The sequence below is a fragment of the Lampetra fluviatilis genome, chromosome 6, assembly GCF_964198595.1.
Source record: "Lampetra fluviatilis chromosome 6, kcLamFluv1.1, whole genome shotgun sequence".
Lineage (NCBI taxonomy): Eukaryota > Metazoa > Chordata > Hyperoartia > Petromyzontiformes > Petromyzontidae > Lampetra > Lampetra fluviatilis.
The window spans coordinates 817,714-887,161 of NC_136280.1; the positions used below are offsets into that span (position 1 = coordinate 817,714).

The 69,448-nt window shown below is 59.9% G+C and overlaps 1 protein-coding gene across 3 annotated transcripts; it reads right to left on the reverse strand.

The window, feature by feature from the left end:
- Window positions 1-3,321: 3,321 nt before the first annotated feature.
- LOC144932990 (active breakpoint cluster region-related protein-like) lies at window positions 3,322-59,569 on the reverse strand. 3 transcript variants are annotated; one of them, XM_078857408.1, is made up of 23 exons: window positions 56,860-59,569; window positions 40,021-40,205; window positions 30,593-30,697; window positions 30,142-30,327; window positions 22,570-22,677; window positions 21,203-21,263; window positions 19,505-19,557; window positions 18,611-18,751; window positions 15,729-15,850; window positions 15,219-15,390; window positions 14,197-14,316; window positions 13,854-13,929; window positions 11,578-11,682; window positions 10,938-11,012; window positions 10,510-10,607; window positions 9,915-10,046; window positions 8,260-8,319; window positions 7,438-7,547; window positions 7,042-7,181; window positions 6,596-6,730; window positions 6,311-6,416; window positions 5,419-5,581; window positions 3,322-4,660 (listed from the first exon to the last, which is right to left on the reverse strand). In XM_078857408.1, the coding sequence occupies exons 1-23, from the start codon at window positions 58,778-58,780 to the stop codon at window positions 4,571-4,573; spliced, it is 4,464 nt and encodes a 1,487-aa protein (XP_078713534.1). In that variant the 5' UTR covers window positions 58,781-59,569; the 3' UTR covers window positions 3,322-4,570. The 3 variants fall into 3 exon arrangements, with proteins under 3 accessions (XP_078713534.1, XP_078713532.1, XP_078713531.1); XM_078857406.1 differs by having other exon boundaries at window positions 14,197-14,313; window positions 40,021-40,235; XM_078857405.1 differs by having other exon boundaries at window positions 40,021-40,235.
- Between the last annotated feature and the right edge of the window lie 9,879 nt (window positions 59,570-69,448).

Sequence of the window (69,448 nt, forward strand, 5' to 3'; positions counted from 1 at the left end):
CTCGTGATGAATAGGGGAAATGAAAACCCGACGTTTCGGTCGATTGGCCTGCAGAGACCTCGTGTTGCGCCCGAAACGTCGTGATTTATTTTATACCTACGTGACTTTACCGAAAAGAACCAAAGAGTTTGGCGAATTCGTCGTTTTAATTTTCGGCGAAACGTTGTCCCACGCTCTCTCTGGCGGCAGGCATCGCGCTGTGGGGCTGCAGCCGGCGCCGTCGCGGCCACGTGCGACGTGGGTCACGTGGCACCCGCTGTGGCGTGGCGTGGTCAGGCGTGGTGAAAGGTGGCATGTTGTGGCATGGCCTGGTGTAGCGTGGTGTCGCGTGGTGTAACGTGGCCTGGTGTGGCTGGGCATGGTGTAGCGTGGCCTGACGTGGCACGGCATATGTAGTGATATACGCGGGGTGGCGTGGGGTAATTTTCCCAATGTGGCAAATTCTTTTTATCAGTATCCTCCTCGAGCGAAACACACAATATGTGACTGGCATTGGACCAACCACAATCCACTGCTGTGAAATCACCTGCAAACGACTCAGCTTGCCAGGACCCTCCTGAACAGGAGTCTTGAGACTCAGTGGAGCTGTCGTGGGTAGAGAGGTGGAGTCGTAGCAACAACGAGAATTCACTGAGCGTACTGCATGCGAGGCGCAGTGTGACGGATGATGCTCATGACGACGTCTTTCCCAACATTGCATTTAAAGCTGAAACATCGGCAAGAATGTATCGATTGTTGTTGTTTTGTTTGTTGTTGTAACTTGCTGACCCACCTCTACTGGACATGTTAAAAAGAGCTTCATGGCTCATCGGATTTCTCCTTCTGCAATCTAAGTAAAGATTCTGAACGACTCGTTCGCGAGTGTGGTTTGAGTGTAGGTTTGAGCGCAGGTTTGTAACAGAGCACAGGAGCTGGAAGCTGTAGCGAGGTTAAATGAGTAATGCGATTTATTTATTTATGCTTTGCTTGATTCCTTCACGTGACCTCTCCGCGACGTCTTCTCGATGCGGCGCGTCACCGACTGAGCCGAGTCCCCCGTGCGCGGAACGGAACTCAACGGGCGAACCGGTTCGGAACGGAACCGTTGAAACAAAAGTGACCCGAACATAAATTAAAACAACACTCGACGCACAGCACCGGAGGGGTTAGAGGGTTAAGAGTCGGGGTCAAGGGTTAAATAAGAACCAAGGCGGAGGAGGCCACCTTGGCATGGCTCGCTCTGTCAGCGACACAAAACAAAACAAACTAAAATCGAAGTAACGCACGAAAGAAACATGCCTGCATGTCAGTCTACACCACCGGCGCCGGCCCCAGGGCAGCCCGGGCCCGGCCTCACGATCCGTGGCGTCGCGTGGCCCCAGGCCCGGGGGGGGGGGGAGGGGGGTTCCAGTCTCGCGGTAGAGCCACGTGCGGGGGTGGAGTCACCGATGGTCGACGCACAGAGACGGCGTGTGACGCGGTTGATGACGCGGTAGATGACGAGGCATGCACCAGTGCTGGATCTCGATGCGAGTCTATGGGTCTCTCTCTCAGAGTTGATGGGTCTCTAATAGAGTCAATGGGTCTTTCGGAGTTCATGCGACCAAATGATAATTAGCAGGAAGCGGTGATAACTGGTGACATGGCGATGATAATGCCCCAGTGCTGGGTCTCTATGCGAATGTATTTATGTGTTTGAGTCTTATGGGCCTCTATGCGCGTTGACGGCACGGTCAGCGCGTTCCGTTTGCTCAACGAATCCACCTGCACGTGACTCGTTTACCACGCGAGACTGGAAGACATGGGGTGGATTTTGCGTAGCCTCCCCAACCTGGAGCCACGGAGCCACCGACACTGCACGCGACCGGGTTCCCAAGACTCCAGTCCTCGCGGCCCACCACGGCCCGGCTCTCCGTGTTTACCAATCGTCCCCGCTGAGTTTCGACTCAAGGTGCGACACGCTGCACATGCCTGATGATTGTCAACACACCCCACTGAGCGCGTCGTTCAATTGTACAAACCGCGCACGTGTTCGCGTGTGTTCATGTGTGCGCGCGCGTGTGTGCGCGTGTGTTCATGTGTCTTTCGTGGTTTGCACATGACGCGTAATCCAATTCTACGTACGTTGAACCTTTTTCGCACCGTATGTGATCAACTGTGCTCGTCCGAGGTGCACGTTGCGCAATCATCAGGCGCGTGTGGCGTGTGCCGACTTTTGCATCAGAGCGGAGTAGACCATGGGGACCAGGGAGAGGCTTGACGGTGGCGAGGGGCCGGGGGGGGGGGGGGGGCTCACCAGGGCTGGAGTTTGGAGGAACCCTGGCATGCGACACAGGACACAGACTATCGCACTCGCCCCGGGTCGACAGGAACTCAACACACAATGACCCGGGAGGACGGCGCGCTCCGAACCCGCGGGTCAACTCACGGAACCCGGAGCGCTCTCGGCTGCGGAATAACTTAACGTGAAGGAGAAGCTCAACACGGTCAACGGGGGACCCCCCCCCCCCCCCCTTTGGTGAAGAGAACGGCCTTCCTGGTGTCATCGTCATAATAGTTGTTCTGCATCGCTGGATGAGCATCACTATCGTTAATAATGTTATAGTCATTTACACACACGCACGCACACACGCACACACACGCAACTTCACCGGCTCTCGTCGGCCCCACAGCTCCTACACGAGCGTCCACGTGGGGGGAGCGGACATCGTGTGTCCCAGACACAGGGGGGGGGGGTCACGCGGGAGGGGACGCGGTGCAGACACCGGCGTGGGACACGCAGGGAGAAGACTGAAACAAGTGACTGAACGTGTGCAGTCGGGTGCAGGGCGAGCGGAGACGAAGCGGGGACGCGTGGAGACAAGTGGGAGACACGCGAGGGCAGGTGTAGGACGAGTGAGGCAGCGGCGCGGCCGGCGTGGGCCCTGGTGTCACACACCGTGTCCCCAGCGTGTGAGACACGCGTGGGACACGCGTGGGACACGCGTGGGACACGCGTGGGACACGTGTGGGACACGTGTGGGACATGTGTGGGACATGTGTGGGACATGTGGGACAACGAGAAGCCGCTCACCGCACGCACCCACGACCATCACAGGCTCGCTACAAAATTATAAGTCACCGGGTCGCTCTGGCAATTGGTTAAGACTTCGAACCTCGTGTTCATTCAAGGCTTGCATGCTCACAAAAAAGTATGGCCATTCCGTTTGCATGTCCTGCTTCGTGGAACGTACGGGACGTGGAGGGGGGGGGGGGCAGGGGGGGTCGGAGACAGGGGGCACAGAGATGGGTGGGGGGGTCATACATTCCTGCCACTGACGTCCCTAACAGGGGGGGGGGGCGTGCCTATGTGGCTCCCCTCCAAACGCAATGAGCGATGCATATATATTACCCCACGTTGACACGGGACCTCTCGGGGTCCCCATCGGGACCCGCCGGCAACTTGCCACACGCTGGCTCGTCAAGAGCGGGGACTAAAGACGTAAGAATGAGAACCACGAGAGAAACATTTCTGCCACAGGCACTGGTCCGCCCGCTCGGCGCCGCCGCTGCGGCAGAGGGCGGACTTGGAGCGGACATGCTCTCCGGGGGGACACGGCGAGGGCAGCGAACAGCCCGGAGAGACGGAGCGGCAGATCTTACAGGCGCACGGATGGGCACGACTCCTCGGGTCACGTGGAGAGGTCGTGACCCCTTCCCCCCGGGGTCGTGAACCGTCCCTTTGGGGTCATGACCCCTCCCTTCGAGGTTATGACCCCTCCCCTCGGGGTCATGACCCCTCCCTAAGGGGTTATGACCCCTCCCTAAGGGGGCATGACACCTTCCCGCACGGTTGCGACCCCTTTTGGGGTCGTGACCCCTCCAATCAGGGGCATGACCTTCCCCAGGGGTCATTCCCAAACCCCAACGCATATTTTGCTGTGTTGGGATCAAATCCTTTAAAACAAATAAAGGACACCATCATTGAACATACACAAAACACAGATAGGAACAAAATGTAAATATAAGGATCAGGTTTTTTGTTGTTGTTAAGGTAACGGGAATTGTTGTTGTTGTTGTCGTCAGAAGCCGCCTGGGTCCTGCTCTTGCCGCTGAGATGAGCGTCACTGTTGGTGGGGCCCGGCTCCTGCACGAGGAGGAGGAGGAGGAGGAGACCCAGGAGCTCACGGGGAGGGGTCCCCACACCCGCCCGTGGTGGACCGTGGTTCGATCCCCGATAAGGACTTTGGACGAAAGGCAAGATCGACGCTGGCGTGCGCGCTACGGTCGGGCAGGACCGCTCCCTCGGTCACGGTCATTCGTCCAGCGTGGGTGGAATCGCAGTTCGCTATTTGAACTTCAAGAACAGCAACGCCGTCGTTTGGTTCAAAACAAACTCCGAGCGCTGGCCAAGGCCGAGAACGGCGAGGACGCCGCACGGTGGAGGGGTCGGCGCCGCCCAGAACCCCGGCGCGCCCTCGCCGACAAATCCGCTCGGCCTCCCGTGTGGCCCACGGGGGCTGGGGTGGGCGGGGGGGGGGGGGGGGCGTCCTCCGTGTCCGAGCGGGGCCACGCTGGACGGACGGATTGACGACTCCGGGAGACGTCGCCGTCAGACCTCGGTGGAGAAGAGCAGGCTCTGCCGCTTGCTGTCGGGCTTGGGGATCGACTCCAGCTGCATGAAGTAGAGCAGCACCTGCACCTGTGGGGGCACGAGGGGGAGGGGGGGCATCGAGACGACGGTGAAATTGGCACTCTGCCGGACTCTCATCAATAGTCACATGACCACAGCTCATCCGACGGTAGATTGTGTGAACCGCTGCTCTATCGCTCCATGTATCATAAATTATCTTCTCACTATTATAATATTTATTATAATATTTATTCATAATGAGTAACCCGGTCATGAGTTTCCCAGCCACCCCCTTCACCCTCCCACACCGACCAGAATAGTGCAGCATGTTCAAACAACCCTCATTTAGTGACACGGTACGGGGAGGCCTCCGAGGGGGGGTTGAACTTGGCTACAGCAGAGGTGACACTGCCCCCGAGCCTGGGAGACAGCTGCGTGCTGCCCCCTGCTGTGCTGAGCTGGCAGTGGCCTCGTGCAGTGGGGCACGTGCAGCGGGGCACGTGCAGCGGGGCACGTGCAGCGGGGCACGTGCAGCGGGGCACGTGCAGCGGGGCACGTGCAGCGGGGCACGTGCAGCGGGGCACGTGCAGCGGGGCACGTGCAGCGGGGCACGTGCAGCGGGGCACGTGCAGCGGGGCACGTGCAGCGGGGCACGTGCAGCGGGGCACGTGCAATGGGCACATGCAGTGGGGCACGTGCAGTGGGCACGTGCAGCGGGGCACGTGCAGCGGGGCACGTGCAGCGGGGCACGTGCAGCGGGGCACGTGCAGAGGGGCACATGCAGTGGCCTCGTGCAGTGGGCACGTGCAGTGGCGTGCGGGGGGCACCTGCGACATGACCTCGAGCGACCAGCTGTCCGTCATGGTGATGGGCACGCTGGGGTTGGGGGTCAGCTTGCTGTCCTTCTCGGACGGCCGGAGCAGCGTGGGCCCGAACACCGTCGCCAGGTTGTGCAGCGACATCTTGTTGATGGGCTCCTGGTCGGCCACGCTGGGGTGCGGGGAGGAGAGCACAAGCGCGGCGGAGCGTCGTGACCGGGGTTCGGCGCCAGGTGCGCCGCCGGGCCGGGCCCCGCGCCACCGAACGTCCCGTCGGCACCGGCCAGGTTTCGCTCCGCTCGGCGGCGCGTCGCTCCCGCGGTGGCCGCCCCGCGCGACAGATTCGCAACTTTGTAGCCGGCCGCTCGACGCTCGGGCCTCTGGGTCCGCGCTCGGCGGGACCCGGCGACCGCCGCCATCTCCCACGGCGTGGCAACGCTGCGCCCCGGCTCACGGAGCACGGCGGGCGGAGGGCGTTTCGATTCTCACGTCGACGTTCAGCCGGAGTCGACGCGGGCGATTCGCCCGAATCAATCGAGCCGAGGTGAGAGTGAGCAAGACTGGATCGAGTGTGTATTACGTTGAACTTCTTTCGCACCGTACGTAGCCAACCGTGCTAATTGGAGGTGCGGGAGGAGCGAGTGTGATGGAAAATAAAGAGCGATTGGGGGGAGAGAGAGTGGGGAGAGCGATTGGGGGGAGAGAGTGGGGAGAGTGAGAGTGGGAGGAGAGAGAGTGGGGGGAGACAGAGTTGGGGAAGCGAGAGTGGGGAGAGCGAGTGGGGGGAGCGAGTTGGGGGAGCAAATTGTGGGAGAACGAGTGGGGGGAGAGCGAATGGGGAGAGAGAACAGGGAGAGCATGTGAAGAGAGAAAGAGAGAGAGAGAGCGAGTGGGTAGGTACCGCTTCATGTGGTCGAGCAGGAACAGGAAGGTGTTGAGGTTGGGCTCGGGGAGACTCTGCAGCAGGTTGAGCATGCAGTTCTCCTTGGCCACGGGGTCCGACAGGGCTGCACATCCCACACACACGGAAACACGCACGCACGCACGCACGCGCTCACACACCGCCGGGACGCGCGCATCGCTGCCGACGCTCACAAAGGGTGGAGCGATGGCGGTGATGGCGGTGGTGATGGCGGTGACGGCGGTGACGGCGGTGGTGGTGCCACAGCGGCGGTGTTAGCCGCACCGATGGCCTCGACGAAGTTGGGGTAGAGCTCGTCGGTGAAGAGCGGCTCGGGGAGCTCGCGGAAGTAGAGCTTCAGCGTCCCCGCGATGGCGTTCACGTCCATGTCGCTCATCATCACCGACACGTCCTTGTCATCTGGGAGGCACGCGGGGGCACACGGCTCCAACACTGCTCGCAGTGTCTCCACGTGTACGTGTCTGTGTGTGTGTGTCCACGTGCGTCTTTGTCTCTAGTGTCTGCGCACGTGAGTTGTCCGTCAACTCAATGCACCGCCTGCCGGCAGCGAGCCGTCCACACGTCGCGTGAGGGCCTCCAGGCGCACCTGGCCTGGCGCGAGCGCCATGGTGACGTCGCTGCCACGCAGTGGCGAATGGCGGCCATTGCGTGCGCGCGCGCATGCGTCCGTGTACGTGTGTTCGTGTCTGCGTACGCTCGTGCGTGCGTACTCATGTCGAAGGCCGCCTTGAGCGCCTGGATGTCGGTGGCGACGCCGGACACGCGGTAGATGCCGACCTCCTCCAGGCCGCGCTTCTCCACCTCCTCCACGCACTGGCGCACCACATACGGCACCTTGGAGCGCTCGCGTCTGCACACGCACGCGCACACACACGAGCACACGCGCATACACGCACACACACACACACGCACGCACACACGCGCACACACACACACGAGCACACGCGCATAGACGCACACACACACATACGCACGCACACTCGCGCGCACACACACGCGCACACACACACACATAGGTGAGAGCTGGAATCGTTACACAAGGGTAACGCAAAAAAACTCGCGTTCAGAACGACTGTTTAGCACGGCGGGCCGTGTGTGGCCCTCACTTGGTGACCATGGCGATCTTGACGCCGTAGACGCCCGTCTGCTTGCGCGACGGCATGCGCTTGAGGCTGAACTCGCGGCTCGTGAACTTCACCGAGAGCTTCACCTCGATCTGAGCTCCACGGCGACGACGAGCAGAGCGAGAGACAAAGCACACGAACAGAAATGCACACAAGGACAAAGATCGCCCCGTGTGGCCTCAACAGCTTGTTGGGGCAAGGCAAACGAATGTCGCCACCCACACCGCGAGGGTGCGGGTGGCGAGTATTACACCCGGCCGCCCTCTGTCTTGCTGGCGGTGATGTTTGCACACTGCACGAGGTACTCATTTAAGACCGATAAGACGTCTTAACACAGATTAAGACGTCTTGTGTAGACAACAGGCTGCTAGGACAAGTGCTGTTAGCGAGCACCTATTAAGCCTGGCACTACTCACAAGTACGTGTTGTAGCAGGTAATCATTTAATGCCACGCAACTTCAGGGAAGTCCAGGAACAGTTCAAGTAATCACCACTGATGTTACTGATGTTAGCTGTGGCCCGGGTATCGAACTCAGGCCACTGGGCTAGAGGCGGGCCTACACACTTCTCCGCTCGTTCAACGAGGGCGACGCCAGCGGCTCAGCTCGGCTACTGCAGTGGAAAAACCCGGGCACCTCCTGAGCCGCGCTGGCTCAGTATGGCCCTGTCATGGCTCGGCTGCACAGTGGGAAAAGCGGTATAGGTGACAAAAGTGAGAAGAACGCCCAGGAACCCGTGGGGCCGGGGGGCGTTCACGATGGGAGGCCCCCGCACGAGGCCTGGTCACGACGCAAAAAGCCTCACCCCGTTCATGGGAATGACCGTCCGCTGCCAGTCCTTGTCCTGCAGAGCCCCCGGGTCCAGCTGCAGAAAGGGGAGAAGGCGCACAGCACGGGGCGTGGGGTGAGGAGCTGTCCGCCTAGAGGGGGTCGTGCTGCCACCCCTTCTGCTTTGCCCTGGAGCGAGCGTTGTTGTAGCTCTCCCGAGAAAACCGCAAGTCTCCCCGGGACATTCAAGTTGACATTTTTTGTCAGTTGTGATGGAGTACGCCGCTCAAGAAGATGTGTTTATGTGCGGCTCTTCCCCGTCTTCCGCTATTAGAGGATTTTCCTGTCCCCAAGATACGGCCCGGTTTTTTGTAGCCGAGAGGTGGCAACCCTGGGTGGAGGAGAGGTAACTAAGGTCCACCGCCAGGGTACAAAAGCTGGTGGGTTTTTTTTTTTCATAAATGACGCTGAACTCTTAACGCTAAGCTTAATATGCAATTCTGGACGCTCTCTCTACCACTGTGGACTCGCCATGAACAGGTTTTAAGATGACAAAGATCGTAAATTTGGATCAAGTCAGGAGGGCAATGCCACCACAATTCGCCCAAACCGATTCCGTTCCCCATATTACAGGGTTATTTGGGTTAGATCGCGTAAATAATATTTACGCGATCTAACCCAAAACACCTGTATCATGGATGATATTGGTCGTGACAGCCAACGTGTTAAACGATTCCGTTCTGCAGGATTTCTCAAAATGGCGCTGAGGGTAAACACGGGGACATCACCATCGATATACTTGCCCTCTTAAGGCCGCAGTGTTGTTGACGAGTTTTTTCATTAATTTGTTGTTGTTGTTATTATTTGTGCTTGTTGCACAACTGCCAACGCAGCAGCAGCATCACGAACTAATGCACACCGCTTGGTGGTGCTACAGACGAGGGGAAGACTCCGTAGAGGAAGACGCCTTGCTGCTGGGAGAGCAGCACCGTCGCGCAGGCTTGGGTCACAACTCGCGCTGCGCCGCCCTGGCCAAGCGTCGGCCACGCATCACAGCCGAGGCCCCAGGCCTGACAGGCTGTGTGAGGGCCTCAGAGCGTCTTGGCACACAGTCCTCGACTATTTACACATTGCTATAATAAGTCGCGCTCAATCTGTTTAACGTTACCGGAACGCACATTTGTTATTTTACTGTAATAAGTCTAAAAATAATCTGCCCGAATTGACTCGTGCCACAGGGAATATATCATTCACCATCAACGTACGTTTGTGCACAATTTTAAATTCCTCATGTCACGCGGCTGTTTTGCTCCGATTTCTATTTTGCTTCATCACTCTACTTGTATTTGTTTTGCCTTCGTCACTATGGTGGACCCAGGTCACTCACTCGTGCAAATGAGACCTCATCCTGGCCTGCTGACTTCTCATTTGGCTAAAGACAATCAAGCAGACTTCATTTGACTCCGCAAGCCGATGTGGCACCGCCTCGGCCTGGACGCGACCGCCGCTCCGCACGTGACCGCCGAGACGCCCGGCACACAGCCGGTGCACCTCCACGCCCATGAGCGCCGTCCTCTACGACAAACGACGGTGGGGCGAGCGGGCCCAGCCATTTAGCGCCGTGGCGAACGCGAGCAGACGGTGACGCACCGTGACGGCGGGGAGCGGGTGGCCGCCCGCGTGACCTCTCACCTGCACCTGCCCCTTGCCCATGATCTTGTCGACGATCTCGGCGTCGTCCTTGGCCAGCTTGCTCTTGTCGTAGCACTTGTCGTAGCAGAGGATGCGCAGCGTCTGCGAGCCCTCGAGCTCGATCTCAAACTCCTGCGAGACGGGAGGCGTGCGGCGGCAGCAACACGCAACAAGACATCAGCTGTCAAGGTCAACCATTATTGTATTGTGGGTCAGAGGTCAGATCCTGCAGCCTCTCCCCATAGGCCCGTCGTGGCCGCTCAACCTCCTCAACCTTTTCAACCTCCTCGTGCAGCGGAGACTCCTCGTCGAGGTCCCCGGCACCGCGGTGTACCGGCACAAATTCAGAGCAATGGTGGGCGGCGATGCATTTCCCCGGAGCGGCTGTGAGCCCGAGTGCCGATGTTCACAACCAATCCACCCAAGGGAGGCCCGGAACCGGGTCTGATATCACTCGCCACCAGAGTTAGCTGCGGCTGGGAATTGAACTCGGGTGGCCGGGTTGGTAGCGTGGTGCCCGAACCACCGTGCCACCGTCTCCGCACACGCGCACGGACGCAGACCGGGAGACGCGCGCTGCACTGGCCGCACCGACCTCGTTCCAGTTGGGCTCCATGGTGTCGCGGTAAACACGCGTCTTCGCTTTGTTCACAAAGTAGCCGAAGGAATCAACCTCCAGGGTGCAGTAGAGATCTGGGGTCACGCACACCACGGTGAGACACGACTGGGTGAGAGGGGGCAGGTAATGCACACCACCGACACCACCACTATTCCACTGCACCACTATTCTACTGCACCACAACATAACTACACCCCACCACGATCACAGGAACACGCCAACCACAACACCATGGCACCACAACGCCTTAGCACATCACACAACCCAACTATCATAAGACATAACCACACCACTATACACGCCACCGATTTAACAGCACATCACCACATGATCACGACATCACAACACCACCCCCCCCCCCGCCCCATGTGACGAGTGGTGGCACACGATGCGCGACTCCTCACTCGCTATCTGCTTGAATCCCATCGCGGAGTGGACGATCACGTTGAGGAATCCGTAGAGGCCGGAGGATTCGTCGTCTGGAGGGGGAGACAGGGCATGGAGAGCGGAGAGGGAGTGGGGAGGGGTTCACACCCAGATGGGACAATATCCGTCCTGATTATCTTTGACGTGGAAACTGCTGCTGCTGTTGTGTGTGTGTGATCCCAACTGAGCGATTTGCAGGTCATTTTACAGCATTGGGATGTTTGGCCAGTTATATTGCGTGTGCATGTGTGGTTTTGCTTAGGCATCAATTTATATCAGAATCAAAACCTTTATTTAGACTGCAGGAAGAATCCGACGAGCTATGAAGCTCTTTTTTCACAGGGGCGGGTCAACGACAAAAAACGAATCTAGGCCGAGGCTCCCCTCCTACGGCCCTGCCCCAAGGCCTGCGATATCAGGCCTTGATCATACGCCAGGCCCCGTGTGTCGTTTGTCATCATCCTTGACAGCTGAACGTGGAGGCGGCAAACGGATCCAGGCAACGTCAGCTCACAAGCGTGCCGGGTTTGAGGGTGATCTGCTTGCCACGGAGGCGATGGGCGCGATGGCGAGTGCGTCGGTGAAGGATATTGCGAGGGTGAGTACGTGCGCACGGACCCTCCTTGTTGATGGTGAGCGGGATGTTGTGCACCGTCTGCAGCTTCACGCACGAGTTGGTGAGCATCTGCAGCTCCACGGAGCTCAGAGAGAAGCTCTTGAAGCCTGCAGCACACAACACGTGGTGTGAGACACTCACCACACAGGCCAGACACTCACCACATGGGGGAGACACTCACCACACAGGCCAGACACTCACCACATGGGTGAGACACTCACCACACAGGCCAGACACTCACCACATGGGTGAGACACTCACCACACAGGCCAGACACTCACCACATGGGTGAGACACTCACCACACAGGCCAGACACTCACCACATGGGTGAGACACTCACCACACAGGCCAGACGCTCACCACATGGGGGAGACACTCACCACACAGGCCAGACACTCACCACATGGGGGAGACACTCACCACACAGGCCAGACACTCACCACATGGGTGAGACACTCACCACACAGGCCAGACACTCACCACATGGGTGAGACACTCACCACACAGGCCAGACGCTCACCACATGGGGGAGACACTCACCACACAGGCCAGACACTCACCACATGGGGGAGACACTCACCACACAGGCCAGACACTCACCACATGGGTGAGACACTCACCACACAGGCCAGACGCTCACCACATGGGGGAGACACTCACCACACAGGCCAGACACTCACCACATGGGTGAGACACTCACCACACAGGCCAGACACTCACCACATGGGTGAGACACTCACCACACAGGCCAGACGCTCACCACATGGGGGAGACACTCACCACACAGGCCAGACACTCACCACATGGGGGAGACACTCACCACACAGGCCAGACACTCACCACATGGGTGAGACACTCACCACACAGGCCAGACACTCACCACACAGGCCAGACACTCACCACACAGGCCAGACACTCACCACATGGGGGAGACACTCACCACACAGGCCAGACGCTCACCACATGGGTGAGACACTCACCACACAGGCCAGACACTCACCACATGGGTGAGACACTCACCACACAGGCCAGACACTCACCACATGGGTGAGACACTCACCACACAGGCCAGACACTCACCACATGGGTGAGACACTCACCACACAGGCCAGACGCTCACCACATGGGGGAGACACTCACCACACAGGCCAGACGCTCACCACATGGGGGAGACACTCACCACACAGGCCAGACGCTCACCACATGGGTGAGACACTCACCACACAGGCCAGACACTCACCACACAGGCCAGACACTCAGCACATGGGGGAGACACTCACCACACAGGCCAGACGCTCACCACACAGGCCAGACACTCACCACATGGGTGAGACACACTATTTGTTTAGCGCAGGGCCTGTGTGAGCTGGCTACTTGAGTCAGCCCTGCCACTAAATGCCCCTCTGGCCCAGCCGAGTTGAGTCTCCTCCCTAGCGTGAATCACCGTCACGATGGCCCCCACACAACTAACCTAGTGGACACCCCCCCCCCCCCAACATCCGAGAGGAACCGAAGCCAGGCCTGGGTCAGCCAGCCTCACCCACCACGCTTGAGACGATGAAGATCCGCCACGGTGACTCACCTCGGCGACTCAGGTGAGGACACAGACACGCGCGAGCACGAGCACACGGACGAGTGCGTGTGTGCGTAGGAGCGAGCGCGTGTGTGCGTAGGAGCGAGCGCGTGTGTGCGTAGGAGCGAGCGCGTGTGTGCGTAGGAGCGAGCGAGTGTGTGCGTAGGAGCGAGCGAGTGTGTGCGTAGGAGCGAGCGAGTGTGTGCGTAGGAGTGAGCGCGTGTGTGCGTAGGAGCGAGCGCGTGTGTGCGTAGGAGTGAGCGAGTGTGTGCGTAGGAGCGAGCGCGTGTGTGCGTAGGAGCGAGCGCGTGTGTGCGTCGGAGCGAGCGCATGTGTGCGTAGGAGCGAGCGCGTGTGTGCGTAGGAGCAAGCGAGTGTGTGCGTAGGAGCGAGTGTGTGCGTAGGAGCGAGCGCGTGTGTGCGTAGGAGCAAGCGAGTGTGTGCGTAGGAGCGAGTGTGTGCGTAGGAGCGAGTGTGTGCGTAGGAGCGAGTGTGTGCGTAGGAGCGAGCGCGTGTGTGCGTAGGAGCGAGTGTGTGCGTAGGAGCGAGCGCGTGTGTGCGTAGGAGCAAGCGAGTGTGTGCGTAGGAGTGAGTGTGTGCGTAGGAGCGAGTGTGTGCGTAGGAGCGAGTGTGTGCGTAGGAGCGAGCGAGTGTGTGCGTAGGGGCGAGCGAGTGTGTGCGTAGGAGCGAGCGCGCACACTCACACTTCTTCTGCTGCTCCCGCGTCGCCTCCCTCCACTCCGCGCGCTCGTAGTCCGAGGTGATGAGGAACGTGTAGCTCTGTCGGGGGGAGGGGGGGGCGTACAGGGCGGAGGAGGGGGGCAGCGCAGCAACACAACCGTGTGAGTCCAACCCCGGTCGACTGTCTGACCGCAGTAGTGGGTGGGGTAGCGCGGTCCGCGTGGGCCCCAGTGCAAGGAATTAAATGGGCCCCCTCCCCCCCTTTCCTATTCGCCCCTCTTCAACGCAGCCCGGCGCCCGGCGCCCCTGCCGTGCCGCGGAGCCCCGGTGCGGTCGCGCCGCCTGCGCGCCCCGTCGGCGGCCCACCTTGCCGTTGCGGTTGTGCGTGCGGAGAGGCATGCTGGGCGACAGCAGTAGCAGCATCGACTCCTGCTCCGACAGCTTCTTCCTCAGCCGCTCCACCGCCTTCACCCCCTTGTTGCCCTTCTGTGCCACAGGTCACGCGGTGTGGGGGAGCAGGGAGGGAGTCGTGGGGAGTTGTAGGGGGGGGTCAGGAGACGGGGTAGGACAAGAATTAAGTAAGAGCGCTCCTCCCGGCGCGCATCCCGGGGCCCCCGCAACGCTGGGCGGCGCAGGGGCAGCGGCGTGAAATTCGCTCTCCCATTCTGCTACGAAGCTCTGCTCATCATCGTCGTCGTCATCATCCACTGCTGGATGAAGGTCTCCCCCAAGCCGCCACCAATCCTTCAGGAAGCTGCCATGTAATAACCCGGCCCGGCGTCTGCACACGAGCCCCGTTATGCGAACAGTAAACGTGATTTAAAATACTAAATTATAGTCCCCGAACCATCCACCCGCCCAAAAGAGAAATTCACGTGGAACGCGCCCGATCCAGTCCTGGACGGCATTGGGATGGGTGACCACCATGCAGACGGCAGTGCAGAGAAATCAATTGTTGTACTGCGCTTCTACGCTCCCCGTTCTTCACCAACCCACACCGACCAGCGCGGTGACGGGTGGCTGCGTACCGCGCTCGCTCTATCACGAGAGGAAATGTCTCAAGAGTGTGGAGCCCCCTATGGGCAGCTGTCTCTGTGTGGCGCGAGAGGGCTCAGCACCTGGCTCGGGGATGGGCGTTAGTCTGCAAGAAGGGGGGGGGGGTGATGGTTGCCATGCGAGTTATCTGTGGGTAACTCTTGCCAATTAGAAGCGAGACTGACATCGTGCGCCCTGTGGTTTAATCACCCCTACAAACCAGACTGAAAGGGGACGGGCCCTCATCCAGCAGCGGATCGACAAAGACGGCCGCACACGTTGGCGCGTCGTAAGGCCAAGCGGTGAGCCACGGACCCGCCGCCCTCTCTCTCCGCGCCGGCCGTCCCACCCACCTTTTCTCGCTGGATGTCGTTCTTGATCTGAGAGATCTTTATTTTCATGGCTTCGATCTCCTCGTCGGGCACCACCGGGATTGGCTGGCCGGCGTCACATGACTCGTCGGGCGGCTGGAAGCTGAGGTCGGCCAGCGGGATGTACCACTTGCAGTCGTACTGCTGGGCTTTCCTGTTGCCCCATGCACACCATAGGAATGTGGAATTGTCATCATTTGAGCAGGAAATCACTTTGACTTGACTCACCGAGTCTCAAGCCTCATTTTCAGGAGGGTCCTGCAACATCTACCAACCCCACCCCCGCCCGCACCACGTGGACACCGCCCTACGTCACTCACCAGCTCGCCCGTCCCGGCACCACCACTCGCTCTCTCGCTCGCCCTCTCGCTCACTCACCCGCTCGCTCACCCGCACTCTCACTCGCTCTCTCACCCATTCACTCATTCACTGTCTCACCCACTCTCTCACCCGCTCTAATTCACTCTCATACTCGCCCGCCGGCACGCTCACCCGGCCGCCTGCTTCTTGAGCTTGGCGCAGAGCAGCAGGTCGGTGAAGAGGAAGACGTGGCGCAGCTTCCGCGTGCCCTCCGACAGCTCCACCAGGAAGCCGTCCTTCACCAGCTGCCGGCTCTGCGGCACGCAACAACACCACCACCGCCGCCGTCAAAACCCCCGCCGCAGTCACCACCGTCAACACCACCAGCGGCAGTGACATCACCACGGCGCTTGTGCCGGGCTAGATGCACCTTGAGGCCACCCAAGGGTTAAGCAAAGTCGACCGATACAGGATCCTCAACACGGAGCTGGGATTGCGCATGAATCCGCATACTCGTGTCCTCCTCGCCCCGCAAAGCCTCTGGATTTGTCGCTCTTCACATCATCGCCGTCGCTCAGGAAACCCAAAGAAGTCATTAGATCTGGCGGCAAGATGGCCGGGTGTGAGATAGTCTGCGGTGACACGGAATAGAAAAAAATAACCCTGAAACTTGAAACCAGGTCGCCGAGTTCTTATCGCAGTTCGTTGACCTCTACACCAGTCACCGCACCACTCCCTGTGCGCACACAAAGACAACGATCCCCGTGTATCGTTTACAGACTTTTGGGGCAAGTGTTGTTCGCGAACACTGCGTTGGTGTACGGTGCTTTTTTCTGGAAGACTTTTTCTGTTTGTGCGCATAGTCACTTTAAGATGTTTTCTTGTTCATGTTTTTTTTTGCGGTTGCACCCGATTCAAGAGCCGATTGGCTCACAGGGCGATACCTAATAAATAAAACTGAAACTGAAGGCTGGCAAGGTACACGAGGGAGTGGATGGCCACCACCACGCCGACTGACTTTGTCTTCCCAGTGGCGATGTTTACACACTGCACAAGGTTCCCATTTAAGGTTGAGTCGACCTAGGGGAGGCCCAGGAACCGGTTCAAGGATTGTCCACTGTTCATCGGTTGCGCGTGGAAATCAAACTTGTTGCTGGGTTCGTAGCGCGGTGTGCTAACCGCTGCAATACCGCTCCCCACTGCGCACACACACACGCACACACACACATGCACACACACGCACGCACGCACTGCGTACGCACAAACCCACTAGGGCACCGTTTACGCGGCACATGGCAATGACTTCCCTTCGGCGCCGCCGTAGATAACGGCGCTGCCACCCTGCGGAGCCCCGCGGAGCCACGGCCTCGCCGCCGCATCGTCACCACGCCCTCGCCGCCGCGTCGCCACGCCACGCGCGCCCCGAGCAGCGGAGTCATCGACAACGACGGCCGCCATCGCTCCACTACTGGGCGGAGGCTTCGCCACCCTCTCGCGGCCACGCCATGCAACGATCCACCCGGCACCATTCCGTCGCTCCGTCTCCACGGCCGGCACTGGCGTGGTGGGTTCCCAACTTTGGCCGCCACTCCCCAGGAGAGTCTCCACCACCGGCCCTCGTCCGCCCCCGAGGCCCGCTTGCTTTCCTTGCGAGTACGATGGTCTCTCGACCCACGTGTGTTCTCAATTCCACGCATTTTCACTAACTGCCCGCTGTGCATATACGATACCCTCAAGCGTTTTCCAGTTGTGTCGCTAGGACAGACATCTCCGTGAATAGGGGAGATATCTGCGGTAGGCTCAGGCATCTCCAATGAGAAGGTAATCTATTGGCGGTTGAGACAGATATCTGTACGAGTTGGTTGAGAAGTGCACCTTTAGTTAACGGGGTGAGGAGCAGCAAAGACAGGAAGTCTCGAGGCCTGGGGCAGGAAGTGGCGCCCTGAGAAGCCCGCTACGTTACCACGGCGGCGACCGTCCTGACGTCCCGAGCGAAAACCACGAACGGCAAGAGAGAAACCAGGGGCGGGGAGCGAGGGGGGTTTGGGGCGAGAGCGTGGGACGGGCAAAACCCACCTCGGGCAAGAACCCGCCTGGCACCGCTTCAGAAACTCTCGCTTCCCACGGCGTGACGTGGCCGGAGCCTCGCGTGAGTCACAGCGCGAGCCAGGTAGGCGATGACGTGGCCTGCGCCCCCCCCTTCCCCCGGCCCCCCTCCCTCCCACCCCACCCTAACCTCCTGCCCTTCACACTCGGCGGCGGTGAACGCGACGCCGGATTGTCTGCCGCGTCGACCACGGCACTCGACCGTCACGTGCCGAGCGGTTTTTGTTTTTGCCGTCGCGTGGCCGCAGCACGTTCCAGGCAGAAGAAAAAAATCTCGGGAGTTAAACAAAAAAAAACCCAGGAATTTTTAAAGAAAACAACGCGAGCCTCACAGCACGGGCACGGGGGTGCGGGTGTGCGGGTGTGCGGGGGTGTGCAGGCTTGTAGGGGTGCGGGGCGTGCCGAGCAAGAGGAACACAAACCCCCTGCGCTGGAGGAGCATGAGCTGTGGTTCAGGTCTCTCTGTGCAGCCTCGTTTCTGCCTGTGGGTCTGTCCGTCGGTGTCTTTGTGTGGGTCCGTGTCTCTGAGTGAACGTCTGTCCGTCCTTATCTGCGTGCGTCTGTCTGTCTGGCCCCAGCGGGGAAAAATAATTGACTCGGGTCGTGGTGCACTCCCAACAGCACCATCGCACGCGGGCGCTCGGTACGGCGCGGCGCGAGCCCGGTGACGGCGCCGCCTGCGTTGGCGCCCGGTCAGACGCCACCGAGGTAAACGGCGCTCCCCTTGTCGAGGCCTTGACGCGACGGACAGAGGCCTCCCCCTTGGGCACGGCACGCTCCAGAAAGACCCCATCTCTGAACGGGGCTCTGAAAGCGACGTTCATCTGCGTGCGTGCCATGTGACCCGGCGTGTGACCCAGCATGTGACCCAGCATGTGACCCAACGCGTCACCCAACGCGTGACCCAGCATGTGACCCAGCATGTGACCCGGCGTGTGACCCGGCGTGTGCCGGGCAGCGTCTCTGACCTCGCCCTTCTTGACGGTGACCGACTGCCGCCGGGGCGTGATCTCTTCGTTGATGCTGGAGAGGAAGCTCTGGGAGATGCGCAAAGCGTCCTGGAGCAGCGGGTAGTCGGGGTGCGTCACCGGGGTGTGCTTCAGCAGGTCCTGCTCGCACCCACGCACCGTGCAACACACGTGTTCCCCAACACGCTCCCGGCACGTGGAGCCGATCGCCGGAGAGCCGTCTTACCGACCGGCGCGCGCGACGCAACACAACGGGAGAGCCGCACGGCAGCGCGAGCACGGACTCGTTCACTCGACGTTCACTCGACGTTCACTCGATCACGGACGATGAGCAACGTCAGGGCAAAAAACTAGTTTCTTTCTTAGCTAATAGTTCCTTTTTTGCTCTGGTTTGTGTCTCTAAGTTTGTGGCATTAACTTTATCATTCATGTGGCCAGTTTTCTGTTGGGCGAGTCCCTAGAGGCAGCAACATCTTTGCACGGGTATTAATAATATAATAATAAAAATAACAAGTTCAACTTGTAGCACAACGCACAGTATTCACTCGCCCTCGAAAGCAGAGAACGACTCAAAGGCACGAGGAGGAACCGACAGATCCAGCAGGAAGGCAGCAGCCACGCGGCGAACCAGCGCCAATCGTTGCCCAAGCTCTGTGGTCCTCTATATATTGAGGTGTTATCGGCCAATTAACGAGCGCTTACACGCGGGGGGAAACCGTAACGCCCGGAAAATCCCACGTGTGCGAGGGGGGAAAGGTGTATCTCTCAGGATGCCAGGCGTGCCCACCACCACCGCCCACGGTTGGAAAGCGCCGGTGGGAATCTCGCCTGCCTGGCACAAGGCCGGGCGTGCCGGGCGACCCCGCCGCGTGACGCGCTGCGTGCCGCACTCACATGCAGGACTAGCGTGCTGCGCGTGACCTTGTCCACCGGCTTGTAGAGTAGCGCTGGGGGCGCCGGCGATCGCAGGACGGGCGGGCGGGCGGGCGGACGGGAGGGAGGGGGGCAGGAGAGGCGGGAGCGGCGCAAGGTAGCGGGCGTAAACACAGAGTCAGGATGACCAAACACAAAGCTCTCTCTGCGCACGCATCCGCGACCCGTGGGAACTCTGTGCGTGTGTGTACACGCGGATGTATGGATTAAAGAAGAGGTCCCGTGGACACCCACACCAACGAATAAAAATACATTTGCCCCAGCATCTGAAAGTTCTGCACACCATCGCATCTCAATCATTCAAATGCTCCATTGCAGGGTATTTTTGGCTATAGGGGACCCCCTCATGGCAGCTGCCCCCGTGTGGCAGACGGTGACGCAGAATCGAGTGGACATTAGTCCGCACCACCCAGGTGTGTGCACCTGGGGCAAGTGCCGTTCACAAGCACCAGGCTCGCACGGCACACGAGTGCATGGCGTGGCCATCACCACGCCCGACCGCCTTTGTCTTCCCAGTGCTGAATAGACGTAGGAGAGGCCTAGGACCGGTTCAAATATTTTCCATTCTTTTTGGTCATGAGTGAGAATCGAACTCGGTTGCCGGGTTAATGGCGCAGTGTGGTTAACCGCTGCTCCACAGCTCCCCACACGCACGTGGACACACAAACACAGAAAACAAAGATCCCGCCGTATAGCCTGCAGTCGACTGTTAGGGCAAGTGCTGTTAGCGAGCTCACGAGGAGGTGGGCTGGCCAACACCACGCCCGGCCGCCTTTGTCTCTCTAGTGGCGATGTTTACACACCGCACCTAATACTCATTTGAGGCTGAGTCGACCTAGGGGAAGCCCAGGAACGGATTAGATAACTGTCACTGGTGTCGACCGTGATCGGGAATCGAAACCGGGCCACCAGGTTCGTAGCGCAGCGTAGCGCTAACCGCTACACCACTGCTACACAGACGCGCACACACACACAGACACGCGCACACACACACAGACATGCGCACACACACACAGACATGCGCACACACACACAGACACGCGCACACACACACAGACATGCGCACACACACACAGACACGCGCACACACACACAGACACGCGCACACACACACAGACATGCGCACACACACACAGACACGCGCACACACACACAGACATGCGCACACACACACAGACATGCGCACACACAGACATACGCACACACACACAGACATGCGCACACACAGACATGCGCACACACAGACAGACATGCGCACACACAGACATGCGCACACACAGACATGCGCACACACAGACATGCGCACACACACACAGACATACGCACACACACACAGACATGCGCACACACAGACATGCGCACACACACACAGACATGCGCACACACACACAGACATGCGCACACACAGACATGCGCACACACACACAGACATGCGCACACACAGACATGCGCACACACACACAGACATGCGCACACATAGACATGCGCACACATAGACATGCGCACACATAGACATGCGCACACACAGACATGCGCACACACAGACATGCGCACACACAGACATGCGCACACACAGACATGCGCACACATAGACATGCGCACACGAGCGCTGAATGCAGGGCTGTGCAAGAGCGCGTTGCTGTGTTCCTGTGTCCGTACCTTCCAGCGTGTGTTTGCTCGCGTGGTCCTTGGATTCTTTGGAGCTTCGGACCCTGAGATTCTGAGGCGGCACAAGAGATCCCAGCGATGCGTGTTCGTGAGCGGCGTACTTCACCACGCTAGTCAGCGCGAATCGGTGAAAGGTGGGTGGGGTGGAGGGGCAGGGGTGGCAGCCCAGGCCAGGTTCGGGGACATCACTCGCCACTGGCGTTAGCCGTGGGCCAAGAATCGAACTGACGTTGCCACAGGAGCAAACAGCCGCCAGCAGAGACACCTCGCACGCCGATGAAGCGTTCTCCGAGCCGACGACTTCACCTGGGTCGCTGGAACCGTTGGCTAAGAGCCGGCACGTCGCTCGCGACTTATAGCCGCAAATTAGACCCCCCGCTGCACGTGCCGAACGCTGCCGATTACACGGCACTCAGCGGCAAGACAGATACGGGGCAAGGACATTCAACGCCGTCACCGCCACCCATACGTTGTTTCCTCAACAAAACCGCATCGATCTCAGTGACACTCGCTCGTTTACCCACGGTGTTGCATCTGTCGCCAGGTTCATTACAGGAATATTTTCGGAATTAAAATTTGTCCGGCGGGAGGGAGGAAATTAAAAGAAAACATGGATTCCTCCTCCTCCGCGTCATCGACGGGAGGGACGGTGACCTCTGTGCGGGTGACCTCTGCGCGTGAATTAAAAAGAGAAAACGAAGAACCGTGACGGCCGCCACCGCCGTCACGGCGCTGAGCGAGCGACGCTGCCCTTGTCCTCCGCTGCTCCTCCTCCCCGCCCGCTCCCTGTCCTCGCGTGCACCGTCTGGACCGGCATTTTCCGCCCACGATTTCGTTTTCTTAATTTGTTTTTTTCGCGAGCATCCCTCCTCATCGTCCCCGGGCTCCCAGCGCTTCTTTTGTGCGCATCCCCTCATCTCTCTTCCTCCTTCCCCTCTGTCTCCCACGATGTCTCTCCCCCGTCTGCTTTCCGTGTCTCCCCTCGTCTCCCCCACTGTGTTTCTCCCCCATGTCTCTCCCCGTCTCACCCTGTCTACCGCTGTGTTTCCCGTGTTTTTCGCGTGCCACCCGTAACCTTGCCCGTGTCTCCTCCTCCATATCTCTCTTCTACCCCCCCCCCCACCACGGCGCCACTGCTGACCCCGCCGCCGTGACCTCTCCACCGTCACCACCGCGAGCAGCGTGGATGTGGCAAGGGCACCGGTGTACTGAACAGACGGAGCCCCCCTCCTCCCTGTCAAATTTCCCGCCCCCCCCCTCCCCAATCATCGCACCCCTCCAGCCCCCCTCCGTATGCCAGAGCAGTCGCGCCCGGCCCGCCCCCCCCCCCCCCCGCCCTGACGGCGATGGCCACTGACCTCGGAGATCTCGGCGAACTGCGCGTTGGCCTGGCAGCATCTCTCGGCGGTCTCCACGGCGGCCTTGTAGTTGTCGATGAAGGCGCGGTACACGCCCAGCTGGCTGGCCTGCACGTGCACGCCGCAGAAGAGGCCGTTGGCGAACAGGCCGCAGGAAATGCTCATCGGGGCCTCGCCGGCCGGGTCGCGGGAGTCGCGGGAAATAGCAAAATTATCAAAACTAACGAAGGCGGCAACCACCGCACGCACGGCGGGAACTCCAACACAGGCAGCAGCTACATTCAAATTTTCCCACACAAAGGCGCACGCACGCGTGCAGACGTGGCAAATAGAACAAAGATCAAGCGCGGTGTTATTTGATGAAAGCGCGACGTCGAGTGGGGCGGAGCGAATTGCGCGGGATGAGAAAGCGGCGCGGAGCGAACGACGCGGGACGACTGAACGGCAGAGGGAGAGAAATCCGAGCCGGCGGAGAGGAGACAAAGAGGCAGCGCCGGGGGAACGGGCGGGCGGGCGGCGGAGGGTTACACGCGCACGGTGAGAATGAGCGATCGGGAGCGGCGGGGCTGGCGACACCGCCCGATAGAGTCGCACCGCATCGTCGTCGTGGTAGCGATCACGACGCGAGATCCGAGACACGGCACGCAGAAATAACCCCCCCCCCCACTCCGTCGCACGTCCGCCAAGGTGGACGTGTAAATACGCGTTAAGGGGAAACGGTCGCGGAGCGGGGGGATTTAATAATTATATATTCCGGCGAGCCGTCGCCGCAGCAACCGGACGGGGCTCGATTCTCCATGCTCGAGCGCCCGGGGGACAAGGACGCGGCGGGGCCCGGCGCGAGCCTCGTCGGGGAACGCGCCGAGGGAAAGAGTTCAAGGAGGTGCGGTTGCAGAGGAGGGGTGGCGTGACGAGGAGACGCGCCAAGAAAATAGAGCCGAGGGAGGCGGCAGCCCAATCGATGAGAGGCTCCGCACGCCGGCACGGGGAGCGCGGTCCCCACGCTCCTTTGTGTGCTGCTAGCGGGTCGGAGGTCACCCCGGACACACCCCCCACCCCCTACATCCCCCACCCCCTACCCGCCCACGCCCTCCCAGTGCCCTCTGCTCCCAGCTTCACTGTAGCCGCCCCATCACGTCGCACCGCTCCTCCGTGGGCACCGCCGCCACCGCCGCCACCACCGCCGCCACCGCCGCCACCACCGCCGCCACCACCGCCGCCACCACCGCCGCCGCCACCGCGTCCAAGTTTCCGCGCCGGGGCCGTGTTTTTAGGATTTAGGAAACTCGAGCTTTAGAACGTTTCAGGTTTTTGTTTTTATTTTTGGGCTCTGCTCTGGCAAACGCGGCACCATTGGGCGCTAGTTACCAAAACAACCTGGCAGGTCGCGGCCGGGAATCGAACTTGCGTGGTGTCGGGATTATAGCGAAGGGAACTCATGCACCACGACGCTCCAGCTCTCCACACAAACACATCATACAAATAAGCGTGTGTGGTCTACCACACCCGGACGCCTTTGTCTCCCCAATGCCGATGTTTCCACATCACACCATGTGCTCATTTAAGGCAGAGAACACACGCACGGATACACACACGCACGGAGACACGTACGCACACCCACACATACACGGAGACACCCACGGAGACAAGCACCGAGACACACACGAAGACACATACGGACGGTGACGTACACGGAGAGACGCACGCACGCACACACGGAGATCCCGCTCGCCCGCATCTCGAGTGGCGTGTCAGACGTAGCCCCCCGCTCGGCCTCGCGCCGCTCCCCACGGCGCCGAATCGAGACGCGAGTGACGGCCGCCCCGAGGAGCTCTCGAGGTTTAAGAGCAGGGGGAGGAGGGGGGGGGGGGGAGGAGGGGGGGGGGGGAGGAGGAGGGGGGGGGGAGGAGGAGGGGGGGGAGGAGGAGGGGGGGGGGGAAAGAAGGTGGCAGGGGAGGGAAGAACCGAACGACGAGGGAAATGACAAATGCAGCTCGCAGTTCGACCGACAAAGGCCCTTTGCTGCGGGAGTGAGGGGGACACGGAGATGCGGTCGGCTGGGGCGGTGACGACGTAGAAGGTGGCCACCGCGGTAGTGACGGCGGTGGTGGCGGTAGCGGTGGCATGGTGGTGACGTTAATGGCAATAGTGATGGTGGTGGTGGTGGCGATGACAGTGGTGGTGGTGGCGATGACAGTGGTGGTGGTGGTGGCGATGCTGACGGCGGTGGTGGCTGTAACGGCACCGGCGTGAGCACGGTGCGAAGGTCACGCTCGATGTGAGCGGCGAGGGCCGCGGCGCCGCCGTGCACTCCGGCGTCGGCCAGCTCCCTCCGCCGTGCTCCCAATTACCACGAGCTATTAGCGCAGGCGGTCGATGGGAGCAGGAGTGAGGGGGGGATTGTGAGCGGAGCCATGCACCAATCCGGAGCCTGCGTGCAACAGCACCGCGTGGTACGCTGCTCACTGCGTTTACTGCCGGGGGAGTGGGGGGGGGGCTTGCGGGATATGCGGTGGGGTCGCACTGCGGTTCTGGTCCAGTTACACCGGGGATGTCCCATTTGGAATAAAAAAAAACAATTACAGCTGTTGTGAACATTTGAGCTGTGTGGTTTATTTTTTTTAAGCTCCACTCTGAGAATTGTGGAGCCATTGGGATAATCTGTGCAGAGATGTGGGATGTTCACGCAAATAGAATATATGCTACTGTGCGTGGGCAACTCTGGAGGTGGTGGGCCCAGCACCACGCGCGCTGCCTTTGTCTCTCCGGTGCTGATGTTTACACACCGCACCAGACACTCAAGATTAATCAACCTAGGGGAGGCCCAGGACCGTTCAGATATTCGCCACGGATGTTGGCCACGAGCGGGAATTGAACTCTGGTCGCGGGGTTTGTGGCGCAGCGCGCTGACCACGACGCGGCACACGTACGGTGACAGACGAGGTCACGGGGAGCCGCAGCCGAGGTTTGTGGCGGCGTGGCGTAGCGGCGAGAACACGAGGCCCGACCCGAGGTGGAGAGACCTCCGCTGCTCCCCCAGCCCAACGAGGAGGGGGCCGGAGGCGGCGGGAGGTCTCCCCCGAGGGGCCCCCTAGGAGGTCCCTGCGGCCCACGGCGGAACCTTCACGCCTCTGTGCCACCCACAGCCCAACATCGCCACTCACCCACGGAAACATTTTGCGAGCGTTGGTACAAATAGTTCCGAGCCGAATAGAGAAGGAAAAGCCGGGAACCGTCGATGCTGCAGCCGCTTATACGCGGGAGCGAGGTGATGGGCGGTGGGCACGGTGGGACCGCGAGGAACTGTGTCGATGTGGGGGTGGCCTTCGTCTAGCAGTGGAAGGAACTTGGCTGACGGTGATATTTGTTATCCTGCTTGTTCTTTTCATAGCAGTTTACATTTTCACCCGTCCTCCAATGTTTCCCGAAGACCTCTGAATGAGATAACCGGAGTGTGGTTGCCAAACATAGCCCCAAGGGCAAAAACGCCAAGCAGCCAGCAACAAACTGCACTGTTGAAGGTATAATTAATACAAGTTAGTGTTTGTTGAATTGAGCGAGGTTATCTTAAGAACTTGGGAAAAGAAACGATGATAATGACGGGAGAGGGAATTCCACAGTGAAGCGGTGCCAGGGAAGAAACAGGAAGAGAAGTGAGGTGAGCAGCAGTGTGGCGAGTGAGTGGGCGAGTGGGTCTGGGTGTGGTGTTGGTCACTCACCCCCTCGTGTGCCGTGCTGGCCTTCATAGGTGCAACTACTCGATATAACAGCACTTGCCCCAACAGTCTGTTGAAGGCTATTCGGGGGATCTTTGTCTTTGTGGGTGTATGAGTGAGTGGGTGAATGGGTTGTTGCGGCCTGCAGTGTGGTGGTGGTGGTGGTGTTTGGCTGCGCAGGAGTGTGGATGAGTGAGTCTCGAGTCCTCAACATGGGTGGGGGAATCAGGGAGTGAGGCTCACGGGAGCAGTGACCACAGGCAGTAGCGGCGGGAGAGCGAGTGCCCAGAAGTGGCCATCAACCAAGATGTGAACTCTCAACTTGAAGACGGCGCGGGTCGAATTCCTGTGACCCAGCAGGACTCGGTCCTATGCCATCAACACGGACACAATTCTAAATGAAACCACCAACCGTGCCAGCGTCTCCGCGGTTTTGCCAGACACGGGACCCTCGTTTGCCCACACACATGGCACGGCTACTCGTGGCGCAGGGCCCGGCACATGGGCCGGCGGCTGGGAGGGCCAAGCCCCCCGCCCCCCCCACCCTGCCGGCTGTCGGCGGGCGGAGATGTCTAACCGTAACAAGGCGTTTATCTCGCACCACCTCGTGGTGCTCACTCTAAGCGGCGCTCCCGGCGCCGGTGGGGGGGGGGGGAGCCTCGCTGGAGGCGGCGGGCTGCACGAGTGGCTTGAGAAGCGCCGCTCGGTTAAAATAAATAAATAACTTGATATATAAATCCCGCTTGAGCGCCGGCGCCAAGCGCCGCCGTTCACGGCCAAGTGGGCGACGAGGAACACTGCCCACGGCGTCGGTGACAGGGCGAGGTGGGGCGGCAGGGAGCCGTGTTGGATTTGGGGCCCTGCAGGCAGGCCTCGCCCGGCGAGCAGAGTTGCCGCCTGTCCCGGTTGTTCCCCAGGATGGGCCTTCTTTCGAGGCAGTCGCTGTCCCGGGGAATTTGTCGGTCTTCCTGGTGTTTTTCAGCTGCGTAGCAACAATAATAATATTACACCATTCAAGTCGACGCATGTACAGCTCTCCCCTCTTCCCCTATCGTGACGGATTCTTACTCTTCCAATCATACGTCCAATTTTATTTACCTCAGGTTGCAGCCTCGCAGAGTGACAGGGAGCCACTTCTGGTAATAAATTGGTGATGCCTGGCAGGCCTTGCAGACATCACCAATTAAGTTTGCCGCTGATACGTAATTAGTATGGACAGTTACATCTTTCAGTTGGGTCCCCTCGCTCTGTTTCGACTATTTTTTATGCTTTAAATAGCCCGCTTGATTTTATGCCATCTTCTCAAACACCAAAATGCCAGGAAATCCGTGACCCTAGCGCACCGCTCTATTTAATGCGTGATCTCTGTCTCGGCAGCGCCGACAGCATTGTCACAGGACGTACACGCACGGCATGCTGGGAGCCAATGCCTCGATCTCCTGCTCGGTGAGCAGCACACCTTTGTGTTGTTAATATTCACCTCTTGTCCGTATTTTCGCGAAATTGGAAATCGGTGACACTATGGCCTCGCCGCATTCTGTTGCTCTCTCATTCCACTCCGCCTCTCGAGGGGGTGTCAGTAAAGTTATGTTGGGGGGCTCCCAGCGGGGGGGGGGGGGGGCGTTTGGCCGGGCCTTAAGATAAAGCGGCGCATTAAAAATAATAAAAGTAGAAATGGCCGCCGCTTTCTGCCGGTGGTTTTACGAGGAGGCCGCGGCACGGCCGCCCGTTATTCACCCCCCCCACCCACCACATCCTCGACAGTTTTATGGAAGAAAAAAGAATCAACCTCATCCCGTGTCCACAGGGCCCCCCCCCACCCCCTTCCAAGGAGGACGTTTAAATTCCAGAGCCCCCCCCCACCCCCCGCTCACACCTGCGCCACGAAGACAACGGCAAGAGGCGGCCATGCGCCGCGCGGAGGAAACGCAGAAAACTAAACACGGCGTACGAGTTGGGATTTGGCCGAAAGTAAACACCTACATCACCATAACGTCCACGGTGTACGTCACCAGTAAACAAGATGAATTGTGATGCTGCTGCTGTGTTGGTAGTGGCGCACAAAGCACGGACATTGGTCAATAATGCTGCCCTATTACGAGGGAACAAAGTCATATTCGACGTTTCAGGCAATGGCCCCTTCTCCGTATGAAATATCTATCGTCCACACGAGTCATGTATCGGTGGCAATCATCACAGCCCCTCTGCTACGGAGAAGAAGGGCCGGTGCCCGAAACGTTTCCCCCCTGGGCATTTTTCCTTCTTTTATGGTCACGGCGTCGCTACGTCCCACAGACTTCCTGGGCCGCCGCGGCCTTCGCAGACCTTCGCTCAACTCTGACAACCAAAGGCACCGCTCGGGGTCAAAGGTCAGCCGTGAGAGAGGGGGGAGGGGCCGGGGGGGGCGCCCGGCCGACGGATGCCGCCCGCACCGCAGAGTTATTACGACGCCCGGCACTTCTGGTAAATTACCGAATCGCCAGGGGCGTCACCGACAATGACGGCAGAGAAAATATTTGGACAACGGTTTGAGACAAAGGTCCCCCGCGTGGCCGTACAGACTGATCGGGACAAGGGCCGTAAGCGAGCTCCGATCAAGGCTGGCATGGAGCACGAGAGGTTGGTGTGGCCAGAACCACGTCGAGCTGCCTGGACGTGGTTCTGGCCACTGATGTTAGCCACGGTTCGGGAACTGTGTGCCACACGCTAACCACTGCGCTGAGGCTCCCTACGCACATACATACGATGCATTAATCTCACCATACACAAACCCATCACCCTACATGGCTGGGAATCTAACCCAGGTCACCGGGTTCGTGTACTTCAAACAGACAAAGGCACGAAACGCCGAGGTGCGCCCTCCATCGCACAGGCAACGGCACGCGTGCCCTCACCAGCAGCCGTCGCAATGCCTCGCGCACTCAACCCGAGCGGAGTGACAACTTCAGCGCGCATTAACCTTTCCCGAGAGTGAAATACCATCACAACAAGAGGCCTAATCACAGCGCACATTCCAATAGGAGAGCTCTCCCACACAAGGCTCTCCACACACACACGCACATACATGCACACACATACCGTAACCCCCACCCAGGCCTCTTCATACACAAATGAAGACAAAGATCTCCCTAGAGCCTTAACGGACTACTGGGTCGCGTCCTGTTAGCGCGCGCCCATGAAGGCCGGCACGGTGCAGGAAGTGGTGTGGCCAGCACCCCAGCGGGCCGCCACCTTTGTCTCCCAGTGCTGACGTTGATGCGCTGCACCGGGAGAGGCCTGGGCCCAGGTTGGATGAGGGTCAAAGTCGGGGTGACCATCGTTTCCCTCAAACCAAACATTCTCACTCTGGCCCACGTCGATTGTCAACGCTGTGCAGTCAACTGCGATGAAGTTCAATGTGGTGATCGTGGTGCCAAACCTCGGTACAGTTCCATCCCTGTCGTGAGTAAGCAGAGCTGTACGTGTGTGTACGTGTGTGTACGTGTGCGCAAAGTGCAGCGGTGACAGGGGCACGTATGCAACTACGTGTGCAGTGCAGCAGCGAGCGGGTACACAAGCGCGTGTGGATATGCGTGTTGCAGCACGCAGACCCACACTTGCTCGTGGAGCAGCAGTGCGCAGCGGTGGTGTAGCGGTAAGCGCACTGCGCTACGAACCTGGCGACACGGGTTCCATTCCCGCTCACGGTCGACACCGGTGACGATGATCTAATCCGGTCCTCAGCCTCCCCTAGGTCGACTCAGCCTCAAATGAGTACCTGGTGCGATGTGTAAGCATCGCCACTAGGGATACAAAGGCGGCCGGGTGTTGCATGCGTGCGCGGAGTCGCGTGCGTGTGTGCGCGCGTCGCACTTACGAGCTTCTGGAAGAGGTCCCCGACGCGCTGCGCATGGCTCCACTGCTGCACGCGTGGCAGCAGCGCTTGGTAGAACTCGCGGTGCACCTGGTAGAGCTCCGCCACGCGGAAGAAGATCGTGTCGATCTGCTGCGTCGTGAGCACCGGCTGGGACGTCGTCGCCGCCGCCTTCAGCGGCCGCATCGGCTGCGGGGGGGAACCAGGGGGGTCATCGGGGGGACTTGAAAAGACTTGGGGGTCGTCGGGGGGGACTCAGAGGTCACGGGGGAACCAGGGGTCAAGGGTACAGCACCCCAAGATTCGTAAATTAAATTCGTTATGTTGTTAAAAGGCGAGAGGGAAAGCGAGTCCCCCGACTTGGGTCTTTGCTCAAACGTCCTGGACGTTTCCCCACACGTGCGGCGGACAGCCTCCCACCGCGAGTCGAGCAGCGGGTCGAGCTGGCACGTACCAGCAGCAGGGCCTCCAGGTGAGACAGGTAGGTCTCCTCGCTCGCCAGGATCCCGGAGAGAACCCACTTCCTCATCTCCATCCCCTTCTCCAGTTCGCCCTCACCCTGCGGCGGAAAACACAACGCCATTATCATCATCACCAGCAGCCGCAGCTGCAGCAGCTACGGTCAATCCACTGCTAGATGAAGGCCTCCCTGCAAGCTGCCACCACAGGCCTGAGATGTGGCAAGTCGGCCAATGGGCGATCTGCTTGATGATGACGTCGTTGGCATTGTTTGCCACCACGCCGTCGCGGGGCCCTTCCTGCAGGGGGCGCAGCGCCGCAGAGTGCGTGGGATGAGCGTGGGGGGGGGTCGCCAAGGAGAGAGAAGAGGGAGGAGGGGGCAGACGGAGAGAGACGGGCAGGCAGACAGAGGGACACACCCGCCAGGAGAGAAGCTCAGGCAGGGAGACAGCGACAGGGGGACAGGCAGGAGACGCGCAGAGAATGTGGATATACTGCAAAGTAGAAAGGGCATTTGGGGAGACGGGAAGACTTCAGTGATGAGGATGACAGCGGAGAAAGGAAAAGCATTGCGGGAGACAGAGGGGGAAGTTGGAAGCGAGAGAGAGGAAGTAGTGTGGGCAAAGTAGGAGCCGCAGAGAGAGCAGCAGTCAAACAGAGAGACGGAGAGGAGGTGGAGATGGTGAATAGTCGGAGAGACGCAGGGGGACGGAGACACAGGGAGACAGACAGAAACAGAGACACAGGGAGAAAGAGACACAGTGAGACAGACAAGAGACACCGAAACAGAGACAGAGTGAGACTGAGACAGTGAGACAGAGACAGCAATCGTGGAGATCGAGTCACCGAAGGAGGAGTCAGGGCTCAGACGGAGACAGAACGTGACAGAGACACAGAGACACAGAGACACAGAGAGGGGTTGTGGGTGTCTCTCAGCCACGACACCGGGCCATTACCAAAAATGTCACGGATTACTCTCTCCACTTATTATCTTCCCTTTCGAGTCGTGTTATTGACGAACGTGTTGGGTTTTTAGCGAGGGAGGCAGGGCGTGTGTGAGTGAGCCCACGTGCCCACGTGTGTGTCTGTGTGTGTGTCTGTGTGTGTGCGAGCCCACGTGTGTGCGTGAGTGAGCCAGCCCACGTGTGTGTGTGTGAGTGAGCCCACGTGCCCACGTGTGTGTGTGTGAGTGAGCCCACGTGTCCACGTGTGTGTGTGTGTGAGTCCACGTGTGTGTGAGTGATAGAGCCAGCCCACGCGTGTGTGTGAGTCCACGTGTGTGTGTGTGAGTGAGCCAGCCCACGTGTGTGTGTGTGAGCCCACGTGTGTGTGAGTGTGCCCACGTGCCCACGTGTGTGTCTGTGTGTGTGCGAGCCCACGTGCCCACGTGTGTGTGTGTGTGAGCCAGCCCACAATGTGTTTGTGTGTGAGTGAGTCCACGTGTGTGTGTGTGAGTGAGCCAGCCCACGTGTGTGTGTGAGTGAGCCAGCCCACGCGTGTGTGTGAGTGAGTCCACGTGTGTGTGTGTGTGAGTGAGCCAGCCCACGTGTGTGTGTGTGAGTGAGTGAGCCAGCCCACGCGTGTGTGTGTGAGTGAGTCCACGTGTGTGTGTGTGTGTGAGTGAGCCAGCCCACGTGTGTGTGTGTGTGTGAGTGAGCCAGCCCACGTGTGTGTGTGTGTGAGTGAGCCAGCCCACGCGTGTGTGTGAGCGAGTGAGTCCACCGTGTGTGTCTATGTGTGTGAGTCCACGTGTGTGTCTGTGTGTGTGCGAGCCCGTGTGTGTGTGAGTGAGTGAGCCAGCCCACGTGTGTGTGTGTGAGTGAGTCCCCGTGTGTGAGGGAGGCAGGGTGATGTGTAATGTCGCGCAAAAAACCATCTCCTACGTGCACTGCCATCTCATCGTCATGCTCTGTGTATTTAGGTGGAGACGCGGTGAAGAAGCAGTCGGCCTGAAGCCGTTTTACAGGAAAAAAAAAGGAAGTGACAGCGGCGTCGAAATCATAACGCTGCAGATACCGAGTGGCAAACGCATGGGAGGAGAACAACATTGGTGGTTACGTGCCGCCGGGATGACCCCAGCAGGAGGTGAAGTGCTTCATCGTCGGTGGAGCGCCCAGCCACACCGGGGCCATTAGCCACACGTGCGAGAGAAGGGAGATCGCAAACCAAGGGGAGGATCGAGATGAATGTGAAGGCCTCTCGCGCCGGGGTTCCAGGCGCTCGCCGTTCGCGAGTTCGTCCGCTGGGGACCGCGTTCTACGCGACGGGGCCACGCGTTCCGAAACCGTGTGCGTCAAGGTGGGCGAGCGTAATAACGAGAGCGACACCATCGCCACCACCGCCACCACCGCCACCACCGCCATGACCGGGTCCCTGGCGACCAGCAAACAGCGCCGGGGGGGGGGGCTCACCGACAGCAGCCAACGAGCTGCCTAGGAACCGCGCGGCGGCGAGAGAACGACGCGACACGGTGGGGGGTGGGGGGCGTGGAGGAGAGGGGACGCACGGGGACGAGGAGGGGCCACGGGCGTGGAAGCAGAGGAGGATGAGGGGGGGGGAGTTTCAGACAACTCTCGAATGCGCCATACCCCCCTCTCCACCATTTGGTGCGGAGCCAAGAGCTCCATTACTGTGATGCGGGGCCGCGCCCCGCTCTCTCCATCTTCCAGGGAGGTCCGCCCCGCACTCTTGGCTCAGCTGCTCGTAATGACATTAGCTTATTATTCTACGCCGTACCCGCAAAATTTAATTTGTCCAAATAAAAAAAAAATGATAGTAGAATTTCCTTGGGTGTTTTTTTTTAATAAAATTGTCTCCACCTTCCCTGCCGACGGCGGCAGCGTCGGATGCGATGCGTTCTGCCGATGCTCTCTCTCAACGACTGCTCACGATGAGGGCTCCGCCAAAACCAACCGTCTCCCCCGTCACCAAGTGGCACGGAGCACGGAGCCGTCTCACCACCAGCCCCGGCTCGCCTTGCCGCGAGTTACAAAACCCACGAAGGCCGCTGCGAAAAGCGGAGCGATCAGCGCTTTCACGAGCCGTGCCTGGGAGCGAGAGCGGCCAATCAAACGGTGCCAGCACGCGGGGCTTCGCTTTTCCCTACGGAACATTCGTTGCACGTGACTTAGTGGTAGCCGCAGCCACGGCGAGAGGAGGAATACTGGATGTGGTGTGCCCATCGAAAATCTACGACGTTCCACGGTGGAACGTATTGCGAGTTGTTGGTCCGCACCCTGCTGATGTTTAAGAGCTCCGTGGATTTCTCTCGTGATCTCACTTCCCCGTACAACCGATCTCAGCTGCCACGATCAGCTGGCTCATCTGCCGGTCACCCACCAACCCCTTTCAGCTGCTGTCAGTGGCAGAGCTGTCGGCCAAGGAACTCCAACGCCGATGAAACAAAACGACATCACCGCCGATCATGCTCCTCCGAGTGTGGTTTTCAGTCAGGCATTGTTGCGGCGTGAATGTTCATGCACGGGCACGGTTTACAAGAAGAGGAAGTGCCGGTAGCGAGTGAATGCCGCGTGGATTAATATCGGAGTGCGCGATGACGATGCGCTATGTTTAGCATCGCTGTAAAGCTGCTGCTGCTGCTGCTGAGAAGAGGAATCGAGAGGCGAATGGTTGGACTAACACCGGGCACAACCTGGGTCTGGTTCGCAGGACCAGCGGGCGATGCAGGATCACGTCGCGTTATAACGCGCAGACAGAATGGGCACCGCTCGCACGCGGGGTGTGTGGGGGGGTGTCGCACCCCGTGCAACCGCACTCCAAGGGCGACGAAGCCTCGAGTGGGAGAGATTCTTGTTAACCCGTCACTCACCCCGGCAGAGCCAGCGGGCAGAGCCAGGGTGGGGCCGTCCCGGTGCTGCGGACGCGAGAGGGCAGGCACCGGCTCGGTGGGGGGGGGGGGTGGCAGCGCGAGCCAGGAGGCGCCGCCGCGACTGTCGCGGGGCAAACCGAGCGAGCCTGGGCAGGACTCGTCGCTGCTGGCACGGAGAGAGACTGAACATGGACGAGTGGCGGCCTGAAGGAGAGAACGCGGAGATACAGCCAAGGAATCGTCCCGTGTGCGGGTGCAGGATGGCTTGTCGGGTAGCCTGATGGCGAGGGAATTGCCGGTTCGGGAGGCCTTCATCCGGCAGCGGATAGACCATGCCGATGACGACGACTCGGACGCCGGCGATGCTGTGCTAACGAGAGCGGAAGCCGACTCGGGGACACGGAGTGGACTTTCTCGATCGATCGGTGCGAACCGCTCGTCGGCTCGGAGCGGGAGCGGCCGCACGGGTGGGAGATGCGCGGCGCCGCCGCAGGTCGCGCGCCGCGGACGCTCGCCCGGGCGGCGTTGATGAACGCCGGTGCCGAGCACCCCCAGAAGGGAGTGAACTCGCAGGGTCATCCCGGCAGAAGGAGACCGCACGCGCGCAGCTGTTGTGCGCGCGTGTTTACACGCGGAGATGAATGACCCCAGGTCTCCCTTGCTAAGAGGCTTTTTGTCCGAACGGGTTGTGGCTGGCGTGCAACGTTCACATTGGTACTGTACGAATTAGAGAATGAATGCTGCACGATCGTGACTGCGTGCAACGAGTGTGCGTGTGTAGATGGATTCACAGTGGCTGTGGTGTGTTCGTGTGTGCGTGCGGCGAGATGAAAGCACCACACAACTGTGGTGTGCGTGTGTCTGTGGAGAGCGGTTGGCACTGCACAACAAACCCCAACCGCAACTAACATCGGTGGCGAGTGATCTGAGCACCAATCCTGAGCCTGCCCGAGCTCAACTCAGTTTTAAACCGAGCACCCAGCGGGGTGTGTATACATCAACACTGGGGAGACAAAGGTGGCCAGGCACAGTGTGCCCTCGTGCGCCGTGCCGGCATTCATCGGTGCTCACCAATAGCGCTTGCCCCAACAGTCGATCCGGGCTACATGGGGGGTCTTTGTCTTCGTGTGCGTTGCAAAGCATTCCCCACACGGCCGTTGCGCGCGACCGCGTACGCGCCAAGTGCCGCCCACGGGCAAACACAGCAACCCGCGCGGGCCAGCGCGGTGAAGTATGGTCAAACAAACCCCCACGACGCACACAGCGTGGGGGTTTGCCGCAGGGTGCTGGAAACGATTACGAATGACAACCGGTCCGGCGAGATTCAAATTACCCCTCTTGGCAAGGGCGACCCTGGGGGCCGCCGCCGAGACGATCGTCGGGACGGATGCCGCGAGTGCCCATCGGCCCGCGCTCCGGCCCCGGTCACGCGACAGCGGAACCGGGCGGGGAGCGGCTCCGGCCGATCACATCTCGACGCCGTTCAACGGCCCATTTAGACGGCGACCGCCCCCTTTCGTCCCAGCCGCCGCCGACGGGGGTGCGCGGACAACGACCAGTGGCGCCGCGGCTCCCCGAGCCGGGCGGCGCCGCGGCCCCCGGGGAGCCGCCGGCAGCGGGGACCGAGCTGCCGAGCCCACGCGGACGCTCGCGACCGCCGTCAGGGTGCTTCCCCACCACCCCCTACCGCCCGCACGGACGTCAAACGATCCCCTTCCTCTGCATAATTAACGGCTTTTGTCATTCAGCACGGGACAATACGGGAGGCTAATGAGGGCGGGGGGAGGGTAGGGGGAGGACGGGGGGGAAGGGGGGTGGGGGGGCGGCAGGGCCCTTGCTCAAGTTGGCGATGGGCGGGCAGCGCCACCGCGGCAGATCCAGGCCTGCTCGGACGTGGAGGCCGCCGCCGCCGCCGCCACAACCGACAGCACCGTCGTCAGGTCGGCAACGACGGCACCGGCGCTCGTGCATCCAACACGGGTGACTCGCTCCGGTCACACCGCCACCGCCCCCCACCCGGCCCACACCGGTCGAGTCCGTGCGTTCTCCGCGTGGGGGCTACGCTGACGGGAACTTGTTAACGGCGCACGGCTGCCGACGGTCTCCTCCGTGGCACCGAGGAAGGCGAGCGGCGACCGCGGCGGTCGCCCCGGCCTGGTCCATGGGGCGGGCGCAAGGGGATCCCTCGGACTAAACTCTCCTCAGGAGGAATATCAATATATAATAGGGGACGTTTCGGGCAACGGCCCTTCTTCAGGGAGAGTTGTCGAGTCGCCCGCGCGTCAACGCGGCAGCGGCGGCGTCGTGGGCAAAGCGGCCGTCGTGAGAGCCGCACGGGGCGACCCTCCCACGGCAGGCTCACGTCGCAGGCTCGGGTGAACCGCGACCGGCACGCACGCAACGGGTCGGCTCCCACGCCTCCTCAGCCGTGAGCGCTAGGTTTAATGAACGCTCGCGGAGTTTCCCCTTTCATGTAAAGCGAGCAGTCAACTTCTTCTTTCGTACTGCAGCCGACGTGGATGCAGAGCGACAACTACGACGTCACGTTCAGGTGGTCAAGGCCAGTCAACCGCGTCGGGAGTAAGCGGCGTGTGTCGCCGCTGCGATGTCTCCGTCGTATTTGTGGGTTGGGCATTGCGTCGTTTGTGCATCAGGTATCCGCAATCTGCTGCCATGAGTCACAGAGCCGAGGGAGTTTAACGGCTCCCTCACTCGCCCGCCAGAGCTCGGAGTTGCCGCCACTTGGAAGGGTCGCATGAACATTGACAGCCGAACGTTCCGAGGTGAATGCCGACAGCTGAACGAGTCCCGTGCGCCACGCCGAGCGCTGTCGTTCGCCGTGACGTGCCGGAGACGCGAGCGAGTTTCACGACCCCTCCTTCAGGAGGGTCCTGCCGCATCGCGACGTTTGACGGCTCCGCGCGTTTCGCTGCACGTGCCGGACGTCGGCGTAGCGCCCCGGCGACAGCCGCAAAGAGCGAGGATGCGGCGACAGTGACAGCGTACGCGCCACAAATCGACGCCTCACCGCGCGGCGCTGCTTATTTCCCAGGATGCCTCGTGGGCCTCACCAGGACAGCGGTGAGATTCCAACTAATCGACAAAGTGCCACGACCTCGTCGCAATACACAGGAGCTACCGGTGGAGGGAAAACCACACGGGTCTCCTCCTCCTGGTCACGTGGTCCCCACCGCAGATGGCGGAGCGTAACCCTCGCCAGCCACCGCCGCCGCCTGTGAACCCTCCGCCACTTCTCGCCGCGGGCAACGTGGGACCCCCTCCACGGCCCCCCGCGACCGCCCATCCCTCCCCCCCCCCTTTTCTCCACTCCTACCCAGCCACTCCCCCTCCCCTCTCTCCGGCCCACGACTCCAAGCGCTCGTGGTGGATGCGTGCGACGGAAGGTTCACGCCGTGCCGTCGCTCACTCGGCTCGAGAGCCGCAGCCCGCCCCCCGCCCCCCGCCCCCCACCCGCCGTGGGGCTGCGGCTCTTGAGCTCTCCCCTCCGCTTGTCGACGACGTCCCAGGGGACGGCGTGCGGCGAGATCTGCCGACCACTACCATCACTACCACCACCACTACCACCACCACTAACACCACCACCACCACCACCACGACCACCACTACCACTACCACCAACACCACCACCACCACAAACCTCACTCGCACAACTACAAGTACCACGATCGCCACCGTGACCACCATATCCAACGGCTTCAAGTGAAGCTGTCGACAGTGGGGCACGGCCACCCTCCCCCGAGCCCCACCCCTCCCCCACCCCTCCCCCACCCCACGGGTTAATTAATTAACGGGCGCAGGTAAACGTGAAACGGGGGGGCGCGACGGCGGCTCCGCGTGGATCCCGCTGTGCGGGACGCGGCGGTGCCGGCCACGCACCACCACGGCGGCACAACCACCACGGTGGCACAACCACTCCTGTGGCACGACAACAACACACGCATTACCGTGACCACAACTAAACCACAATGTAGGCATCACTGCTCTCACACATGTAAACCACATAACCAAACCACCACTGTGGCACCACCGCCACCCCGCGCATCATCACCGCCGTGGCACGCGCGGCATGGCACCAACCATGCGGCGACAGCGGCGGTGGCGGCGTCGGGAGCAGCGCCGCAACGCCAACGCCCGCATCGCCCGTCCAACTCTGCCCACGCGGCGCCCCCCTCACCGCACCGCCACCACTCCCCAAGTCCGCCCGGCACCCCACGCCGCACCGGCAGCAGCAGCGGAGGCAGCAGCCCCCCCCCTCGCCCCCCCCCCCCCACCTCGGCGGGACGGAGCTCCGTGACCTCCACTCGCCCGCCCACCCAACCACCGCCCCCGACTCGGGGGAAAACTACAGAGCGATTGTGCAGCGGCCACGGAAAAAAACACGGAGCGCTCGAGACAGAGGGGGCAGTGTTCCACAAGAGCTCGGCCCCCCGCCCCCCGCCCCCCCACCCCACCCACCCCCGTCCCCCGAGCCTCATGGTCAAGAGCCGCAGGGAGACGCGTGCCGAGGTGCACAGGCAGCGGAACGAAATGGTTTTTATCTGCAGAACGAAATCATTTCAGCGGGAGCGAGAAATGGCAGCGTGCGGGGCGCGGGGCCGTCACGCCGCACACCGCGGCTGCCCGCGGCCTCTCCGAGCGTGCAGGCGGCGAAACTGCGCGGGGCCCAGGGGCCGGAGACACGGGGAGGGGAGAGCGAGCCCCGTTCCATTGGACGAGGGGGCACCCAGTTCAGTGCTTGCCGAGGGGGCCATGCCAACCACGCGACTCGCCAGTCTTCACTCGCCCCACACGCCACAGGCGACACACACCTCCCAGATATCCACACGAGGGGCACGTTGCTGGAGTTGACGAGGCTCGGTCACTTTCTCAGGAGGGTCTCTTGTCATGTTTTCGGAGTAGAGGGCGACGATGATGGTTGTGACGTGTGTGATCCCAATCGATTCTTATTCGGATAATTTTCCCAATTTTTCTAAATGGGACCATAACGCCGACACACAATTCTGGTCGTCGTGGTGGTCGAATGATGTCACGGGAAATTTGACGCCCGCTGCAAATCAGACATCCTCTACATGCAAGTCGAGGCTTCGCTGCGTAGGTCTACGCGTCTCTGCGAGTCTACAGGTCTCTATGCGGGCGGCGTATGTGTTGAGGTTGGCCGGGGCCCTGACACCGCCAGCGCACCACCGACAGCACCGACAGCACCGCCGCCTATCGCACGGCGGGCGCACGCAACGAGGATCGCCGCTCACGGACGAACGAATGGACACGCCGCGCGTGCGTCGTGTGCGCGGCAAACGAAGGCCACGGCTCTCGCAGGGGCGGCGGGGCGAGGTTCGACTCCCATCGGTGCCAATCCCCAGCACGGCCGCGAGCGCCGGGGGGAGCTCGGCAAAGCAAGGCAACGAGGTGGGCAGTGAGGAGGTGCGGTACGAGGTGTGCTGTAAGGAGGAGTGACACGCAGAAAATGAGGAGTAGGAGAATTAGGAGCGTTCGGATGAGGATGAGAATAAGAAGCCAGCGGAGGAGGAGGGGGGGGATGAGGGGGAGGCGGTGCGCTGCCCGGCAGGACCCACCATCTTGCCGGCGTCAAGCGCGGCGGCGCTGGCGGCGGCGCTGGCGGCGGCCGCGGCGGCGGCGTCGCGGGCGCCCCGGATGCGCGCGGCGGCGTGTGGAGACGAGGAGGGGGAGTCGTCGATGTAGGGCATCCCCTCGGGGGGCGGCCTCCCGTCGTCGCCCCGCTCCGCGTCGTACACGTAGCCTGGGGACGGCACACCGAACAGGGACTCGCCTGGGGGGCCGGGGCGGGGGGGGAGCAGGGGGGAGTTCACACGATAGCGACAATTAAAATCGCAGATTACCCGCAGCGGGGATTCCTTTCTCGAGCGCCGCCGCTGATCCGTGCGGGTCGTGGCTGGGATATGTTAACTATCTCGCCTGGTATACAAGAGGTCGTGGGTTCAATCCCGACCCTGACCCCTGTATAGTTTACGTGTCTCTCCCCGTGGTCGCGTAGATTTTTATCCGGGTCCTCTGGTTTTTCCCTCCACATTTAGAATCCACACGCGATTAGAGTATTTGGCTGCTACAAATGTCCACATGATGAGCCACTTCGTTGAGCCAGCATTTGTGGCCAGGTCGCCTCTGAAACAGCTGTATAGCTCAGTGGGCCCCTATCTAGCAAAATAAAATAAATAGTTTAGTTTTAGTTTAGTTAGCCGTATGTGGGAATCGAACCCTCGATTGGAGGCGCACCACTTCCTCCCAATCCTTGCTAAGAATCGCGCTCCGACACTTCCTCGTCTGGGGGCTCTCAGCCAGGTTTGCGGTGCCCTGCGGAGGAGCAGCAGCGGTGCGCGGGAGATCACGAAGTAAATAAATAATGGTGATCCGACGCTTGGATCGCTCGCGGGGTTTGGAGAGCGAAGCGCGACCGGCGGTGGCAGTGGCCACCGGATGATATGGAAAGCCTTAAAGCCCAGAGCGGTGACAGCCTAGCCACGGGCCACGATAGCTCACCACGCATTGCACCGTATGACTGGATAACCGAGCGGGGAGCGATTTTGTCCAACGGTCGTCCTTGCGACCGTCCTCGCTTGGCGCGGGTTTTCCGTGATCACCAACCACCACACGCGTGGGGTGCGCATGCGGTGCGTGGCAGGTTGATTTACGCGTAAAGTTTATGTTATCAGGACAAGCAAACTGTGGGCCGGGTTCATGTCAGGCCTCTTCTCGCAAAACGACGATAAGGTACGCCGCGTCACGTCCAGGAGCACTCGCCGAGCTCCTCGATGAGAAGACACGGCCCCCCCTGCCCCCCCCTGCCCCCCCTGCCCCCCCCCCGCCACCCCCACCCCCCCACCCACCCCCCCACCCACCCCCTCCATCCGAGAGGCACAGCAGCAGCGGTCTACGAGTGCCGCACTTCTCTGTGGAATTTTGAGCACGGAGAATTTTTCGCAAACATTGCCGCCCAGTGCAAGGGGGCGGGAGGTGAGGGGCGCGGAGCGGAGTTTATACCGAGGGCTTGTGACAGGATGGCTCGTGGCAGCCACAGGCTCACAACCGCTCACAAACAACCACTCGCGACAACGCAAGCGCTAACCACAACCGCTCACCACAAACACAACCGATCACCACACCCACAACTGGTCGTGACAATGGCACACCTCACCACAAGTGATCATTAAAACCCCCAAGCAATTATTACAACTGCAGCCCTAACCACAGCCGCTATCCCGGTGCCACGTGCGGTGCCCGGGCGGCGGTGTCACCGCGGCGATCCCGCGTTGCGCTAATTGCCGCGAGAGCGTCACTTGGGTAGCCCGGGCCGGCGGGGGGAGGTATGTCTCGTCTCGGCCGTGACAGCGCCAGATGTGAGACAAAGGCATTTCCCAGGAACGCGGCACAAACAGGACGCGGATCTGGGCACCGCCCAACTGGGAGGTCGGGAGTGTGGGGAGGTGGGCGAGCCATCGCCGGGGAAACGGCGAGCGAGAGAGTGAGAGTGAGAGCCACGTGGGGCGGTGAAGCATGGGGGGCAGCCAAGAACACAGGTGACTGACCAGGGCAGCAGTTGGGCAGCCTGGTCCACTGGGCCGCGATTTGCCATTCCTCCCACTCCAGATCCACCATCCCCCAGTCCCTACCCCCCCCACCCACCCCTTCCTCAATCCCTCACAAAGACAAAGACACACCCACATACAGACACACGTACGGACACAAAACAGACGCACTCGCGCAGCAATAACAATCGCTGCCAATAACAATCGCTGCTATTCGGCTGACGTCGCCGCAGCCTTTGCACCAGGCGAGGTGGACTTCGAGGCTATCACCTGAAGTGTGGAAAGTTCGCTGCTGACTAAGGGGGGGGGTAGTGCAGACGGAGGAGCGCCGACCACCAGAACCCCCCCCGGGCCCGGCCCGTATTGCGTCCCGGTGTGCAGGAAGGGCCTCTCTCTCTCTCGGCGTGCGTCCGAGCCTCGCACGTTGACGCCGCGGCCGGCGCTTGGAGGGGGCCGAAACGAAGAGGAGCCCTCGACTGGCGCCGGCCCACGTGCTGCTGCGTGGCTCCCCAACGCTGCGTTGACGTCGCTCGGCGCGCCGTCCGACGTTTCCCTCTACGCGCCGGGAGCTTCTGCAGGAGCCGAATAATTCTTGGGGGGAGTCGCTCGGCACGACTCAAAAAACCGCACCGGTGAGCCGCACGGCGGCGCAACGCCTACGCAGGCGCAATATTTATAATTGCGGAGAAACAGGCGCGCCTAACGGGAGATCTTCTTGGATTGTGAAACCGCTCGGTGATGGCGTGAAGGTGGTGGTGGTGGAGGATCAACAATAATTATTTATTGCAACGAACAGCCAGGGAGGGATGGCATCATCGCAATTTCCTGCGATTGTCCACGCTGGGAGGGCCTGGCTGGTGGAGGCCCTGCTGTCATTTTTATAGCTCCGGGTCTCTGACCGGCTGCTCAAATCCAATTGAGACACACGCACACACGCACGCACGCATGAGCACGCTTACACAAAGAGCCCACGTTTAGCTTGTAATGGACTGTTGGGGCAATTGCTGTTAGCGAGCTCCTATTAAGGCCGGCACGGGGGTTCGAGGAGGTGGCGTGGCCTGTGCCTCCACCAGGTACTTGTTGAAGGCTGAGTCGACCTAGGGAAGGTTCAGCACTGGTTCAGATAATCGCCACTGATGTTGGCCGTGGCTGGAAACCAGGTCATCAGGTCTGTAGTGCACCCACAATGCCCTCACTGATGCAGGCACAAAGACAAATATCCCCCATATATCATTTACCAGACTTTTAGGGCAAGTGCTGTTCGCAAGCACCTATGAAGACCGGCATGGCACACGAGGAAGTGGGTGACCAACACCACGCCCGGCCGCCTTTGTCTCCCCAGTGGTGATGTTTACACACCACACCAGGTACTCATTTAAGGCCGCGTAGACATAGGGGAGGCCCAGAACGGGTTAAGATAACCGTCGTGAGCGGTTCGTAGCGCAGCGCGCTAACCGCTACACACTACCGCTCCCCACACTCACGCACACACTCCCCAACAGCCACGAACACTCGCTTCCTGCAGACAAGTTTTATAATTCCTTGCACTGTGCAATCAGTCCTTTCCCTCTGAAGGGGAATCTGAAAAACATCCTCTGCTTCACAACACACTGTATGATGACTGTAGACATCCTCTCTCCGACCACCACACCGCAGGTCACAATGACATGCTCACCTACCTACCCACTCACCACACCGCAGCTCACAACCACACGCTCACCTACCTACCCACTCACCACACCGCAGGTCACAACCACACGCTCACCCCACCTACCCACTCACCACACTGCAGGTCACACACCTACACACCCACACAAACACAATCATTCCCCCTATAGCCTTAACAGACTCTTAGGGCAAGTGCACCTATCAAGGCCTGCACAGAACACGAGGGGGTGGGTGGCCAGCACTATACCTGACCGCCTTTGTCTCCCCAGTGCTACTGTTTACACAGAGCACCAGGCACTCATTTGAGACCGAGCTAACCTAGGGGAGGCCCAGGACCAGTTCAAGATAATTGTCACTAGTGTTGGCCGAAAGTGAGAATTGAATCGGGTTCATAGTGCAGCGCGCTAACCGCTATAATACATCAACACGCGCCATTCTCCACTAAGTGACGGTGACGTCACCACGGCACCTGTGCCAGGCCAGGTGCACCTTGAGGCCACGTGAAGTTTCGAAGGCTCGCCGACAGGACGTTACGGGACAGACCCTGGTGCCATGGGTTGGCTGACTAAGATGACTGGAAAATGCACCAGCTGTACCCTCCCTACTGTGCCAACTACAATACCCACAGACGCACGCACAACCAGATACAGGAGTCCCCCAGAGTGCCCTGGACCACGTGGGGAGCCCAGCATGCCGCAAGGCCCTCCCCCCCCATTGACGTCGGTGCGGGCTCGTTCCTTCACAATTGGTTTTGTTGGAATTTGGTCGCATTAGGGTCGGATTTGGGTCGGATTAGACCAAGAGACCTCTTCACCACACGGTTCCGCTACTTCACTCGCAACATTCAGAAACCCAGGGGATCGGAGACTCGGGAGTTTCACAGACTCAGGGACCTGAGCCTCAGTGGAACTGGAGAGTTGTGAATTCTGGAGACGGAAACTCAGGAGACAGAGACTCAAGAGGGTCAGGGCGACAATAAACTCAGGAACTCAGGAGACAGAGGCTCACGGCACAGACGCGGTCCATCCCACAATGATCCACCAACCCCAGTCCCCAGGGAATCTCTCCGTCAGGTAGCCCCTGGCCCAGCGCCGCCCGGTCTGGTCTCACCGGGCCGGGCGGACCGCGTCCCCACGCTCCACGCGGCCCCACGCACGAGCCACAGCCTGCCCCGGCACGACCACATCACCAGCCCGAGTGTGTGCCCCCCCCACCGCATCCCCGTCCCGCCCCGCAGGCTAAGCATGGTTCAGCCTGGTCACCACTCTGATAGGAGCCTGCCTGGGAATCCCAGGCGTTGTAGGCTTGGGTTGCGCGATGGGCCGGAGATGGTGGCACAGGGACGGACTCTTCAATCTATCTTGGTGGCGCTCTTCGTGTCGCCCCTCGTATCGCGCGTGGTGGGGATTCTCCGGTTCCCTCCCACACGAAGCCAACCTCTCATTGTTCAAAAAGGAATTGGTCAAACTTCCCAATGACGAAGAGCTGAGTCACCCCCCCCTGAGTAAATCAAGGATATTATTATTATTATTTCTATTTTTAATCATTGTTATTATTAGTACCCCACCGCCCACGCTGCTGCTGCTGATGACGATCGACAATGATGGACGACGAATGTGGACGACGGTGACGAGACGATGGCGGCCGTGACGGCCACGAGAAGCGACGCGCAGCACACGGCCGCTCTCTCGCACGACAGCGTGCGGCAAACCCTCCCCCCACCTCCCCCTATCTAATCTGGGCACAATTGTTGGGTGCGGCGGTGCGCAGTCGAGTTGATGTTGGCTGCCGCCGTGCTCTCCGCGTAGTAAACACGACGCGGCCGGGCGCTATTGTTCACGGCTGCGACGCGCTCAGCCGGTGGCTCGGCGCCGCCACCGCTCTGCTCGCGGAACCTTCCTGTGTCGCCGGGAGCGTGGCGCGGTGGGGGCCGTTGTTTGGGAGGGCCGTGTACGTGGCATGCGTGCACGGCGCATACACGGCGGCGCGTTTAAACAACACGCGCGGCGCGTGCGACGGCAAAAAAACGAACCCCGCGAGGACTACGGCACCGCACGGTGCTTTGTCGCGGCCGAACGCAGGGGCGCTCCTCGCGCGGGTTATTCGCCGATGGGGCCTCGGAGCTCCTCCGACCCGTTCGTTTCACGGCTCCCGACGAAGCTCCCGGCACGTGGAGCGAAACGTCGGACGGCGCCCAGTACGAGCCGCAGCGAGGGCGCCACGTTCGTCGCGGTGCGCGTCACCGCCGCCAGCCGACCTCCGCACCCGCGCTCGCGCCAGCTCGTCACCGGACTTACGTTGAGCTGTCGGTTAAAGTCGAGCGTTCGTTTTCTGAAGGGCGGGACGCGGGGTGGGATGGCGTCGATGCCGAGCCGTAATAACGGCGAGCGGCTCCATCACGGGGCCAGGGGGCCCAGAATTTCTCACTCCGTCCGCGAATGTCTCAAAGCGATGCCAACCGGCCCCCGGGCGCCAGGGACCCAGATGCCCCCCCCCCTCACGCTCCCTCCCCCCACGCCACCCCTGGGGTTCAGTGGAGGGTAACAGTGGAGGGGGTAGAGGGCAGGGCAGGGCTGGGAACGGGGAGCAGCAGCGAGGAGGCCCACCTGGCTTCGTCGAGCTTAGAAGTGAGAAGAGTGGGGAAGCCGGAGGGGTACGTCGACCACGAGAGAGCGGCACGATCCACGGCGCTTTGTCAACCCATCGTTGGGCGAAGGCTTCCCCCCCCCCCCCCATGACCTACAACAGGGCATGCTTCACCACGCGCGCGGCGTGGTGGACGAGGCGCAGTCGGAGGGGAGGGATGTGGGAAGAAGGCGCGGCGAGCGGAACCCGCGTCGCGCAGTCACGGCGTCACCGTCACTCCGTCACGCCGCCACCAGGGCCCCATTGCCACCAGGGCCACGACCCTCGCTGCAGTGCCGCGTGCTGGCAATCGCTAATTACGCCGCCAGCACGCCGTCATTACCCGAGCCACAACAATTATTACCGTTACTTAATTAACGTGACCCTCACTCTTTATTAGCACCACGTGTCTGAAGCGCTGGCAGCGATGGCCGGGTTCGGAGCGCGCGAAACCACTGCACTACTACTCCCCACAACTACACACACACGCCTGTGATTCGCTACGTATGGTGCGCAGAAAGTTTAACATACATACGGTGTGCGGTGTAACGAGTGCCGGTGTGCAGTGGAACACGTGGCGGTGTGCAGAATAACGCGTGTTGGTGGTCTCTGTCACCCGCCCCCTACCCCCACCCTGCCCCCCCAAACCACCCATGGGTAATGAGTGAACCCTGTACCGAACTCCAACTTGTGCACTCTCACTAGAGACGTGCCACACCCCCCCCCACCTTTGTGTTAACCCCTGGGTTCGATCCCTGCCCTGGGTTTTCAAGCGATATCTGAGCTGGTTCCCGAGCCGCCTCCCCTTCACCAACCCGCACCGGACAGCGTGGTGAAGTACGGTGAAGTATGGTGAAGTATGGTTAAACACCCCCTCCCCCTGCCTGCCTACACGGCGTTGCATGGAAAGCCTTCATCCAGCAGTGGATTGACACAAAGGGACTCTGATTGATCATCGCTGCTTGGTGCATACACAATGAGCATGTTCTGGGGCAGGCACAGTTGATGACATCACCGCCGCCATCCATCATCATCACCATAGCCGCCGCCACCGTGACGTGGCCCCAGGCCAAGCGCACCTGAGATCACGAGCTCGCAGCTGGGCGCGTGTACCTGTGTACGTGTACCTGGGCACCGGTGTGGGTGCCTCCTTACAGCGCTCGGGTTCCCAGAGCCCCACTTCCCGGATTGGGTTACACGGACACCCCCCCCATCCGCCCCTCCCTCAACCCCCTCGGAACCCCCCCACCTCCCAACCCATTACCACCCAAACCTCCCCCCCAACATCACCACCATCACCACCATCACCCCCATCACCATCACCACCATCACCACCACCATCCAGAACAAATATCCTTCGCCTAGTCTCGAGAAGACTGTTTGGGCCAAGTGGTGGCACCACGCCCGGCCGCCTTCGTCTCCCCCAGTGGCGATGTTTATACGCATCGCACAGAGTACCCATTTGAGGCCGAGTCGACCTAGGGGAGGGAAGCCCGGAACCCGTTCAGACAATCGTCATGCGGTGTTGGCGGCTGTGCCCAGGGAATCGAACTCGGGTCCCACCTCGCCCCCCCCTCTCAACTCCACCACCCCCCCACTCCACCCACCACCCCCACTCCACCCACCCACCACCCACCCACTCCACCCACCCACTCCACCCCCCCACTCCACCCACCCACCACCCCCCCACTCCACCCACCCACCACCCCCTCACTCCATCCACCCACCACCCCCCCACTCCACCCACCCACCACCCCCCCACTCCACCCACCCACCACCCCCCCACTCCACCCACCCACCACCCCCACCGCCAGCAGCAGCAGGAGCCCTCCCCCCACCCCGCGGGAGAGGTGCCGAGTCAGCAGTCGCGGCTTTCATGAATCCGCGACGCTCGCACGGATGAGCGGCTCCAGCGCAGGCGCGCCCAGCGCCGCCGCATAGACGATGATGATGATGAGGAGGAAGCGCCCAGACATCTGTTACTCTCCCTCCCTCCTCTCTCACCCTCTCTCTCTCTCCACGAGCTCTCCTACGACTTGCTCGCTGCGTCTATCGCCCCCCCAAAATAATAAACCGCGCTCATCCCATACACCTCTCCCCAAGAAACTCAACGCAGTCAGCAATAACGATGGGAGCTTAAATAGGGAGACAAATACGTAAATAATATGCCACATTTCTTCGTAAGCACACGAGCACTCTGTTCTCCTCCACGTGTCTCCCTCCCCAGATCTCCTCCCCCACGTGTCTCACTCCCCAGGTCTCCTCCTCCACGTGTCTCACTCCCCAGATCTCCTCCACGTGTCTCACCCCCCATATCTCCTCCACGTGTCTCCCTCCCCAGATCTCCTCCTCCACGTGTCTCACTCCCCAGATCTCCTCCTCCACGTGTCTCACTCCCCAGATCTCCTCCACGTGTCTCACCCCCCAGATCTCCTCCTCCACGTGTCTCCCTCCCCAGATCTCCTCCACGTGTCTCACCCCCCATATCTCCTCCTCCACGTGTCTCACTCCCCAGATCTCCTCCACGTGTCTCACCCCCCAGATCTCCTCCTCCACGTGTCTCCCTCCCCAGATCTCCTCCACGTGTCTCACCCCCCATATCTCCTCCACGTGTCTCACTCCCCAGATCTCCTCCTCCACGTGTCTCACTCCCCAGATCTCCTCCACGTGTCTCACTCCCCAGATCTCCTCCACGTGTCTCACCCCCCAGATCTCCTCCTCCACGTGTCTCACTCCCCAGATCTCCTCCACGTGTCTCACCCCCCAGATCTCCTCCTCCACGTGTGTCTCCCTCCCCAGATCCCCTCCTCCACGTGTCTCCCTCCCCAGATCTCCTCCACGTGTCTCACTCCCCAGATCTCCTCCACGTGTGTCTCCCTCCCCAGATCTCCTCCTCCACGTGTCTCCCTCCCCAGATCTCCTCCACGTGTCTCACTCCCCAGATCTCCTCCACGTGTCTCACTCCCCAGATCTCCTCCACGTGTGTCTCCCTCCCCAGATCTCCTCCTCCACGTGTCTCCCTCCCCAGATCTCCTCCTCCACGTGTCTCACTCCCCATATCTCCTCCACGTGTCTCCCTCCCCAGATCTCCTCCTCCACGTGTCTCACCCCCCAGATCTCCTCCTCCACGTGTCTCACTCCCCAGATCTCCTCCACGTGTGTCTCCCTCCCCAGATCTCCTCCTCCACGTGTCTCCCTCCCCAGATCTCCTCCTCCACGTGTCTCACTCCCCAGATCTCCTCCTCCACGTGTCTCACTCCCCAGATCTCCTCCTCCACGTGTCTCCCTCCCCAGATCTCCTCCTCCACGTGTCTCACTCCCCAGATCTCCTCCTCCACGTGTCTCACTCCCCAGATCTCCTCCTCCACGTGTCTCACTCCCCAGATCTCCTCCTCCACGTGTCTCACTCCCCAGGTCTCCTCCTCCACGTGTCTCCCTCCCCAGATCTCCTCCTCCACGTGTCTCACTCCCCAGATCTCCTCCTCCACGTGTCTCACTCCCCAGGTCTCCTCCTCCACGTGTCTCACTCCCCAGATCTCCTCCTCCACGTGTCTCACTCCCCAGATCTCCTCCACGTGTGTCTCACCCCCCAGATCTCCTCCTCCACGTGTCTCACTCCCCAGATCTCCTCCTCCACGTGTCTCACTCCCCAGGTCTCCTCCTCCACGTGTCTCACTCCCTAGGTCTCCTCCTCCACGTGTCTCACTCCCCAGATCTCCTCCTCCACGTGTCTCCCTCCCCAGATCTCCTCCTCCACGTGTCTCACTCCCCAGGTCTCCTCCTCCACGTGTCTCACTCCCCAGATCTCCTCCTCCACGTGTCTCACTCCCCAGATCTCCTCTTCCCCGTCTCCATTCCCCGTGAGCTCCTTCCTCCTCCACCCCCCTTCCCCGTGCCTCTCTCCCTGCCACCCACGTGGCGTCCCCCTCCCCCACGACCCCCCCGCCCCTCCCCCACGACCCCCGCCCCTCCCCCACGACCCCCCCCGCCCCTCCCCCACCATCACGGCCCCCCCGCCCCACTCCGCGCTAATGGTCTCTGTCGCCTCTGGCAACGCCGTTTCCAAGGCGACCGCTCGAGCGGCTCCTAAGGATAGAAAAATAATGCGCGTGGAAGCAGCGAGGCTGGCAGCCCCTCCTGCTCCTCCTCGCAAGAGGTTCCCGCAGCTGCCCTCCGGGGCACGGGGAGCGAAACGTCGGACAACGTCCCGAACAACAACGCGGAGAGACCATCCCGAAGAACACCGCCTTGGTAAATCCACCGCTGACCAAAGGCCTCCCCCGATGCCGTGTGGGTGACGGGGGCTGTTCGACCATACTTCACCACTCGGCTCGAGTCGGTGACGGTGATGCGAGGAGGAGGGGGGTTGGGCGGCAGGACCTGTTCAGAGATCGCTCGCCGCTCACGGTCGCCCGCGACGGCAGGAATCGAACTGGGATCCGGCTACCTCGCCGCACCGCCAAGCTGAATGACGACGCCGATGTCCGGCCAAGCCGGAGCTCACCGCTCCATCTCACGAGGCGGCAGTCGAAGCAATGGACGCGTTCACCCCCCCACCCCTTCTCCCCCACCACTTCTGTCCACCCGGCAATACAAATAGGTTCACCACAATTAAGTGAATCGGCAGGTGACATGTGGTGGGGTTAAGTGTGGTGGCTACTCCCAAAGCACCCGCGGGGGGGGCGGAGCAGGCGCCTTCCACCAGCAGGGGCGTCAGCGAGGAATCGCAGGGCTGCGCCTTTGGGCAAACCACCGACGTCGCTTCTGCTGCGTGGTCTCAACAGCAAACGAAGCCGCTAGACTTGAAGGGGCCTCTTCACGCGGCTCGACAATGAGGGGCACCCGTCCCTCAATTACAGCCAAGCAGTTTGCGTTTAAGTCGCGAGGTCTTGGGGCCTCTCGCGGTCTAATTGAGGGGCCTGGCGCCCGTGTGGTGACGCTGTCCCCGTGTGGTGACGCCTCGGCAGGTTGCTGCAAAAGAAGTGCGTGTCATGCCGCCTCGCATTGAAAAAAAACACAGATTTGGGGTTTGTGTGGATAAGGGAGGCATTGTTAAGGCGGCCATCGTAATGCCGCTGATCCCGACTAATCGGGAGCACGTGGCATGCTGGCAAAGCGGATCCTGGCTGCCAGCTTGGGCCGCTCCCGGCACGAGCAGCAGCAGTAGGACTCGGCAAGTGCCGATCCGTCGGTGAAGGTGCAGCCTTGCAATTGTTTTCCTGCACCAGTGCAAGTGGAAGGGCCCCCACACGAGGGGGGAGTTCCTGGGAGCTCCACATATATCCAGGGGTCGGCAAACAAAATAACAGGAGGAGCCATGTTTCAAGAGTCGCAATGCAATGTGATTACGAGACGGTGGGTCCTTAAAGAACAACGTCACGAAGCAGCAGCCCTTAAAGAGCCGCATGCTGCTCCAGAGCCGCAGGTCACCAACCCCTGATCTACACTCCACACTTTACCCCACCGCACGCGCCGTGCCAATCGAATCCCGTTCGTACCACTGGGTGCGCGGAGGCAGTCGGAGTTGAGAAACGTTCGCATTGTTTCATCTGCCGCACCGTTACACCCCGAGGCGCTAGGGGAGCACGGCCTACACTCTCAATGGACATTCTCCAGGTGGCTGGCAGCCAGCGAGGAGTCGGTGACTGGTAGCCACAAGCGATTGCGAAAGATCTATTGGATGTGGTGTGCCCGGATGATGAAATATATTCCGGGTCCCTGACCCGATCAGAACCTGCCGGAATGAAACCCCGAGTAGCCCTGCACGACGAGAGCGACGCAAATACTGGCTGTGCGCGTGATTTGACGGACAACTGTTTTACCTTGAGACTTTTCATAAACCGCAAGGCAGTGGGGCACCTACGCCAGGAGGTGGCTTTGCGGGGGATGGGGGGGGAGACGTTGGGGAGCGGTCGGCAATCGGCGTCGCTAGGAGCCGAGTCGGAGCGCAGCGGTGGTGAGAATCGTCAAGCGGTCGATGGCAGTCGACAGCAAACGACGACACATCGACGGCATTCGACCCTCCGCGAGCCGCGCCACGGCGGTGTCCTCGTTTTGGCCGCCCACGACCGCGGGGCGGTGCACGAGGCTCGACCCCGCGCGCGTGACGTGGGGTCAGAGGTCACGGCGGGGTCAGCGAGGGTCACACGCGAGGTCACCGCGTTCTCCCGACCTGGCCCGATGGCTCCGCTATTCCTGCCGCCGCCGTTCCGCTTAACGCCGTCCGGAGCAGGGCTGGGTTCGCGAATCGATGGGACTAGGGCTCGTATAAAATCGACCACCGGTCAGCCCAGTTACTTACAACCGGGCGAGGGCCTGCTGAGGCCAAGCGTTTCTGTTTAAAGGGATAAGTAAGTCGACGTTTCGACATTGGCCATGATCAATCCGCGGCTGAATTAAGGCCTGGCCGAAGCCATCACCGTTATTAATCTCATTTATTACATTCATTTTCTCCAAAGCGACAATGATGGTCTCAGTGCCCAACTCGGGGAAAGACAACTCTTGAGCCCGAGTGTTGGTAAGAGCAGCTTCCGCTCGACCTCACGCAGCCCCTGGGCGATGAGGGCAGCTCTCACCTCCTCACTCTAATCCAGAAGTCTCATGGGCTGCGTGGGGGAAAGCTGCTCAGATTTCCTTTCTGCGCGAGATTCTACTCAGTGCCTCTTCTCTAAATCACATCCACCGTGATTACACAAAGACCCAAGGACTTACACAGAGAACCATGGACTCACATTTCACTGAAATGATCCGTAGACTAACATAGAGACCCGTGGACTTGCATCTTCTTCGAAGCCAAGAGTTCCCCACTGTTGCAGGCGGGGTCGGCTGCTCGAGTCACAGATCTCTGTCCCTCCCCCTGCATCCTTCCAGCTCCCCTCCCTGTCGTCTCGTCCTCCTCCTGCCCCTGCCCGCGTTGCTCTAGGTGGGGAATCGTGCAGGCTGTGTCCCCCCAGGCTCTCACCTCATCGCCCGCGTCATAAATGAATGAGCTCATTCGGCCATCGATCCGCTCTCCACTCTCCGGCGTGAATCACACCGCCGCGGCGAGACCCCCGCCACCTCCCACCCACCGTGCCCCGCCTGACAAGCGAGCACAGGACCAACCGCCGAGTGATTCAGGGCCACGAGGTGGACAGGTTGGGTCGTGACCCAAGAGATGCCGGCCCAGTCGCTGACATCTGCGGTGTGTGGGTTGCGCTAGAGATCCAGGGGGGACTTTACGCAGCTTGCGATGAGCACGCAGAGTGGCCCAAAGACTCGCGCGGAGACCCGTTGATTTCGCACAGAGACTCATAGACTCGCGTAGAGACTAAAAGATTTGCATAGAAACCAACGGACTCAAATAGAGGCCAAAAGATTTACACAGAAACTCCAAAGGCGGAGACCCATAGACTCACAGAGACCCATAGACTCACAGAGACCCATAGACTCACAGAGACCCATAGACTCACAGAGACCCATAGACTCACTCACATCATCAACTTAGACTTTAGTAAAACCCAAGGCGGAGTTTGTGGCCCCCTCAAAGTGAAGCCAAGCGTGCTCACCCGTCACCTATCAGACGACGAGTGGCACCGGATCGTAAAGGTCACCACGCGCAAAACCGCGGCCCTGTGGGCCCAAGACTCTGACCTCTGTCAATGCCTCCTCTCTCCACCTATGCCTCCAGTTGCATTACAGCACTCTGTCAATCCACTGCTGGATGAAGAGCTTTCCACGCTATGTCGGTCATGGGGGTGGTGTTAGCGACCGGGGAAAGTGGGGAGGGGGGGCACCCAAGTCCGGTTCGGATGTCGCTCACCGCTCATGTCACCCGTGGCCTGGACTCAAACTCGGGTAGTCGGGTTCGTAGGTAGCGCAGTGCGGTAATCACTGTGCCGCCGATCCACCACCGTGAGTGTGCTGATTAGATATCATAATTATCACGTTGTCCAGTTTCTTTACCAGAGCCCAAATCTGACACACGCCCATTCCAACACACAGTAGGGAGGAGGTGTACACATTGCTCGACCAAACGCAACGTGACTTACAAAAGTGATCAACTCACGGTGTCACTGATTTGTCCAGGGAAGCCTCACCGAGTCCAATGGCCTTCATCTCACGAGGACCCTCGTGACTTGCTTACTGGGTGTTTAGCCAATCTCTAGCAAGGGTGGGGACCCAACCATCGAGCCACACGTGGATGGATGGGGTTCCCCTTCTGTCACCAAGAACCGAAATCTGACAAGTGGACAAAAAGTGAAGATAGGCCCTCGCGAAACACCAGAGGTAGGGTTAGGGCCAGTGGCAGGGCTAATACTAGTGGCTGGTTGGCTATGGTCAGTGGGTGGGCTAATACTAGTGGCTGGTTGGTTAGCGTCAGTGTTTAGGACTAGTACCAGTTGGCAGTTGGCGAGGGTTAAGGTCAGTGACAAGGCATGTACTAGTGACAGGCTGGCTAATTCGTCAGGGTTAGGGGTATGGCTCGTACGAGTGGCTGGTTGGTTATGGTCAGTGGGAGGGCTAGTGCAGGTCACTGGTTGTTAGCTGGCTATAGTTCTGGCGAGGGGCGAGGGGAGCTTTGCCCCCCCAACCGCTCGCCCCCTGCTCCGTGTCCGGCCGTGTTTCCCAATCAACACGGCAACCCAACAACGCCGCCGCCTTCGTCCGCCACGCCGCCCCGGGCGACGGCTGTGCCGAGTCTTTGACGAATGCGTTTAGTTCTTGTGTTGTTGATGTTGTGGTTGTCATGTTGTTTTTTGCACCGCTGCCAATGCAGCAGCAGCAGCAGCAGCGAATCATTTATTCACCAATCAACAGATTCGCTCAACGCATGGCTGCTTAGGATTACATTCCAATTAGGAGCATTGATTGATCAGTAAAGGCACATTGATGGACAGGGAGGAGGGCAGAAGGCCTTGGGTTTCAGAGCCCTGTGGTCCACGCTGAGGGTATAAATCATCATCTGCCAAGGTCAATCCACTGCTGGATACAAACACATTCATCAAATCCAGCCGCTCTCAATCCCCCAATGGAGGATTGCCTCTCCACGCCACGTTGATCATGGGTGGATTTGTGTTGACCGTACTTCGCCGAGATGGTTACTGTGGGTTGGCGTAGACGGACCGGTTCGGAATATCGCTCTCCGAGGTCGTTTACGGGTTTCATGGCGCGGCGCGCTCACCGCTGCACCACCGCTCCACGACCGCTCCCCCGCCGTGTCCCCGTGGAGCGAGGGCCGCTGTTGGTTGCCGTGGCCTCCACGCCGCACGTGGCTCAGTGGATGTTTCACTATCAGCGCGGCGCCCGATCCGGAGAGGCAATTAACCCATATTTACTAACGTCAGCTGGCCGTTATTATTATTATTATGCCCATTAAATCAGCCCTTGCTCCATTACCTCCCATATTTCACTCACTCATTCACAATCACGCTGCAGCAGGGGCATTTACAAGAGACGATTGCACCCACGGCTTCATTGCAGCTCAGGCTCTCCACGGGGCTGAGCTCCGGAAAACACTCCCCCCAATCCCCCAAAACCTTCCCACCCCGCCCCTGCTGTGGGGGGTGGTGGTGGGGGGCTACGGAAAATACCCCACGAGCGAGGCGTCTTGGATTGTATCGGTGTTGGTTGTGCTTTGTAAAGAATGAACTGATGATGGCTGCGATGATGTCACGTGTTTACACAAAGCGCCCAACCGAGTCACTTTGCACGACTCCCAACTACATCTGGATGAGTCATCACTTCATATTCTAATTACACGAGTGTTCGTGTATGGTTGGTGACGTATGGTGCGAAATAAATTCAACGTACATACTGTACGTACCGGAGTAGCCAGATAAAACCCACCACGCATACGAGGGGACATGGGTCCGTTATGCAGACGCGTAGTGCGCGAACCCACTTGCTGTACTGCCATGTGTCCGACCTGGGCGTTTCACACATCTTCGTGTGATCCCCCAACGCTGGCCACCAGAGTGGTTTCCCGTTTAAACGAACGTGGCGCTCATTCTCTTGCTTAAAGCCCAGAGCACGTGGGTGGAAATGCCACGTTCTCATGGCGGGGACGAGTCTCCCCATGCATCGCCAATATTGCCGACCGCGCCTTCACACATCATTCGCATCGTCCACAGACGAGGCGGGGCCGAGCTCTCGCGCACTCGAAACGATCGGACGCGTCGCGTAAGGCCACAGGAGGACGACGGCAGCAGCGCTTCTCCTGCAGCTACGCGCCGAGGTCGCGCACGTCCACGACCTTCCCCACGCTTTGTCTCGGGCGTCATTCCACCTCTTGCTATCCATGCGGGGCGGGGGGCGCGTCATCACAGCACTCGGGGGGGGGGGGGGGGCGTTGTGCCAGCACCTGGGACGGCACCACGAGAGACGCGCGCGGTGCCGCCACGCATTTCATAGAGCGCGCTGACGTCACCGCAGCGGCCTGACCAACGGGACACGCAGCCTCAGGTGTGTGCGGGCAGCTTCAGAATGTTGGGGCAAGGGCCCCATTCTGTTGGGACAAGAGATCGGAGCGCGTCTCTCTCCGTCCGGTTCGCGGTCCTCCTTGAAGGCGCCACTCACCTGGATAGGAGTCGAACACATCGTCTGGCGCTCCGTAGCGGCTCCTGGCGGGGGGCCCTCGCTTGGGGCCCAGGCCGGCGGGGGAGCGCTGCGGGGAGTCGGGCCCCCCTCCGGGAGGGGTCACGGCTTTGGCTCCGGGCCCCCCGCTGGGCTTCCCCCGTACCGCCCTGCGACCTCCTCCGCCGCCGCCTCCCCCGCCGCTGCCGCCGAGCCCTGCCGGGGTGCCGTGGCCGTGCGGGGTCGGCGGGCTGCTGCTGTCCAGGGAGTGCTGCGAGTTCTGGCTCGGGGAGCGGTTCTCGCGCTCGCGGAACAGACGGTACGAGCTGGAGCCAGCCGCGGGGCTCGCGGAGGCCCCCGTGCCCGCAAGCCCCATGCCAACTCCCCCTCCCGCGCCACCACCAACTCCAACTCCTCCACCACCGCCGCCGCCACCGCGACCCGAGCGGCCCCCCGGGGAGGAGAGCTCGTCCTCGCTGGAGGTCAGGTTGTCGTTGGAGCTGCAGTCGGGCGTGTATCCACCCCCGGCGTCCTCGAGGCTGCTGGGCGAGTGCGCACGCTGCTGCTGCTGCTGCTTGGGCCAGCTCAGCCGCTCCTCCTTGCACGCCACGAACCCCGCGCCCGGGGCCCCCCCCAGCCCGGGCCCCGCGGTCCCGGGCAGGCGCCGGCCGCTGCTCGGGTAGAGCTGCTCCCTGGAGCCGGTCCCGTAGGTGGAGTCCCCGTCCGTGAGAGCGGCGCTCTCGGGGACGCCCGCGGCCTCCTCGGCCACGTGCCACGGAGGCCGCTCGCGCTTGGGGTGCTGCTTGGGCGACGCGGCGAAGAAGCGGCCCGGAGGCTCCGCGTCCTCGTAGTCGGCCTCGTAGCCCACGTGGGAGGCGGCCTGGTGGTGATGGTGGTGGTGGTGCCGGCCGGAGGAGGACGACGCCGAGACGCCCGGGCCGCTGGGGCCGCGCAGCTGGGGGGGGTCCCTGCCCGGGGAGACGCACGGCTCCCGCGAGGCCGTCCCGCCGCAGCCGCCCCCCCTGCGTCTCTCCATGCGCATGGCCTCGCTGCCCAGCGAGCTGATGTGGTCGGACACTTCGCGCTCGTTGAGGCGGACCAAGCCCCGCTCGGCGTGGAACTCCACGTTGGCGTACGAGGGGGGCAGCAGCTGCTGCTGCTGGAGAGGCGAGGAGGACTTCTCGGCTCCGGGGCTGCCCCGCGACCCTCCGCCGCACAGCGCCGCCTCCTCGCTCGTCTGCGAGCTGTGACGCCTCGCGCGCGGCTCGGCGGGGGGCCCCGGCACACGCGGGGACTTGCAGGGGCTGCCCGCGGCCGCAGGGGATCCCGGCTCGCCGCCCTTGGCGCCCTTGCCCGGGGCGATGACCAGACCGGGCGGCAAGGGGCTCTTATCCGGCGCCTTGGCGCGGCGGTGTCGGGACGAGGCGATGGTGTCCTCGAAGCCCTCGTCGGGGTCGGCGGCGTGGCGGCGCAGGTGGGACGGGCTCTCGGGGAAGGGCCTCTCTCCGTCCGCGCCGCCACCGCCGCCACCGCCGCCGGGCATCTCGCCTCCCAGGGCGGCCGCGGCGGCGGCTGCGGCGGCCGCGACCTCTCCGGCCGGGTCATCGCCATCGTCGTCCGGGCCGGCCTCGTCCCCCGCGGGGCCCGGCACGACGACGCCGCCGCCGGCAACGCCGCCCTGCGCGGACTTGCGAAAGCCCCAGCGCTGGCGGTCGTAGCCTTTCTTCTCCTTTGCGAGCAGCGTCTGCAGGTAGATCATGCGGAATCGCTCCTTGTTCACCTCCACCTCGAGGCGACGGATGCTGTTCTTGCAGCTGCACAGCTCCCCCTCGATGTCCCGCAAGCTGCGCAGCTCCATCTTGGGCGGCTCCGAGTCGGGGAACTGAGCTCTCCACGCTTCTGCGAAGCCCACGGGGTCCACCATCTTCCCCTCCTCCTCCTCCACCACCACCACCACCACTCCTGCTCCTCCTGCCGCTCGACTCGTTCTCTCCTCCTCCTCGGCCGCGTCTCTCTCGCTCACGCAGCGCTGGCGGCGAGCGGCCGTTGCGAATTAAATGAGCGCTCCCTCCTCCGCCCTCTCTCCTCCTGCCCCTCTCTCTCCCGTCCCTCTCGCACCGCGCGGGCCCGTGTGGTCGAGGCTAACTGCTGCAGCTCCTCCTGCTGATACAGCTGCTGCTGTTGCTGCTGCTGCCGCTGCTGCTGCTGCGGCAGCCGTCCACTCTCGCCTCTGTTGCGCGTCGCCCGCTGGACATCGCGATCCTCGGCGTGGCCTCGCTGCTGGGATGATGGTGGTGATGTGATGGTGATGTGATGGTGGTGATGGCGGTGGTGATGGGCGAACGGGATGCGAGTCGTAACGCGCCCAGCAGCTCCGACGCCCTGCACCAAGCGAGCCACGGAGAGAGACAATAACGGAGGAATCGCCCCCCTCTGCGCCCAGTCCAACCGCATACTCCCTCCCTCCTCCCTCTCTCCTCCTCCCTCTCTCCTCCCCCTCCACTCTCCCCATCACATCCCTCGGCTACATCCGCCAACGTCACTGACGGAGGGGCGAGGCGATGATGATGATGATCCTGGCGATGGAGGTAGCGGAGGGATGGATGGATGGAGAGAGTGTGCGAGAGAGTGACACGACGATTCAGCGAGGTTTACATGCGAATGAGAATGGGAGGACTGAAGAGGGACATGGAGACGACTTCACAGATGAGACACGGAGACAAACATACAAACACACACGCAAAGAGATGCACACAGAGATACTCAGGCAGACACTGATCGACGCATGCTACCGAGAGGAACAGACAGATGCGGAGAGACGGAGACAAAGAAACATACAGAGAGGCAGACACGGACATACAGAGACAGGTACAAGGACAGACACGGCGAGACAGGGAGTGTTGGGGGGGGGGTGTAGGGAAGTGGGGGGCGATGCAACGTGCCCCTGCGGAACACGCGACTGTGAGAGGGTGAATGAGAGGGTGAGTGAGATGGTGAGGGAGTGAGCGAGAGGGTGAATGAGAGGGTGAGTGAGATGGTGAGGGAGCGAGCGAGAGGGTGAATGAGAGGGTGAGTGAGATGGTGAGGGAGTGAGCGAGAGGGTGAATGAGAGGGTGAGTGAGATGGTGAGGGAGCGAGCGAGAGGGTGAATGAGAGGGTGAGTGAGATGGTGAGGGAGTGAGCGAGAGGGTGAATGAGAGGGTGAGTGAGATGGTGAGGGAGTGAGCGAGAGGGTGAATGAGAGGTTGAGTGAGATGGTGAGGGAGTGAGCGAGAGGGTGAATGAGAGGGTGAGTGAGATGGTGAGGGAGTGAGCGAGAGGGTGAATGAGAGGGTGAGTGAGATGGTGAGGGAGTGAGCGAGAGGGTGAATGAGAGGGTGAGTGAGAGGGTGGGTGAGTGTGTGGGTAAGCGGATACGTGAGTAGGTGGGTGAGTGTGTGTGTGTGGATGCTTGGTGAGTGAGTGTGAATTAGTGGGTGAGTGCATGATTTTGTGAATGGGTGAGTTATGGAGTGAGTTCGTGGGTTGGTGAGTGATTGGGTAAGTGATGGAGTGATTGGGTGAGTGACAGGGTGAGTAAGTGATGGAGTGATTGGGTGAGTGAGAGGGTCAGTGGGTGATGGAGTGATTGGGTGAGTGAGAGGGTGAGTGGGTGATGGAGTGATTGGGTGAGTGAGTGGGTGAGTGAGTGATTGGGTGAGTGAGTGGGTGATGGAGTGATTCGGTGAGTGACAAGGTGAGTGGGTGATGGAGTGATAATAATGTGTGGGTTCAAAGGTGTGGAAGCGGTCAGCGCTTTGGTGTCGTAACGTCCAATGCGTAACGTCAACGGATTCGGGCAAATCGGGGAACCACCACGGCATGTACTGATGTGGCTACGGGCTACAGTCGTGCGCGCCGTGCACTGCGCAGGTCAAAGGTAAAAGCGCAAGTGCTCGCTCACGACACCGCTGGCGAAAAGTGCCTCCGCTCGAAGGAGCTCTGGAGAGCCCCTCTACAATATACTTTGGCTTACTCTTCCACGCTAGGCGGACGCACTGGATGAACCTAGCTGGTGGAGCCATTCACTGTCTTCACTGCTGGGTGGACTAAGGCGGGGGGGGGGGATTCAGGACACGTGCCCCACGTTGTTCCTGCTACCGCGTTGGGAGAGGGAACTGAACCGTCGGCGACCTGTGGATTACAAGTCCGGTGTGCTGACCATTCCGCCAGAACAACAACAACAGAACAACAACAACAGCAACTCCCACTGGGTCCCTGAGCGCGAGCATCCGTCACAGGCGAAGGCGTCCTGCAGCCGCCTGCTGGCTCGACCGGGGCAGTACAGGCCGCTGGGGGTGGTCATTCACCCCCTATCCCCTTTGCCCACACCACTGGGTGGTCATTCACCCCCTAACCCCTTTGCCCACACCACTGGATGGTCATTCACCCCCTAACCCCTTTGCCCACACCACTGGATGGTCATTCACCCCCTAACCCCTTTGCCCACACCACTGGGTGGTCATTCACCCCCTAACCCCTTTGCCCACACCACTGGGGTGGTCAATCACCCCCTATCCCCTTTGCCCACACCACTGGGTGGTCAATCACCCCCTAACCCCTTTGCCCACACCACTGGGTGGTCATTCACCCCCTAACCCCTTTGCCCACACCACTGGGTGGTCATTCACCCCCTAACCCCTTTGCCCACACCACTGGGGTGGTCATTCACCCCCTAACCCCTTTGCCCACACCACTGGGTGGTCAATCACCCCCTACCCCCTTTGCCCACACCACTGGGGTGGTCATTCACCCCCTATCCCCTTTGTCCACACCACTGGGTGGTCATTCACCCCCTATCCCCTTTGCCCACACCACTGGGTGGTCATTCACCCCCTACCCCCTTTGCCCACACCACTGGGGTGGTCATTCACCCCCTATCCCCTTTGCCCACACCACTGGGGTGGTCATTCACCCCCTAACCCCTTTGCCCACACCACTGGGTGGTCATTCACCCCCTAACCCCTTTGCCCACACCACTGGGGTGGTCATTCACCCCCTATCCCCTTTGCCCACACCACTGGGGTGGTCATTCACCCCCTATCCCCTTTGCCCACACCACTGGGGTGGTCAATCACCCCCTATCCCCTTTGCCCACACCACTGGGGTGGTCAATCACCCCCTATCCCCTTTGCCCACACCACTGGGTGGTCAATCACCCCCTATCCCCTTTGCCCACACCACTGGGGTGGTCAATCACCCCCTATCCCCTTTGCCCACACCACTAGGGTGGTCATTCACCCCCTACCCCCTTTGCCCACACCACTGGGGTGGTCAATCACCCCCTATCCCCTTTGCCCACACCACTGGGGTGGTCAATCACCCCCTATCCCCTTTGCCCACACCACTAGAGTGGTCATTCACCCCCTACCCCCTTTGCCCACACCACTGGGGTGGTCAATCACCCCCTATCCCCTTTGCCCACACCACTAGGGTGGTCAATCACCCCCTATCCCCTTTGCCCACACCACTGGGGTGGTCAATCACCCCCTAACCCCTTTGCCCACACCACTGGGTGGTCAATCACCCCCTACCCCCTTTGCCCACACCACTGGGTGGTCAATCACCCCCTAACCCCTTTGCCCACACCACTGGGGGTGGTCATTCACCCCCTATCCCCTTTGCCCACACCACTGGGGTGGTCATTCACCCCCTAACCCCTTTGCCCACACCACTGGGGGTGGTCGACCCAGCGCAATGTTTTTATTTTTTCACGCTTTTTTATTTAACTCACTCTTGTCTTTTGTATCCTCAACTCTGTTGTCGTATCCTCAAATCTTGTAACTATAATTTAACCCACTTCACAATGTCATATCGACTGCAAACTTGGTATACGTATGTCATACTGATGACAATACTATATTCTATCATTAAAAATAAAATGTATATTTTTAAGCAATCTTTTGTATATGTTATGTTTCGGCTTGGGTCTAATTGTCCACGCCCAACTCACGTTGGCGGTAAATCACCACGGTCCCCTTACGCTATGGCAAGCCTCGGGGCCACTTCCTGGAGTCGTGGAGTTCTGCCATTACTCGTACGGTACATTTCATTAAAGCGTGTTTTTAAAAAAGAAGTTTGTTTAAATATCACTTATTGTGTTTCTAACCAGGTAAAGCCCACTGAGTTGTGTGGCTCTTTTCAGAAGCGATCTGGATATCGCAAATGAGGGCTCATCCTCACACGGAAATGTATAGCAACACTCTTAAACGCGTGGTGATGTTGATTCTTAATGTGGAGGGGGAAACCGGAGGATCCAGAGACAAATCCACGGTGAGAGAGAGAGAGACACCGCAAACTATGGAGGTAGCTTGGAGTTGATGAATCGCGCAGAGATTTGTGGAACTGGTAGGCGGTTTCGTAACCTCTCTTGTGTGTTTGTGATTAACCTCCGACTTCTCCAGAAGCATCCCCACACGGCAAACTCGAATGAATGAGACCGGATACACATCCACACGCAGCAAACAACTCGCCAGACATCACCGAAGCAAGCGGAAAGCTGACAATCATTAACCCCCTTTTTTGCCGCGTAACTATTTCACAATTGTACGAAGCGTCTGTGTTTAAATTTAGCAGCCGACTAAAGCCTGCCACTTAAAAATCAATGGGGTCGCCAGAAAAAAAAGTCTTGAGACTCAAACTCGTTATGCAGTGGGTAGAGGCATCTCCAGAACCAGAGGTGTGGACTCGAGTCATGTGACTTGGACTCGAGTCAGACTCGAGTCATGAATTTGATGACTTGCGACTCGACTTGGACTTGCATAACAATGACTTTGTCCCACCTATGAGATGTGGACTCGAGTCATGTGACTTGGACTCGAGTCAGACTCGAGTCATGAATTTGATGACTTGCGACTCGACTTGGACATGCATAACAATGACTTTATCCCACCTCTGTCCAGAACAGACGAGCGCCTCCTGAACAGCAAAGCTATTCTGGTCTTCGCTCTATTGTTAGCGTCTTGAAACCGAACTAGGTGTTTCTGGACAAATGCCCCAATTAATGCGGCGCTCATTAAGACGCTTCTACATTCCGCTCGGCATCGCTCTCTCAGGCCGCGAGAGATGAGCAGCTCACGCTCGTGACCCCAGCCTATAGGGGAACTCTATTTTATTGTAACAGGTTAGGCCCCACTGAGTTATATAGCTCTTTTTCAGAAACGACCTGTCCACAAATGATACACCACAACGAAGTGGCTTATTCATGTGGACATTTATAGTAGCAGTCAAACACTCTAAACGCGCGGTGATGTTGATTCTAAATGTGGAGGGGGAAACCGCAGGACCCGGAGAAAAATCTACGCGGCCACGGGGAGAGAGACACGCAAACTCCAAATCTACAGCAGCAGCAGCAGGCGTCAGGGTTGGGATCGAGCCCACGACCTCCTGTAGACCAGGCGAGGGAGTCAACATCTCGCCTGGCCAACCGCGAGATGACGACGCGGGGCACCCGTGGACTATCGACACGCTCGCGCCTCACTGCAAGAACCACCTGGGTTCGATTCCCGACTCGGGCGACGATAGTTGTGTGTATGTTTGTCTAACTTCTTTCGCACCGTACACAGCCAACAGTGCTCATCGTAGGTGCGGGGGAAGGACAACAAACTAAACACTAAAAAACTGTTTCAAAGAAATTAATTTTCAATTGTGGAGTTTGTATGGTCTCTCTCTCTCTCTCCTGTTCTGAATGTGTTTGCTCCAGGTTCTCACGTTTCCTTCCATGGCAAAACTAACAAAATATACACAATGTAACTCGTATTGACCAACCATACCAATTCTGAAATCATTCTCTGCGAATGACTCAACTGGGATCACACGCACGTGTATAAACAGCTATTGGCCACCTAAGTCGCGACCACTGCTCGCAGCAGCAGCAGCAGCGGTGGTGCGTTACATGCCAGCGGCTCCTGTTCCCCTTCCCACCTGCTTCATTAACCCCCACTGACCAGATTGGCGAAGTATGGTCACACCGACAGGGTGTGTGTGTGGCACGGCCTTGATCAGTGGATTCACAGAGGACTGTAAATTATTTTTTATTTCACGAGGAGAGCCCTCGTCAGTCTAGGGGCGTCGAGGTTTATAAACAAAGTTGGACAGACAACACACAGAACAATAGGAGCAATGATTCAGGATATTAACCAAGTAATCAATTCACTTAATATTATTTACATATGAATAATAATGCCAGCTCAGATACGCAACGAAAGCAATTAACTTAGAAAATCCCCTCCCCTCATCCCCCTTCTCTGCGAAGGCTTTGTCCGGATCTGGTAGGTCGCACAGAGAGGGGGGCATTAGCTATGAGTAGCGCAGAGAGGGGGGGCATTAGCTGTGAGTGGCGCAGAGAGAGGGGGCATTAGCTGTAAGTCACACAGAGAGAGAGGGCATTAGCTGCGAGTCACAGAGAGGGGGGGCATTAGCTGTGAGTAGCACAAAGAGGGGGGGGGGCATTAGCTGTGAGTAGTGAAGAGAGGGGGGGCATTAGCTGTGAGTAGCACAAAGAGGGGGGGAATTAGCTGTGAGTAGCACAGAGAGGGGGGCATTAGCTGTGAGTAGCACAGAGCGGGGGCGGGCATTAGCTGTGTCGCTTATTCCACGCGAATTTAGGAGAGTCACGTATGGACTGAGACCAGAGATCCCACTCATCACTACTACTACCCAGCCGGCTCGCTGAGCCGCAAGACTCGTTCTAAGGAGGTTCCTGCCCAGTGTCGGCAGTGTGGGCTGGGTGACGTTGCTGCTGCTGTGTGCTCCCGACTGAATAATTCGTCATGTCTGAACACTGCGATGTTTGACCAATGTCAGTGACACTGTGTGTTTTGTTTCGTAGCATACAGCCATCGTAGATGTTGTTTTAGATGTTAACCATTGAAAGAGTTAATCATTGAACTCAATACACTATTAAAATATTAACTTACTTCTTGTTCGCCGCGTAGACAAGTCGATACCATGAATGTTTTACCACCCCCGTGGCTCGCATTGCTGCTGCTGTTAATTTGTGTTAACTTTACGCACGGATCTGGAGACCCCCGGCATAACGTGTCTGGTACACGGGGTAACGAGATAAACCAAAAACCTACACACGCACACTGTGTAATCGATATTGGCCAAAAACACCCCGATGCTGAAACATTACCTGCAATTTATTCAGTTGGGATCACACACCAGCAACATCACCACCCGTGCACACTCTCCATCCCCCCGGGCCCCCACTTACTGAGAAAAACTTGGCAGGACCCTCCTTAAAGAGCCTTGAGCCGTGTGTGTCCGTGTAGAATGTAGAGATCTGTAGCAATTGGTGAATTAAAAACGAAACGAAAGAAGTTTATTTAGCAGGTAAAGCCGACTGAGCGGGCTGATATCATCAAGTGGCTGATATCATCACCATCATCATCACACGCCGGAATTTATGGCAGCAGTAGCCACGTAATTTGAAGGCGTGTTGTTTCCAAACGTGCAGGAAGGGGGCAAAACCGGAGGAACCCGGAGGGCAATCCACGCGATTACCACGGAGAGAGAAAGAACACGCTAACTCCAAATATACAACAGGAATCGTCGGGGTCCGGGATCGAACCCACGGCCTCCTGCGTACCAGGCGAGAGAGATAGCCTCTCCACGCCACCCTGTGTGTTCAATGAAAATCATTGCTCAACGCCGGCTTGAATCTATCACCGGTGCGTGGTGGTGCGTGGCGGTGACGCGCGTCTGTGCGCCAGCGCTTACGATGTGAGGTGTCGGTGGATCACGTCGAGATTCGTCAAACTGGCGATCCCGCCGAGCTGCGAGGCGGTGGCCAGGAGATGGTGGTAGACCACGTGTGTTCGTGAACCCGTCTGTATGCACCTGTGACGTGTGATCACCTCGCAGGCTGGATGGGTTTTCGCCGAATATACCGGTTTGTTGCCACACACAACACGCCCTCCGGAGAAAGAGTTGTTGACATCAATGAGATCACTGTCATTATTATGAATTCCACGAGCAGCTGCGCTGTGACGAGATGTATTCAGGCACGCGGTGTGCCGACCCATGATCATGATGGTGTCACGGCACGTCGCTATTGGGGATGATGGACGGTGGTCAAGAGTAATAACGGAGTGGCAGCCAAAGAAAGGAACGCATCTCAGAGGACCTCCGCACAAAGGAGATGGAGCGATGGGATTCGTTAATTTCCGGTGCAGGTTCCGAGTGGGGTTGTTGCATCACAGGAGCGTGAGAGGTGGCGGCGCCGGCGTCTTGGGGAGGGAGGCGTTCATCCAGCAGCGGATTGATCATGTCCTGTTGACGTTGATGGCTCCACGGTGTGCGCGTTGCCTCTCGCCGCGCGTCTCTCGCGCCCCCTCGCGGACACCGCTCGCTCCTGCGATACAAAGCAGCTGAGCAATGCGACAGCCAGCATCTTTCTAAAGTAAATCGATCACACATTTTTATTTTACCAGGTAAGGCCCACTGAGCTACGTAGCTGCTTTTCAGAAACCACCTGGCCACAAATGATAGCTCAACAAAGTGGCCCATCATTTGGACATTCAGAGCACCAAATTAACCTAAACAATCTTAATGCGTGTTTCTAAATGCGGAGGGGGAAAAAATCGGAGGGCCCGGAGAAAAAAATCCACGCGAGCACTGGGAGAGAGACACAGCAAACTCCAAATATACAGCAGGCGTCAGGGTTGGGATCGAACCCACGACCTCCTGCGCACCAGGCGAGGGAGATAACATCTCGCAGCAGCGCATACGTTTAAGAGGGGGGGAGGGGGGGGGGACAAAAATCGGCCAAAATCGCGTGACGTCATTTATGGACGGCCCCTAATCTCATATCAAGTCTACCGAGGCCATACAGACGACTTGACCACTGTAAACAAACTCGGCGTTGCTCTCCATCTCACAGACACACACGTGGGCGGTGACGCGGCTCGCTTTGTTATCGAGCTTCACGGCTCGAATCAAGCGTCCGCCCTGATTAATGATGCCAGTGTTATTAATTCACCATCAGAGCACACGAACGTCTGATTCGCAGTGGACGTTAAAGATACGCTGATCTCATTCGAAACGAGAAGGCAACTGACGGTGGTCATGGGCCAAATTTGCCAAAATGACACCGTCAATTACATCAATTGGGATTTTACACGACCAACCATCGCGCCTCCCATCCGACTGCGAAAACTTGGCAGGACCCAGGCTTTCGTGGGTGAGCAAGCATAGTACCAACCACAACATCATGACGACATACACATGGCTCACACGATCTTCTCGAGTTACCTGCCCGGGGGGAAGCGAGGCTCTTGGTTCAGGAACTTCATGAATTCTCGCCCTGTCTTCGTCTCCGTGATTGCGCAACTTTGGGTGATGTAACTTTACGAGTGACGGCCAGGATGCGAGTGTGGAAGCGTCGCGGTTGTCACCGATCCAACAGCGGCGCCCCATCCAGTGGATTTGAATAATCCTGATTGTGCGGTCGAGGCAAATCACCAGAAGGTTCAGCCAGGTCCCGAGTTTTTGCCTGTTTCAACAAATGCCGCTGTAAGACACGTGGCCCCACGCTAGCCCCCGCATTGGGCTGGAGGCTTTAAAAGAGTACAGTGCACATATGTAATATATTACATGGCGATATGGTTCCAAGGTCTGTGGCGTTTAATATAGCCTCGCCTTGCGTTGGATCACGGTCAGAGATCAATCATGAGAATCCACATCCCCGTGCAATGAGTTGCGCAAAAACGGGCAACTCCCTGTCAGCTCTCTCTGTCTCTCTGTGTGTCCCTCCGTCTCCCTGTGTCCAGTCCCGTGCTCGGTCCTACTCCCACCTTGCACCCCTCCACTGGAAACACATTGTCCTGCGGAGGGAGTTGGTAGGAACGTTGGGTTGCTCGGTCAATGGCCAGGGTTAACGGCGGCCTGGTGTATTCCGCAAATATGCCCGACTGTGAGGGCGGGCACAAGCCGGCGTGAGTAGGTTAAACGTTGAGTTTTATAAGGGCACCACGGGGTGACCAGCCCCTCCCCACCCAGCCCCACCCCTCCCCCACCCAGCCCCACCCCTCCCCCACCCAGCCCCTCCACACCCAGCCCCTCCCCACCCAGCCCCTCCCCTCCCACCCCCCACCCAGCCCCACCTAGCCCCACCCTCCCCACCCAGCCCCTCCCCACCCTCCCCACCCAGCCCCTCTCCACCCTCCCTTCCCCACCCTCCCTTCCCCACCCAGCCCCTCCCCACCCTCCCCACCCAGCCCCTCCCCACCCTCCCTTCCCCACCGAGCCCCTTCCCATCAGACGGCTGCCGACTCCGTCGCCGAGGCCGCGCCCTCGTCTCTCGTGGCCACTGCGCGAGGCATTTAAAGGCGGCAGCGTCACGCGGAGTCCCTCCCCCTCCTCCTCCACCCCCACCAATCAGCGCTTTGCCTCCTCCCCCTCTATCACCACCACCAATCAGCGCTTTGCCTCCTCCCCCTCTATCACCACCAATCAGCGCGTTGCCTCCTCCACCTCCTCCACGCCCCACCACCCCCCTTGGTCACGTAGCCGGCCGCCTTCTTCCGTTCACGACGGCCCCGGGGCACCA

What these genes read in the sequence shown, in the direction of transcription:
- LOC144932990 (XM_078857405.1), bottom strand. Translation starts at nt 58,780, where the DNA reads ATGGTGGACCCCGTGGGCTTCGCAGAAGCGTGGAGAGCTCAGTTCCCC. An exon ending in TGTGTTCGACTCCTATCCAG is followed by an intron (nt 40,236 to 56,859) that starts GTGAGTGGCGCC and finishes CCGGCCCCCCAG; the next exon opens with GCGAGTCCCTGTTCGGTGTG. An exon ending in GCGGGAGCAGCAGAAGAAGT is followed by an intron (nt 11,683 to 13,853) that starts GTGAGTGTGCGC and finishes TGTGTGCTGCAG; the next exon opens with GCTTCAAGAGCTTCTCTCTG.